Below are 72,089 nucleotides of genomic sequence, written 5' to 3'. Positions count from 1 at the left end.
TTCTTCAGTGTTCATGACCCCCATGGACTCACCGAGCAGGTACTATTTGGGTGGTGGATCATTCTCAGCACTGCAGTAACACTGATGTGGTGGTGGTGTGTTAGTGTGTGTTGTGCTGGTACGAGTGGATCAGACACAGCAGTGCTGCTGGAGTTTTTAAACACTGTGTCCACTCACTGTCCACTCTATTAGACACTCCTACCTTGTCGGTCCACCTTGTAGATGTAAAGTCAGAGACGATAGCTCATCTGCTGCTGCACAGTTTGTGTTGGTCATCCTCTAGTCCTTCATCAGTGCATACAGGACGCTGCCCACAGGACGCTGTTGGCTGGATATTTTGGTTGGTGGACTATTCTCAGTCCAGCAGTGACACTGAGGTGTTTAAAAACTCCAGCAGCACTGCTGTGTCTGATCCACTCAGACCAGCGCAACACACTAACACTAACACACCACCACCACGTCAGTGTTACTGGAATGCTGAGAATGATCCACCACCTAAATAGTACCTGCTCTGTGAGGGTCCATGGGGGTCCTGACCCCTGAAGAACAGGGTAAAAGGGGGCTAACAAAGTATGCAGAGAAACAGATGGACTACAGTCTGTAACTGTAGAACTACAAAGTGCACCTATATAGTAAGTGGAGCTGATAAAATGGACAATGAGCGTAGAAACAATGAGGTGGTCATAATGTTATGCCTGATCAGTGTATATCTGTGAATTACTGCATTACTGTTCAAACTGCAACCTTGTTTGCCAGTTGAGAGGTTTCAGCAGGTATCTTATAACTGGAGTAACATATTGTTTGTCTCTCATTTATGTAGAAATGTTGAGGTTGTTATAATTACACTGGGCATCCCAGCAGTTTGCTGTAGTACTGTTTGTATTGCAAACCTTGGTACCAGATGAGACAGTTGTCTTGAGGTGATTTTGGTGGTGGGATCACTAAATAGGTTGAAAAGAACCTGATTCAGGTGGAGCTCAATAGTAGACATTATTTAAAAAAGCTTCTACACCCATTTGTACTGTAGTCTCTCGCCATCTGAGAAGATGAAAGTGAGACTTTATGTTGTGTTGTTGTAGAGATTCATTCTGAAGGCAGATCTATAAGAATTAAGCTGAGTCAGCTGTTAGAATGGCCCCTGTAAGCTGTGGTTAAATAGTTTATATTCAGAATTTGTTTTTGTCTGACCCTAAAGCTCTTATGTCCAGCATTTAAAAGCATTAATTCTGTGAAAGTAATTTGTACAGTATTTCTTTTCTCCTAATGGAGCCAAGACATGTTTGGTGTCTGCAGTTTGCTTCTTTGCTCTAGAGCTAATGTAGCTAATGAATATTGAAAGCTAATTTTCCACATTTCCACTAGAGAGGTCATCAAATCCCCCAAACTTACACTGTGTAGCTTTAAGTAATCGCTAATAGATTTCCTTAGGTGGTTTCTGTTGCTGCTGACTTAAAGTTTTCTGTGAATTGGTGCAGACAAAATTCAGACTTAAAGACGGATGCTACTACTCTTTTTTTTAGCTAAACTAAAACTTAATATTGTCGTAATATTTTTATGGATGATTCAGGCCAGTCCTGGTCTTTTGGTGGGACGTTTTCATTACTTATTGTCAACATTAGTCTTGTAGCTGCAGTGTAAAACTCAAGAAGCATATTTGACTACATTTGGGGTAAAGAGAATATTGTGTAAATCTCATTTTTTTGCATTAAAGTGCCCAAATTTTGAAAAAGTGTGATATGTGAACATTGTTAACGTTACAAAACATACCATTCACTGCCCAATCCATACAGTCTATATATGGAAACTAAGCTTAAAAAACATGGTTTCTGTGATGTCATGAGAGCAAACACTCCTATTCAGCCTAGAGAAGCTCTGCCTATTCATGCTGAAATTATAAGGAGCCCAGGCTGCTTCTTGAATGAAGCACAATACAGGGCAGCCAATCCAAGCAGATCTCTTTTACATAAGTCAGTCTTAAAGGCATAGTAACAAAACAAGCCTGTTTAATTGTAAGGGATAAAGAGAGGTCATAAAAAGGTCAGTTAAAATTGAATTACGACTGTTTTTGGGACACGATTCCACACATAAAATCATAAATGGACTTCAAGAGAAAAATAAAATATGAGAATAATGTAGGATGTGGGCCTGTAATGCATGATTTGTCTCCCTCTCAGGTATGCAGGGCCTGTGTCCGGTTCTGAGAAGGATGGATTACGTGTGAAGCAGACCCATTTTTCATTATCTCTCTTTCTCTGACCGCTTCCTGCCCTTTTTACTGGATCACCATGGCGTTGTGTGTCCCGGCCTGCTCTCCGGTCGCGAGGTTCTGCCAGAAACTAAACCGGCTGAAGACGCTGGAGGATGATGTTATGGCAACATCTCTGAAGCGTTGTCTCTCCACCCTGGACCTGGCGCTGCTCGGGGTTGGCGGAATGGTCGGATCGGGCCTTTATGTTCTCACGGGAACCGTTGCCAAGGACACAGCTGGACCGGCTGTGGTCCTCTCTTTCCTCATTGCGGGCGTGGCCTCTCTCATGGCAGCACTTTGTTATGCTGAGTTTGGTGCACGGGTCCCAAAGACAGGCTCCGCCTACATGTTCACGTACGTCTCTGTTGGCGAAATATGGGCTTTCCTCATTGGCTGGAATGTCATTCTGGAGTATATGATTGGTGGGGCGGCCGTGGCCCGGGCTTGGAGCGGCTACTTGGACTCCATCTTCAACCACCGCATCCAGAACTTCACCGAGAGTCACGTGATGCGCTGGGATGTGCCTTTCCTCGCTCATTACCCAGACCTCCTTGCGGCAGGCATCTTGCTGGTGGCTTCCATGTTCATTTCGTTTGGCGTGCGCGTCTCGTCCTGGCTCAACCACATCTTCTCCGCCGTCAGCATGGTAGTGATCACCTTCATCCTGGTCTTTGGCTTCATGCTGGCTGACCCAGCCAACTGGAGCGCTCGAGAAGGAGGTTTCGCCCCCTATGGGCTGTCGGGGGTCATGGCAGGAACAGCCACCTGCTTCTATGCCTTTGTCGGATTTGACGTCATTGCGGCTTCCAGCGAGGAGGCGCGGGACCCTCAGAAGGCCATTCCCATAGCAACAGCCATCTCCCTGGGCCTGGCTGCCACAGCCTACATCCTGGTGTCCACGGTTCTGACGCTGATGGTGCCGTGGCACACGCTGGACCCAAACTCAGCACTCTCTGACGCCTTCTTCAGACGGGGCTACAGCTGGGCCGGCTTCATAGTGGCTGTGGGGTCGATCTGTGGTGAGGATGTGCTTTTGTTTTGTTTTTTTTAAATATAGTGAAAATATCATTCTCATTTTGAATGTTTGCTGTCATAATATTATAAGACTAATTCACTTATTTCTTAAAATATAATTTCTGACACTTTCCTCAGATAAAATTAGTTTGAAAAGTAAAATATAATTATCATAATATATTCCTACAACAGTCTTAAAATGAAAAATATTAGATTTATATTTATTAAAGATGATTTCCCTTGCCCCAATATAACTGTTAACTGTATCTGTGATTTTGTGTTTGTGCCTGAATCAATCTATGTCTGTATGTTGGAAACAAGGCTTTGACTAATAGTGAGGTCACTGGAGGGCCAATGCACAACCCACCTAATTCAGCTAATGAAGGGCTTTATAATTAGCTGATGAGGTAATTGAGAGCATTAAAGCCGAGAAAACAGCAAATCCTGCAGTGCTGTGCTCCTCCTGGAGTGCATTTTGTGAACTAGAAACTATTTCTGGCCTATTTAAAAGAGAGACCAAACTGCATCTTACAGTAAAAGCTTTGTGTTCAAAATGATGTAAATGTAAATGATGTCAGGGTGTAAATGCCTCTGTCAATCCAAAATTGTGGACATAAAATGTTATTTTTTATCAGGGAAAGCTCTCAGACCTGGACACCCTGACCTTTTGTTTGATGTTTGCGATGTTGGACATATATTGACAATATGAGAAATGATAAACTCTGATTAAAATAACGAGTCTATGATTGCAAGCATACATTCCGTTTATTTGTTTTCTTTTTTGAAAATAGAAAAGCAACTAGAATAAAATGCAAAATTACAAAAGCACCATTCACTGTTGTGCAAAGTGTGAAATAAGGATAAATGCAGTAAAAGGGTGCTAAAATATACAGTTGGCATTCCCTGACCAGATGTTTCTACATGGACCTAAAAACGAATTTATATATGTTAAATTTCTTGAAAGGTCTTTATGGTGATGCAGGTTTGTTGTGACAGTAGCCATTACTGCATCATACATTTTACACACAACTTTGTGAGTGAGAATAGTCACCATGCTTAAAGCGTTTTGCCTGGTAAGTAGTTAAAGATTAGTTTTTTTAGGCCTGTCATAATCATGAAATTTTAGCTGACAATTAAATTGTTAACCAGTATTATTTATATAACAATTTAATTGTCTTTTATTTTATACAAGTAATAAAATACAAGTCTAAAGCAGCTACATTGGCTGTCTTGCGTTCTAGCTCTTTATTTTGCAGATAACAATAGAACACGCTGTACTGTGTGTACCTAGTCTACAGTTTCATAGTTGGTGTCAACCAAAGCATACATTTTTCTATTGAAATTGTGAAAATGTGAGTTAAAAAAACTTGTTTGGCAAACATACATGCTAAAATTAGTATTAGCTACACTGCCTATCAAGTTAACAAGTAAACATTCCCCCTAAACCATAGCACACAGCTAAAAGTTAAACTTGTTAGAAATAGAAAAGTTAGAAGGAATAAGTTATTTGTTTTATTTACAATTATTTTGCTCAAGCCAGCTAATGAAAACACTTTAAGCTGACATTATGCTTATTGCAATTCAGTATGACTGTGAAATCTAGTGACTGTGGAAAGCAGTTGTGATTTGATTAAGTAAATGCGATTATCTCAAATAATTGCTAACAGGTGATTATGCAATAATTGTGATTTTTGAGCTGTGCATGTGTGGGTACCTGGCTCTGTGTGATTGTGTGATTGGCTCTGTAGCTGAGTGGTTAAGTCACTCTGCACATCTGGAATTTGAGCCCTGATTAAGACAGTTAGTCATGGTTCCTAACCCTGCAATGTCTTTGCAGTCCTTAAAAGGAAATTCAAAGTTTCTAACATAATTCAATCACTGAGATGTAAGCAAAGGCATTCAGAGAGGTCTGATGTGTCTGTAAACCAACAGACTCAGATTTATTTATAGTGATGGTGATTGGAACCAGGGGTTGTGATGTCTGCAACAGACATATATCCAATTTATTTACTATCCTAATTGACAAGTGGACCTATTTATGTCTTTCTTTACATTTTGACCATTTAATTGAGCAGAAATTTTAAAAAATGGGTATGATTCTTCATAATAACAAGAAACTAGGATTAATCTCACCCTTTCAGAGCCACAGCCAGACACCTTAGAGGCATTCTAGAGGCATTGCCTTCTAATAGCATTAATTCTGTTTTGTGTTGCTGCTCTTCAAGTTGATTTTGTGTTTCTGTGATTCCTCTCCAGCCATGAACACAGTTCTGCTCAGCAATCTCTTCTCCCTGCCGAGGATCGTGTACGCCATGGCGGAGGACGGCCTCTTCTTCTCCATCTTCTCTCGCGTCAACCCTGTCACCAAAGTCCCAGTCATTGCCATCCTCGTCTTTGGAAGCCTCATGGCTTTGCTGGCCCTCATCTTCGACCTGGAAGCTCTGGTCCAGTTCCTGTCCATCGGTACTCTTCTAGCCTACACCTTCGTAGCAGCGAGCGTAATTGTGCTACGTTTCCAGCCCGAAAAAAGCAGCAGTGCCTCAGGTGGTGGAGGCACCAAAACAGACGCGTCGTCCACGGCCTCCCCCAACCAGCCAGAGACTCAGGGAGTCCCCAGCATGACCAGATCTGAGACCCAGACGCTGGCGCAGGAGGCCGGAGAGCTGAAAGAGTACGAGTCCTTCTCGGATAAGCTCCAGTTAGTGGAAAAGCAGAAGGCAGTTAGAGAGCGACGAGCCCCAGGCATGCTCAAGGCTCGCTGGGAGCCCTATTTGGGACGTTTGTTGGGCGACTGCGAGCCAGGAGACGTGGTGGCCTTCTCCGTACTCGCTCTGATGGTCAGTGCCGTTTCCCTCTGTGCTGTTCTGGTGTTTGGGAATAGCTACCTGCACCTGCCCACATGGAGCTTTATCCTGCTGCTGGTGGTCTTCAGCCTGGCCTTCTTCATCAGCCTGGTTCTCATCTGGGTCCATGAACAGCAGACCAAAACGAAGACTTTTCAGGTGAGAAAAGCGGTCAAATCCAGTTACACCGATGCTGCAGAAGAAGTGTGAGGTTAATACTTTTGTGTACAGTCAGATTCAAAAATGTAGTTTTTGAAGACCATGAAGACCAGAATATCTACTTTTTCAGGCTTAAGACTTGAACGCTGGACGTAGTGTGTCAGATTAGTGCTGGACGATTTTCACGATTAATTCGGTTAATTTGAATTAACGTTTTCACACGATGTCAGAAATGTGACAGTCGAGATTGTACAAGTTTACATTGCTTGTACTTAATTAAAATACCAACAAAAACTTAAAATTTTCAAGACGTATGAAAAATGCATCTTAAGCTTAAGCCTGTAAGCTTTAAGGAAGCTGCTTGCTACTCTTAAAAGAATATCACTAATTAAGGTGGTTCTTTTATGTTTTAATTATTGTTATTACTTTTGTTACAAATTTAGTTGTGCTTGCACAGTCTTAGTCCCTTGAAAGAATTTAAAAGTAACCGCTGTTTGCACAATTTAATAATTATAGGTGGTGCTATTATTTTTGCATTTTTAGAGTCTTTCAAATTAAAGTGCAAAAAAGAATTTTGTCTTTTTTCAATGGCATTATGCAAGAACCAAAAAATAAATCGAGAATCACTAATAAAATTTAAAATAATCGAGATTTTATTTTTTTGCAATATCGCCCAGCCCTATGTCAAATGCCAGTGATTTGTGGTTGTGATGACACAGCATGTGGGTGTTTGGTTGCTTCTGATTGGTCTAACTCATCTAAAGGCAGTTTACAAGCTCATTATTAGGCAGAGCAAGCCAAATTTATTTATACAGCACATTTCATACACAAGGATGATTACATAATTGCATAAATAAAACAGTTATAGGAAAAAGAGTAAAAAAAGAGTAAAATAGATGCAATAGAATAATAACATGCTGCAAAGATACAGAGTGCAATAACTTAAAGAAATAAAATAGTAATTAATAGGAAATACACAAAAACAAAATACAAAAGCAAAAGTGCTTAAATGTCATAAAAGTTAGCTCAGTGAAAATGAATAAATGGTCTTTGAGCTCCATTTTAGACACACAAAAAAATGTTTTTAACTTGGATTTAAAAACCATTACCCTTCATTTAATATCTTTTGTTCCACTTGTATAAAGGATTACAGTGAAATGCTTCCCCATGTTTAGGTTAAATTAGGTTAATTAGGTTAAAATTTCCCACTCAAAAGATGACAATGTTGATAAAATAGGCAGTAATTAAAATTGCAGCTCTTTCAAATTGCAATGTCAATATAAAAACAATTAATCATTCATTGTACATTTCAAGCCACATCTTCTATGGTATATGCAAGTGTGGTCTGAGTTTAATATAGTACAGTAATAGTAAGATGCTTAGTGGTGCCACTGTGTCTGGTCTCTGTCTCCTAGCTTGTCCATTGTGCAGTAGCCTGCAGTCTGAAGATCCCTACACGCTTTTTTAAAAATTGAAAAATCAAGTTTTACCAATACTTCCATTCCTATGAAGCTTGAAAAGACTAGTGTACCTAGATAAAACTGCAGGAACAATCCAGGAATAGCCAGTTGCTCAGAAAATCTATACGGATGGTAGCCATTTGTTTACGAAGCCTTTAGACAGCTTGCGAGTGCTCTGGTTTGTGCTTCACTGTTGTTTTGTCTGATGAGTTGTTTTGTCTGTTGGTGCAGCATCACCACCCACTTACATTCTCTCACCACTCTCAGAGCACAGGCAGAAGCTGTGAGTGACTCATAGTGATGAGGCAGACTCTTTTATCTCCTCCATCAGGAAGTAGACACTTCTCTTGCAACTGTAAAAGCAGCATTATATCACACAGAGACCACACTGGAATATACAGGCTTATATGGAGTCACTGCTATTAATTCCACTCCACACTCACTGCACTTATAAGGCTGTTTACAATGTATTTCTGCCTGAATTATGAAGGTGTTGCTGTTTTTTTATATGTTCACCATCTGTCTGAAGGCCTGTATTCATCTGCTCCACTGTTTTTTTTTAAATGAAGGGTATTAATAGCGAGTTTGTCCTCCTTTGCTGCTGCAACAGCCTCTACTCTTCTGGGAAGGCTTTAGATTAGATGTTGCTGTGAGGATTTGATTGAGCATCAGTGAGGTCAGGTACTGATGCTGGATAAACAGTTCTGTATCACTTCAACTCATCCCAGTGGTACTGGATGGAGCTTCTTTACTCTAGAGAACACAGTTCCACTGCTCCACAGGCCAATGCTGGGGGGCTTTATACCCCTCTGACCCACGCTGGGCACTGGGCGTGGTGACCTTAGGCTCATATGCAGCTGCTCCAGAGTGTCTGGTTCTGTTGGTCAGTGCTTTTATTTAGAAATTGTAGCTTCAAGGACAGTTGAATACTAATGTCAGCAATTGGTGCACCTTAAAGTAAAATAATTCACTTGTTGCTGTCCAGGAACAGATTATAGTCTTTGAAAGCCCCCCATGTCTTTGGAGGCCCCCTTTCTTTACTTCCATTTCTTCTTTGCTTTTCTCCTGAAAGCACTGCTCTGGTAACACTTATGGTCCATTATCAATTCTGTTCTAGAAGCTACAAGACAATTAGTGTCATGCGGTTGAAAAACCAACACAGGGCCTCTAATTTGATATCAAACAATCAAAAGTGCTCCTTGTTTTTGGCCACATTTTAACCCTGTAGGACCCGTTTTTGTAAAGAATACCACTCCTCGGCTGGTGCTTGGCCTGAGGGGCCTGAGAACAGCTAACATCTATTTAATGTAATTCAACAGCTAATATTTATTTCAGTTATTTAGTCATTTATACATATGTATACATATATATTTTTGTAATTCATCTCATTGGCCATGGATTTTCCTGGGTCTTTGAGCTGCCTCAGTCGTCTGAGCCCCCCACGAGTTCCATTGGCCAAGACACTAATCCATCTGTGGGGGTGTCTGGAGACCTTTGCATGTTGCTTACCTCACTAGGTCTGAATGATTAATTAAGAAATTTGCTTTACATAGACATCATCGGGATAGCAGTTTTCTGCAATTTTAATTATATGCTTCACTATTTTATGATGCTTTATTATTAAATATAATATATGTGTAAATAAATAAATATTTCTATATCTGCAAACATCTGCTTTGGGTGGAGTATTGTTTGGGTCTTGTCTGGCCCCCAGCACTACCTCATATCCAGTGAGCACAGCTCTGCAGATATGCCCAACATGAGGCGTGCTCGCCATGGCCTCTGTGAGTTACACTTACCCATGAACCCCTTCCCTGCGCTGAGATACAGATACTTTTATGTACATTACAGAACTTTAAATCAGCCATGAAATGGCTCAAGCCTGGAAAACTGGATGTGCTGGTCTTCTTTTCAAAAACAGGTCTGAAGCAGTATTGGTCAGGAAAATTGCATTTAGATCTTTCAGCCTCGTACTGTAATGTGTACTGTAATGTGACTGTGTGTTCTGCAGGTTCCTCTGGTTCCGTTTGTTCCTGGGGCCAGTATCCTGCTGAATGTGTTTCTGATGCTGAAGCTCAGCGCTCTCACCTGGCTCCGATTCACCATCTGGCTGGCTGCAGGTACCGGACAGGCACTTTCTATCCGCACACACTTATGCCTACACCAGTGTGGGCAGTATGATGAAAAATGTAACACCACGATACTCTAAGACATTTTTTCAATACCACTATATGCATCACAATATTTAGTTCTTCTGAACCAAGACACCATCTGCTGCATCCAGACTCCTACACACATACACATTACCTCCAGATTTGCTCCCATACACACACCACCTACTACACACTCCTAATATTCATATTATTTTCCAAAATGTGATGATGTATTTCAAACTTTACACTCTACATACAGTAATATATTTAACGTATACTATATTTGTAAGAGTGTACACGAGCATTATCAAATCATACAATTTGGCTTAAGAGCTGACAATCAGAATCAAACTGTTCTACTGTGCAGCATTGCTTACACAAACATGATCTGCTTGAAAGATTCAGCAGAGGGAAACCTTACCTGTGAGCCCATCACAAAAGTCCACATCTAAACTATGTAAAACAGCATAAAGATAAGCTAAAGACATTTTGGAAACCTTTGCTCCAAAGGCACGTTTGGGGGGCGGGTGGGGGGGGTTAGAAGCAGCATTTGATGAAAAGAACACCTTGCCAACTGTTAAGCATGGGGGCGAGTCTGTTATGCTTTGAGAAAACACTGCACAAGTAGATAGAAGCATAGATTCCACTAAATGTTGGTAGCACATATGAAACAGTTACTCAAGAAACTGAAGCTAGAAAGAGGCTGGCTTCTACAAAAGGACAATGATCTAAAACAGATCTAATGTGGAACCGTCCTCACTGTCCCCTGACTCGCTAAAAATCTGAGGGTAGATCTTAAACATGCTGCACATGCAAGTTGGTGGAGGAATATTGAAGAGTGGGTGCAGATTACTTAAACAGGAACAGAAGGACTCATAGCTGGCTTCAGAAAACGTTTATAAGCTGTGACATCTGCCAAAGATGGTGTCCAAATGTTGCACAGTATTATTTTGTTTTTTTAAGTTAATCAAACAGAAAGTAATTGTGTATTAACATCTGCAGAAAAAAAATATTTTCTAAAATAATTTGCTTCAGATGTTGTACTCTACACTTCCCCTCTTTTTGTTAGTCCTTTTAGGCCAGGGTGGGGCTCGGCCTGCTCCACAAACACTAACACACACACACACACACACACACACACACACACACTTGGGCAGGTTAAACAAAGGCACACCATCTTAGTCAAACAGTGTAAAAGGCAAATTAAACAACTGAAGACTGAAGCAGTGCTGACTTTATGACCACTGGCTGAAAGATTCAGTACCCTGTGTTTATCTTTATGATATTGTTTGAAGGCTTTTAGTTGTTTTGCTGTCTTGTGCAGATCATTTCACTGGTTATGAGCTTGTGAGTTAATGTGTGTGCTTTGTTCCTTTTATAATTCAGAGAGAGAGAGAGAGAGAGAGAGAGAGAGAGAGAGAGAGAGAGAGAGATAATTGGCTATAGAGCAGTCAGTGAGAAAACAGGATCAGTTAAAACTCCATTACTCCATCAGCTTGAGCTCCAGTTAACTCTAGCCTAAACTGTTTAAACAGTTAACCTGACTGTACCCGCCCCACACACACACACACAGATCTGCACATTTGTCTACATACTTACTGTTTGCTCTGCACACACTATGGGCAGATTTGTGAGCTACAGCAGGGAACTAGACACAGGTAACTTTGCATGATTTGCTAATATGGATTAGAGTAGTATTCAGGTGTAGTTGTAGTGTGCTCGGTATTGATCAGAATTGCTAACAGAAGTACTAAGTACTGTAATTGGTAGTGAGAGTACAGTGTTGTTCATAGTGAGGCCTGTTAGCTTGATGACTAAAATCATTGTCCTCAATAATTTGCTCAAATTTGACCAAAAAAAAAAGATTTTCTTTTCCATCAAAGAAATTTTGTTATTTTGTTATAAATACAGGGGGCCAAAAGTCTGAGACCACAAGTGAAGATGCTTCTATTTTGCATTCATTTCTAATTTAATACACTTTTTTCATAACAAATTATATTATCAGCATAACAAACCAAAATCTTTAAAGATTTTAATATGAATTTCAGAATTACTTAATGTTTGCCCCCTTCTGCTTTAATGACAGTGTGTACTTGAGCTGCATAGACTCTGATCACCAATGTTGAGCAGATCAGATCCACTTGGAGGTTGTCTGCTTGAATGAAAGCAACAAGAAGGAAGGAAAAAAAAAATCATAGTGTCACAAATCTGCTTAAATTTGATTCGTGACCTAGAAATAGTGCAGAATATTCAGTATCGATTCTTTCCTTTTACTTCCTTTTACTTGTCATTATTTTTCAGATTTTTCTCTAAAATTCTCTAAAATTTTTCGTTTTTTATTTCTAGGATTAAATGAAAAATTCCCAGATTTCCATAGTGGTCTCAGACTTTTAGACACACTATATAAGAGTGGCCATAACAAGTTTCAATAAGCTTTTCTGAATGAGAGAAGAGGACTTCAGCTTTCATTACTCGAGGTCGAAGGGTGAAGCTGGAAATGCATTACTGGCATTAAAAAAGGAGTTTCTTGAATAATTTGCCTTGTTAACACGATGCAGCTCTAACAGCCCAAAGTATTACATCGTCAGTTATTACACTATGAACAACTTGTAAAAAAGACGTAATATATTATTGAAGTATAATGTAATAGGTGTGATTTGTACAAATATATAAATAACAGAAATTTAAAGGGAAAAAAAAAACAACTTTACTTTTAATGTAAGTCAGTGGAACCAGACATTTTTCCAAGTAATTTCAGGCCGTTTCTTTTGGTCCTTTCATCATGTAATTTACACACAATGTAAAGGACGACAGGCATTTTCAAATTATGCCAAAAACTGACAAACGACAAGGTTTTCTTCCGACAGCACTGATTTATTTGAATCAATTCTAATGATATATGGTGAGAATGGCTTTAAATAATGCTTAGGTGGCTAAAACTTGTGCACAGTACTAAATGCTGTGTAATAATGTATACATTTTATGTACAGTTGAAAGTATACAGTAGTTTACAGAAAGACAGCTGTAAATAAGGTAATTTGCCATGTTTAACTCTTACATCCTAATGAAAGGTGATGACACTCATATTCTCTCTCTCTCTCTCTCTCTCTCTCTCTCTCTCTCTCTCTCTCTCTCTCTCTCTCTCTCTCTCTCTCTCAGGTCTGCTGGTGTATTTTGGTTATGGTATATGGCACAGTAAGGAGGGATTGCGGGAGCTGCAGGGTAACGATGTGTCGGCGCGTTACGTGGTCCTGCCGAGCGGGAGCCTGGTGGAGACCGTCCAGAACGTCCAGCCTGAGGGACATCCACACACACACGCCACACACACACCAGACACCAACGACCCGCCGGCCAACAGATGATCTGTCTCTGACCTGGAACATGTGTGCAGCAGTTTATTTGCCAGATAGTCGTGTGTGTGTGTGTGTGTGTGTGTGTGTGTGTGTGTGTGTGTGTGTGTCTGTGTGTGTGTGTGTGTGTGTGTATGAGTTTTTATTTTATTTTCTCTCTCTCTCTTTCTGCTGTGCTCTGCTCTGCCTTTCATCTGCCTTCTTCTTGTGAAGAACACAAATAGTTTCTATATCAGGGATTATTTATGATCTTCAGGAGACACTGAATCACTGAGTGTCTGTGAAAATCCACCCGTTTTATGTTATGACAGACTTGCTTTTGTTCACATGCTCAGTGGCAGCGCCGACTGAGTTTAGCCGCTGTTGCTAAGCTGAAGGGAAACTGTTTCGTTTCCAGTCTCAGTTCATACAGTTTCTGTGTGCAGTCAGTTGGAGTTGGTTGGGCCTCGCTGTTCCAGCCCGCTGTGTGACCCACTTAAAGGAGCATTTCAGTCAAACCATGCTAATGTTGCTAACTGTGAATGAAAGTGAACAGTCACCAGTTAGCATTTAGGCCCAGTCACACTTGCGTTTACCAGCAAATTTTCACAACCGCAAGCAATGGAAATTGCCCCATTGAGCTAAATTTTGCCACTTTTTGGTGAACTTTGAAATGCAAATTTGCATCTTTGACCGATCATGCTGCTGCTTCATCACCTCCAAAATGGAGGAAATGCTAATGTAACCAGAGTCTCGGCAAAAAAACATTAAACTGTTCTTCCATACCGGCTATTAAAACCACCGACCGTATGATATACAGTCAGTCAGGAGACTCTATTATTATCTTTACTTGTGTTTTTACTGTTTGTTTTGGATGAGTTAGCCAGCTTGCTAACTCTAAGGCTAACCAGCTACACAGAAGTCAGTTGTGAAGCCTAAGGTCATTTTTTTGCTACAGATCTTTGTGTAGCTCTATGCTATGGTGAGTATAGTTATCTGATACAACTTTGTTATACGTTTTGCTGTTTATGGGAGGAGTTTGCCAGCTTGCTAACTGCTATTTTAGCTTCCGGGCTAACCGCAGCTCCACAGGTCACCCCATTGCCACAGGTCACCCCGTTGGCTATTTTTTGTTGTAGAATTATCTGATATAATTATATTCAGTTTTGTATTACTTTTTATGGTCAGTGAGTTCGCTAATGTGCTAACTGCATCGACATTTTTTCTGGATCTTTGTGGATCCTTCAAACGAGCCTCAGTCACACCTATTTCAGACATGAATTCCCCCTTCCGTTTGATTCAGTGATGATTCTTTAGAGATGATTCATGAAATTCTAAATTTCACCACAGATTAGTTCAGTTTATTCGGTAGTTTTGCTTCGAGTATTGAATAGAGACAATAAAACCAATACACCAAACTTTTTTTCATTACAAAATCTAAAATAAAAATTTATTTTGGCAAAAAATGAGAAGATACTTTACTAAATATTATTATAAACAATTATAATTGATTGCTGTTGGACTGGATAGATGCATTTGTACACCCTTTCTAGCTGGTGGCTGGTTTTGTTCACTGTAAGCATCATTAGCATGTTCCAAGCTGTTTCTTTCTCGTCCATCAGCTCAGCTCTATGCTTTGGTGGGTTTGTTGTGTTTGCATGGATCCTGTAAGAAATACTGAATAGACCTAGCGCTCTGCTGCTAATGTTAGAGAGAATCAGTGTGTTCAGAACTGAATATTTGGAGTTTGCAGCATTTTTATGTTGTTTAGCTGGTTTGGAGTGAAACCGACAGGTGAACTATGTGCTTCTATTGTCTTGTAGTCAGTGGCTCTGGACTGTGGTTGGTTAGCCTGATTAGCACTTTGTTTTCGGCCAGCTTGATGTGTTTTTGAGGATGAGTTTGAGGGTCCATGTCCTACATTTTTCTTAAAAACACCACAAACATTGAATCAAAACAGGCTGTTTATTGTGCAGCATAGTTTCCACATATGTTTTCCATACTACATAAAACCTTTTATTTAATAACATTGAGAAAAATGTGTTTTTCCATGATATGGGCCCTTCAAGTTTAGTCTAGAGCCGCAAGCAAGGACAATCACGCACACACATGCACGTTGGCGTCTTCGTTGTTTGCTTTAGTGGAATGCAAAGTGGATCATGTGGATCCACTCGTGATGCAGCGTCACAGTCAGTGTGATCTGAAGCTTTTCACTGAAATACTCACTGAATCTCATAGAAATGTCAATATATTTATTTCACTTTTTATTTATATATATTGTCAGTGTTTAATCAGACCTCATTATTTAATGTGTAAATTATGTTACAGTGGAATGCCTGTTCAGTTTCAAAGCCTGCTTATAAACCGACTTTTAAACTGTAGCCTTTGAAGTGACCTATTCAGGCTCTGCCCACAGACTTGACCTTTCAAAGTTGCTGTTGCTCGATTAGACAAGCTTAACTGAGCGCTGGTCATAATCTCATTAAACACAATGAGAAACTGAGAAAATCAGCTATTAGTGTTAGATCACTACATGATGTTGAGTTTGCAGTTTTGCTATGCTAAGCAGGCCTGGTTACAGGTTGGGGTGGTCAGCTAAGGCCCAGAGACATGACTATAGCAAGTATGATGACCACCAGCTGGCCTACTTCATTATAGCTAAAAAAAAAATACAGTTATCCTAAACAAAGGAAAACATATTTTGAATATTAAACACAGCACATATTTGCTTCCCTCAAATTTAAGTGGCTAACATTAGCTTTTATACCTGCTGGAGGCTAATTAAACAGAGTCTTACCTTTTATAGCGCTAAATGTTTAGGGGATGTGGTTGAGGATGCCATGTTTTGTCATATTTTCACAGTAATGAGCTTCATTTTCAGTGAACCACTGCTACGTGTTCACTTCCAGAAAGTAACACAGCTCAACTAGGTTTCTTTAATAAGAGAAACTAGCGATGAGCATCCCAGCTCTGTTCAGTAAAGCACTGATCACTCGGCTCACCTCAACAAAGGAGAGACGACTCTTTCGGTTCCTAATTAGTTCTTCATTCAGTAGCAGTGTTTTTCCCCCCAGAATTAGCCAAGTTTAATTTTCAATAAATGATTAGTCCACCTTCTAATGAACTAATCTGTATGTAAAATGTATATGATCACTGTCCAAAGAAAAACAAGTATCTCTGTTTATTCTGTTTTTTATTTTTCTAGATCATTTAAGTAAGGCGACATTTACATTGTGTAAACGTTTCGTGATGAATGGACCAATAGAAATTCTCCAAAATAGCTTGGAATAAAATCTCATTACATTAAATTACGCTGTAAGTAAAGAATGTTTTTCTAATCCTGTAAAGCTGCCATTTTGGACAGTGATGACATATATAAAATCAGCTATACCAATAAATAGTTTCACCGGATGAATTTTGAGAGTCAGGGTGGCGGGATAGGCAGTCAGGCAGCCAAATACAGCCAAATTTATCAACCAGTCATTAACAAAAACAGCCACAAATCGGAAGAACCCGAGGCACAATTGGAACGACGGTTAAGAATTACACGAAAACAACACAAGCCACATTAATACAACATCCAACAGGTGTAGGAGATAATGAGGGGACAGACTTGGAGCGTACCAAGCTGGAGATCCAGGAGTCCTGTGACAAATCAAGAGAACAAAGATGAATTTCAGCTACATTGTCATAATTTTATATATTATATATCATTATATCTACCCATTTGTTTTGTCTTAAAAAAAATGCTCTTCAACGCGAGTCGGTCACCTAAAAGAGCCATAAAGAACAACACATCACTAGGAGAAACAGTGGAACAGGCTAATGCCATGTTTACATGTTGGCACTGAAATAAAAAAAAGGATAGTTCTGGGAATTTTTGTGAGACCTTTGAACATGTGCAGCCATATAAACGTTGCCATGGTGATCTAAGGAGAGCTTTTTCGGTGTCTTTTATTCATTTAAGGTGGAAAGTAGCCGTGCAAGAGGATACAAGAACTTTTTGCCCATAACAAACATACATTTTGCAATATTTCCCTCAGCATCTGAGAACTTTTTCCGAGTGATCAGAAATCTATAAGCCCCCCCGTAACCATGTACCTGGTGGGATTGAATGCTCACAATATGCTGACACCATGCTAAAGCTTGCTTGGCATTACACAAATCACAATCATAAGAAATGAGTAACTCATGTTAAAGTATATTACCACAGTTGAATTGGAATGGAATTCCTACCATTGTTCTGTAAAGCGTGTAAAATATAGCAGCTGTAGCTACTAAAGACCATGTTTGTGGGCGAAGCTTGAACAGGTCAGTTAGGTTGTAACCAAAGGTTAAGTCAAGTCAAGTCAAGTCAAGTCACATTCATTTAGATGTGATGGTGTGCACACCAACTTGAACACAGCTTAAACTGAGATGCTGAAAGCTTGATTTGTCCTTCATCACTCCATTGACATTCCTTGTTCCCATGGAGATTAAACACCTCTCAGGGTCACTTTCTCAGATGTTTCATGTGATCAGCGCAGGGAGCTTGAGTGGCCCTTTTTATGCGACTCTCTCTCTCACTCTCTCTCTCTCATGTGATGGAGCTGGTCTGTAGTTCGGGGTCCCTTTCATTCAGATCATGTGTTCTCAAATGTAATTAAGTAAATGACCATTCTTTAAATAGGCTTAACTCTGTCTGGTCCCTTGGACCACATGACCCTTTCAGACAAAGATTATTAGTTGAAAGACACTGACAGAATATTGTTTTTGGGTCAGGGGACTCTTTCAAGCTCTTGTCTAAGATAGAAGAGCACATAATAAGCTCTGTATGATAAGCACAGACCTAGATAACTCCAGCAAACTGTCCTACACAAACTTTAAAGCAGTGGTTCCTAATGGTTAACAGTTTTCTCTGTTAATCTATGTCTAGAGGCTCAGGCTTCTTCCTCATGTGAGTGCATGAGAGACAGTCTATTGCTTGAAGAATGAGAAGCTGAGCAGCTTATTTTTGAAGTAAGAAAACAAGTGTGATGAACAGACAGTTACATGAAGTGGCTTAAGTCTTAGCAGAGGAACTAAAAATGATGCAACAGAAGTAAATTAGAACATAAAGCAATTATAACAGCAAAAAGAAACCCTTTCAGTACTGTAGCTATGTATCTCTATTTTTGTCGTAGTTTATTTTTACATAATTTGAATGTGACAGTTGTGTTTTACATTGTGTCAAAAATTCATGATGAATGGTCCAATAGAAGTGGGACAAAATAGCTTGAAAAATGATTTGTTGCATTAACTTAACATTGAAAGTTAAGAACGTTTTTCATTCTTCTATAAATTAACTTTTTTTGGAGACACAAGGTTTTGCTACAGCAGTGGTGTCATTTCGTATTCCTCCGCTGAAACAGCATTGGCTGTTTGCCGAAGACACAACAAAGTGGTCCTATTTTTCTTTCTCCTTTTTGTTTTTATGTGTACTATAAAACATTAATAGCTTATGACTTGCAGCAATTGGCAAACAAATGTAACCCTGATTGGCCCAGGAGCTTTTTATGGCCCTGTCCTGAATTTAATCTGTGCCTGGACCAGATTATGCATGCAGTCGTTGCCATGGTGATGTATTGGAAAAAGCGATAAAAAGTGACCCACCATCATCCCATGCACAAGCCTGGGGGGCTTTACCCGAAGCCAAGGGGCAGGATGCTCACTGCAATTGGCAGTTGCCATGAACACGGGTGTGGGACAGTGGCTTGGATGATGCACTGGACAGTGCAGCGGTAGCTTCTCCCCCATCATAGGACCATAATCCCTTCAGATTTATACAGAGCCGCACAGATTGACCCAGATTACACGTCCCAGAGGAGCGGATTGAGGAAGGGAGCAAGGGGATAGAGAGAGAGAGAGGGAGGGATGAAAGGAGAGAGTGAAAAAGAAGCTGGATTACGCTCGCTCTCTCTCACTGTTACGTAAACATAAACATGATGAGTCACTGAGATTTCTGATCGTCTCAAACGGCCTTTGAGTCTTGTATCAGTTTTCTTGTTGCATGTTTTAGCTTAAAACAAAGTGCTGATGATGGTGAACGCTGTAAAATTCAGTTATTAATAACAATAATAATGTTAGTTTAAGACCACATGACAATGTGAGTGGTGATTAACCTTGGAAAATCAGTGTTAGTCTAGGTTTAGGCTTAGTCTGAGTCTAGGAAACCAACCCTATAGCAATTGTGAAGGATGTGCAATATATTGTTTGTTATCACATTATCACAATATTGGCTTTTGCAATACTGATATTGGGTAGGACTAAAATATGCAAATGAGCCTCAATTTTTTTCATTTTGATTGATAAACAGTAAATAAATTTTGTGTTAGATTAAAGGGGAATTTTCTTTACCAATTTTTAATGGTAAACAGAGTCATTCAGAGTGATTTGGTGTGAAACGCTCCGTTCTAGAGAAACTTAGAATCAGAATTGTTCACAGTGGTGGTGATAGGAACCAGACATCCACCTGAATATGCTGCCTGATTGCTGAAACATTGTTTTATGATAGTTTTGAGAAGCTTTTGGCCTAAATCATACTTTTTAAATCTATTCCTGGAGGAGGGATACATGCAGGGTGTTGTGAGGCAAAATAGTCCCCAAAGAAACCTTTTTTTTCCCCCCAGATTTTCCACTATTTTACCATCATGAACATTGCATATAAAAACTCAGAGAACAAGTAGTTTCACTGGTGGTTTTGGATAGTAAATAAAATGGGCTATATCTGTGTTGTAGTCATGGTGACCCCTGGTTCCTATCACCACCACTGTAAAGAAACCTGAGTCTCTATAATCAGCTATTTCACACCAAACCACTCTGAACGACTCTGCATAATTTCGCCATTGAAATATAAACAGGGATTTTGGAAATTCAGTGGATTTCCTGTTTAAGATGGTTTCCAATATAATGTAAAGCATATTGCAGTCTAAGATCCATAGACTTTAAAGGGTTAAATTAGGGAGACCAGATCATATACATTCCCCTCCTTGTGTAAGCCACAGCTATCAGAGTGCAGTGTTTGTGAGGCTGGTAGAAAGGCCAGTTATGTCCAGTTGAGCAGTCCTGCATGATCATCTGCTGCTCTGCAGTCACGTTCCATTTCACCACATCGCAGCTGCTAAAGACTATTACTCATTTATTATGTTGCACTGTTGCATATGATTGTTGCTTTTCCTCTGTGCTGCACTTAGAGAGCCGGCCGCTGCATCAGAGCTGCTGATTAGCGACACTTTTCCTCCTGTACAGTGTCTGCACGCTTCTTTAGAGTGGCTTGAGAAAAAATCAGATATTCATAGTTTATCCCCTTATTCTAAATGCAGCTGTTCACCTGAGACATGTTTGGGGTCTGAAGTTTGCTTCTTTACTTTTGCACTTTTGCACTGGAGCTACAAGGCTAATGTGGCTTGCAAGTAAAGTAGAGTTGTTATGTAATCTCTAATAGGCTCGCTTAAAGGGAAATTCCACAGATTTTTTAAAATTTCTGCATAAGTAAATGGTTAACAATGTAAACAAAGCCTTTCGGAGAGGTTGGATATGAAATATTACACTGCTTGATGAAGCTTTTGGCCTATTTAAAAATATTTTCATGGTGGAGGGGTCTGTGACAGGCTTTGTGAGACAAAATAGTACCCAAAGAAAACATGTTATTTCATTTGTTGATGATGGTAATATGGCCATCATATTCATATAAAAACTCAGAAGACTTGTGTTGGTTCGCTGGTGGGTTTGGATAGTAAATAAAATGGCTATATTTGTGTTGTAGTCATGGTGACTTCTGGCTCCTGTCACCACCACAATGAACCATTTCATGCCAAACCACTCAGAATGACTTTGTTTACATGTCAAGCACTGAATTATGCTGAAATATTGAAAAACCTGTGTATTTCTCAATTATTAACATGGACAAAAGTGCATTAGCATAGCAAAAAACAGTAGCAGCTACTCTGTTTCTGTTGTGCGACAGTGTCAGTGCATATCTAAAGAAGCAAACTCCAGATACTAAACACATCTTGGTTGATTCACTCATATTTTGTCTAAGAGGAAAACTGTGTAAATTAGATATTTCACCAAACTGCCACTTTAAGTGATGCAAACAGAGATTTGCAGTCTGTTTTTTCCCTCTGGCTCTGTATTTATTTATTTATTTATTTTATTTTATTTTATATTGTTAAGTCCACTGCTGTATGCACATTGCGTCTACTGTTAATCATTCCAGTGCACACTGAAATCCGCTCCATGTCTTAAAGCCTGCTGGATCACTGTACAGCGGCTGCGAAGACCTGGAGTGGATTTGTGGAGTTTTAGGACTTGAGTGCCAGTTGTTGACATAAAGTCCAACTGTATGTAAATATCTGTGTCTGTAAATACATTACACAAGTAACCAATGGCCTTAAAGATGATATTTATACCGAACCATTCCCAAAGCTTAGAGGATAAATGAAGGTATAGTCGTTTTTAAAACGCATTCCGCAGTTGAATTTGTAATATCGTGTACCTTTAGAGAGCTCTAGTGGGCCGATTATAATGCACAGAAAGAATAAACACATATAAACCACAGTATCTATGAGGATGTTGTTCTAAAGTACTTTGTAAGCACAAAAATACTGCTTGGATGATGTCATACCACTTTTGCACATTCTGAGATTGATAAACAGTGCTCTGTTTTTTCTTCTGTTACTCTCTGGGCGGCAGGTAGCAGGTGTGCCGTCTGTGGAGACTCGTTTGGGTTGTAGATTTTTCTATTTTGCCTCTCTATCTTCCTTATTCTGTTCTCTATATTCATGTATATTTGTTTCTTCTTTCTCGAACGCGCACCCCGATCACTCTGTTTGTTTCCGTGTTGTAAAAACTCTACACTTGTACATGTACTGAGGCACAAACCACCTTTACTGTATCTTTGTCTTTTGGTCAGTTTAAAAGGAACTGTGTTATGTTATCTAGTGGTTAATAAATGTTTTGAAGCATCGTATCGTCCAGCCTGATGTGCGACATTTAAACAATTGTTGTTGACACTTGATGTAACCCCATCTGCTGGTACACCAATCAGGCATAACATTATGACCATGTTTCTACGCTCATTGTCCATTTTATCAGCTCCACTTACTATATAGGTGCACTTTGTAGTTCTACAGTTACAGACTGTAGTCCATCTGTTTCTCTGATACTTTGTTAGCCCCCTTTTACCCTGTTCTTCAGTCAGGACCCCCATGGATCCTCATAGAGCAGGTACTATTTGGGTGGTGGATCGTTATCAGCACTGCAATAACACTGAATCCAGCAGCACTGCTGTGTCTGATCCACTCGTACCAGCGCAACACACACGAACACACCACCACCACGTCAGTGTTACTGCAGTGCTGAGAATGATCCACCACCCAAATAGTACCTGCTCTGTGAGGGTCCATGGGGGTCCTGACCACTGAAAAACAAGGTAACAAAGTATCAGAGAAACAGATGGACTACAGTCTGTAACTGTAGAACTACAAAGTGCACCTATATAGTAAGTGGAGCTGATAAAATGGACAATGAGCATAGAAACAAGGACATAATGTTATGCCTGATCGGTGTATGTGATGACAGCGTCAAAGATCAGAAGATCTTTTAGACATGACAAAAGTCACATTTTGGAAGGAAAGCAACTCAAATTTTGTCTTTTAAATGATATGATGATGAATGCTATGGTGAATTGTGCTTAATATAAAGTAAAAATACTCAATTTTGACTTAAGGTGGAGTTTGGACCCTTTAGTGATTGGTCAGAAACATGATGTGGACTCTTTTTAGATCTTTTGATAATTCAATTTAGTAAAATTTAACTGATGGTGCTTATTATCATCAAATGAATCAGTATTTACTGCTATAGCAACCTATTAATACATTTCGTCCACAAGCAAGAAGACAGTAAAAGCACAGACATTGACCACATGAAAATATGATGGTATAAAAGTCATTGCAGGGTAAAAATAAATGAATAAATAAAAATATGTTTAATTGTTTAAATGCCCTGTCTTTTCTCCATGCAGGTGTTTAGTATTCTACAAGTACTGCTGATGCCCATTACATACTCTGAAGAGAGTATTGAGACATAATTGATCACAATAACCATATCATACCATCATATTGCCCACTCATATCTTCATAATTAGCTGAAACAGCTGTAAACACAACCTTAGCTGTTCTAATCTCCATTTACATTCTCTGAATTATAATCTGCATATTATAATGTTTCATCTAAAGCAGCTGGAGTTCACTCTGTCTCCTAAACACGACACCCTTTATGCTTAGCCAAACAAAAGGAAACTAGTCCCACAGGACGACAGCCGGAGATCAGATTTCTCCACAACAGACATGTTCAGAATGAGCACAGTGGAGCGTACAGGAGCTCGTAGGTTCAGAGGTTCACATTTCATGTGAAGTTCTTATATATTAACCCATTCAGTTCAGCCCAACAGCTACATTTACTAAAGAGGAATGGCAAAACAATTGTTCTGTTTGGTTCAAACAGGAATTCCACCAATTTTTAAAAATGTATTATTAAATTGTTCACAGTGGTGGTGATAGGAACCAGACGTCTGGAGAATTTATTGCCTCTAAAAGCTCCCACACAGAAAGGTATCTGAATTGGTTATGATTATGGGTCACTCTACAGAAACGTCCACTTTTCTATCTGTCCATAGGAGTCACTGGTGTTATCGATACTCATTGGTGTTACACATAATAAAGGAACACCAGAGACATTTTTAATGAACAATGCATTTTACAAAATGGCTGCTACAGAGCGTCAAACAACATGTTGTCAGTCATGGAATATCCACTAAAATACGTAATTTAATCCATTTGTATTCTATTTTTTCACAATTACCTCAGAATAAAGTCGGTCACACCAGTGACTTCAGCTAAAAGCTCATATTTACAGTACCTTGATGGTGAAGGGGTACATATAGGAAGGTTTCAGACTTACCACTGTTTTACCTTATATTGTTTATGTTTATAAATATGTTGTTGTCACACACATGTCGTTGTTTACTTTTTTGGGGGCAGTCGTGGGCTGGAGCAAGACACCTAACCCCCAACTGCTCCCTGGGCGCAGTGGATAGGGCTGCTCACTGCCCCTAGTTTGTGTGTTCACTAGTGTACATGTATGTGGGTGTTTCCCTGCACAGATGGGTTAAATGTTGAGGTCTAATTCCTCTGTGTGCAAAACACAGTTGGCTAAAGGTTCTGAATTCTTCTTCTATTTTTTTTGCGTGATCAGGAAGCTCACGTTACCCTTTGTATTATGTTAAAATTTCGTGATGAACAGACCAACAGAAATGATCCAGGATTACTTGGAAAAATATCTTTTCACATTAAATTCTACTACAGTAAAATGCTTTTTCTTCTCCTGTAAACTTACCATGTTGGAGATACAAGGTTTTATTCCAAAAGCATATATTTACTCTTAAATGTTTGTGTTTTCATGAATGAAATGTGTTTTTAAGACACACAGACATAACAGAATGTGATGAATGTGATATATCAGGGTTGAAGTGTCAGAGAAGCAGCTCTTCACTTCAGGCTTTCACACCACAGCGGTCAGTCTCTGTGCTGCGGGAGAGAAAGGTCAGAGTCACTCCGCTGCCTCGGTGTTTGGACACGTAGGAGTGTGTGGGTGTGATGGAGAGCTCAGCTGGGACACAGCCGCCCAGACGGTTACCATAGTAACATGCCAGCGTAGTCTGTAAGGGGAGGGGGGTAATGAGCCCTGTTGAAAAAGCCATTAAACCCTGATGATTTTGCTGTCTAATGTGAATTGGCTTAACGATTACCATTACAGATCAATGGTTTCCTGTAGAATCAGAATCAGAATCACTTCATTTTGCCAAGTATGTTACACATACAAGGAGTTTGGTAAGTACATGTATGACATATAACACACTGAACCAGACAAACAAACAGCCTGTTAACTTGTTAACATGTATTTAACTGGGACGAATAAAATAAAAACACAATTAATTCAATAAAGAATAATACATTATAAAGAACCTTGAAGAAGAGCTACAGAGAAACGTGAAGATCTGTACATATAGTGCAGATAAGGATATCTATACATACGAAATTCTGATGACATTTACACCGATCAGGCATAACATTATGACCACTCCTTGTTTCTACGCTCATTGTCCATTTTATCAGCTCCACTTACTGTATAGGTGCACTTTGTAGTTCTACAGTTACAGACTGTAGTCCATCTGTTTCTCTGATACTTTCTTAGCCCCCTTTTACTCTGTTCTTCAGTGGTCAGGACCCCCATGGACCCTCACAGAGCAGGTACTATTTGGGTGGTGGATCATTCTCAGCACTGCAGTAACACTGACGTGGTGGTGGTGTGTTAGTGTGTTGTGCTGGTCTGAGTGGATCAGACACAGCAGTGCTGCTGGAGTTTTTAAACACTGTGTCCACTCACTGTCCACTCTATTAGACACTCCTACCTTGTCAGTCCACCTTGTAGATGTAAAGTCAGAGACGATAGCTCATCTGCTGCTGCACAGTTTGTGTTGGTCATCCTCTAGTCCTTCATCAGTGGTCACAGGACGCTGCCCACAGGATGCTGTTGACTGGATATTTTTGGTTGGTGGACGATTCTCAGTCCAGCAGTGACACTGAGGTGTTTAAAAACTCCAGCAGCACCGCTGTGTCTGATCCACTCAGACCAGCACAACACACACTAACACACCACCTCCACATCAGTGTTACTGCAGTGCTGAGAATGATCCACCACCCAAATAGAACCTACTCTGTGAGGGTCCATGGTGGTCCTGACAACTGAGGAACAGGGTAAAAGTATGCAGAGAAACAGATGGACTACAGTCTGTAATTGTAGAACTACAGTGCACCTATATAGTAAGTGGAGCTGATAAAAAGGACGATGAGCGTAGAAACAAGGAGGTGGTCATAATGTTATGCCCGATTGCTACAGCTCTGGGGAAGAAGCTGTTATCATGTCTGGCTGTGCTGGTTTTGATGACTCTGAATCTTCTACCAGAGGGGAGTGTCTGGAAATGTATGTCAGGGTCAGCAGTAGCTCGTTCTTGTGAGGAGGAGCAACGAAACCAGATGGATGCCTATGGAGGATGTGAGGATGGACTCTGTGATTGCTGTGTAGAACTGGATCATCAGGCTCTGCGGCAGGTGAAATTTCTTCAGCTGCCTCAGGAAGAACCTTCTCTGCTGTTCTCTCTTGGCGATGGAGACCATTTTCCTCTCCCACTTTAATATGGTGCTGCCCAGGAACTTGAGTGACTCCACAGTGGAAACCACAGAGCCGTTGATGGTGAGGGGGGGCAGTGAGGGGGGTCGTGCCTGAAGTCCACCATCTCTGCAGTCTCTTGTGTTTGGAGCAGCAGGTGGTTGCTGCTGCACCAGGAGACCAGAAGCTCCATTTCCTTTCTGTAGGCAGCCTCACCGTAGGCTATGAGGCCCATCACTGTGATGTCATCTGCATCTGTCATCTGGTTCCTTAGAGACACAGTCATTGGTGTTGAGACCAAAGGGGTTAGAACCCACAACCTTGTGGTACTCTGGTACTGAGGGTCTGGGGGTCTGATGTGTGTTTTACGAGCCACATCTGCTGTTTCCTGTTTATCAAGAAGTCCAGGATCCACCTGCAGATGGGATCTGACACAGAGAGCTGAGACAGTCTGACCTACAGCGGCTCTGGCACTGTGGGGTTGAAAGCCGAGCTGAAGTCTACGAACAGAACTCTAGTGTAGGTTCCAGGACTGTCGAGATGAACACCTTTAGAGCCCATTAGCCCAAACCAGTAGAGACTATCTGATACCAACAGAAACTTTTAATGGTTTATATATACAAAACATATATACAAAATCTTAACTTTACAGGAGAAACTTCTTAACTTTCAATGTAACTTCACGTTACAATATTTTTTGTAGGGCATTTTGGTCAGTTTGTGTTCCATTTGAAAACAACGTAAAAGGGCAGCTGTCATTTTCAAATTATATATAAAAAAAAGAAAGAAAAACAATAAAAATGGAGATACAAGGTTTGTTCCATCATCAGCGATATGTATGTTCATTGTTTTTGTTTTTTTGACATGATTTGAAAACGCCTAACTGCCCTTTATATTGTGACAACATTTCATGATGGTCTACAGTGACTTGTAATGTTTTTATGTACAATTCTACATTATATAGAAATAATTGCTTTTTATTGAAATGTTTAAAATCTTAAAAAGTAAGTGCTGGTTTCTTCTTATAAGATCAGCACCATATGTTAACAAGGCATACAACTGCCGGCGTGTCTGTCAACTGTTTGAAATCTGACACAGGTTTAAAGGACCAGTCTAATCATGCTGAACCTGCATTTCCTGCAGAGATCTGATCTGGGAATCAGCCCTGTTGGCAGGAAGCTGGACGCAGTGCAGTCCATTAAACTCTGTGGTCTTTCCTGCAGAGTCGGTCTTTATTAGATTATCTAAAAAAAAAAGAGTTCTTTGAAAAATCTGAAATGTCTGTTGCTTGTTTAGTTTTTGTGCTGGAGATATAAGGTAATGGAAGCATATGTTCCCATAGATATACAGACCCAGATGCCGCGTTGGGTCCAGCCAGGCACGTCAACGTCACCGTCATTTTAAGGCGGTCAGCATCGCTGCTGGACTGCATTCAGTACCATTACAGAGCGGCTGTTTAAGAAAGATACTGTCCAAAATTACACTATTTCAAGAATATTACACTCAGAAAGTGAGACAGGATTATATAACGGAGGGAACGCAGCGATCCACACTCATGTTTGTGTGATGTTTATTGTTTGTGTGATGTTTATGTGTAGATGTTGTGTGGTTGGTGAAGCACAGAGAACCTGTTGATGTGATTGTTTTTCCTCTGGTTTTATATTAAGCTAATTTCATTTAATAGTCTATTCAGGGGATTTTAACTGTATGTAGTTAATTATTTACAATGATGGTTAATGCTTACAGCATTCCTTAATCCATTCCACCTTAAATGGTGCAGCTTCAGGCACCAGAAAGTGACTGATGCGCCATTTAAGGTGGAATGAGAAAACTCCAACAAGAAGCTGGCGAATAGAAAGCCAACTTCAGCTTCATCCATCAGATCCATCAATATGTGAAGTGATTCACACGCATCGCCTCACATAGAGAACAACAGACAACGCGGCATCCAGGAATGTATATCTGTGGTATGTTCCAGTGATTAGCATGGTGCCAACTGCATGTCTAAATCATCGCACACACAAACTTCAAACTGTGTGTTGTCAGAGAACTTGTAGAGAGGAGAATTCCCACTCTGCAAAGTCTTCCGGGTTTGTCAGACGCTAGAGGGCGCTCCTGAGTGAAAATGAATGAGTTGCTATGGAGCAAAATCATTACCTGAACACAGAACAGCATAAAACATTTTAACACTGCTGTTATATTTTTAAAAGCTTTTAAATTCTAGTTATAGGAGTTTAAAACGGTGCCTCATGTACGTTCATGACATCAGTGAGCGAACAGCCAATGAGCTGCTCTGCTCGCCAATCAATCATCACACTCTAGCAGTAATCCCCGCCTCCTTCTGCCCAAAACCCTTTTGCTGTAGAAAAAAGGAAACATACAGGTGAGATTTCTTTGCTTTTTTAGTGAAATCCATCCTTCTACTTTCTAAAATTAAAGAAACGTTCTGGGCGAGAGATTAGAAACTATTTTAACTTTGCGTTTTTAGCCGTTGAGCTCCATTCACTCTCATTCATTGAGGACTCGCTCTCGGGCGCCCTCTGCTGATTAGTAGTCCTGTTTTTGATATAATGGGGGAAATAGGAAGTGGCCAGGCTCCTCATAAACCGGCTCTGGTGTTGTTCAGTAACGTCTGATAGACTGGCCTCCTAGCTTAAGTGCTAAAACTAAAGACAAACTTCAGACACCAAATACATCTTGACTGTCTGACTATGACTGGAGTAAGAATGAAAGAATTATGTTGTTTTTTTCTCTTCTTGTAACATGAATAACTTTCCTTCGTTAATGTCACCTTTAAAATTAGGATGAAAGTTACTGCATGATGGGAAGGTGGAGTTTGAGCTGTGGACAGATAAACACAAATGGGAGACCTGATTAAACCTAAACCACATGTCACACTTAGATCTTTAATGCAGTCAGATTTATTTCAGATTTCAGCTCACAGAACAGACTTTGGTGAGACAGAAACACTGTGATCATAAACTTGCTTAACCTCGTCTCTCCAGACGGAGCTGTTTGAGCTGTGGGGTCATTTGCAGGGGGAGGTGTAATCAGCAACAGCCACGTCACCTGCAGGAGAGAAAGAGAAGAAAAACATACTTTCAGTCATGTGAAAGAAATCACACACACATGCTGTTATATTTTAGCCGAACACACAAAAAGTATTTAATTAGTGTTTATAACGCATTTTCACATGCAGAGTAGCTGCTTAATATATCAGCTAATGCAATTAATGAATTACACGATTGCATCTTTACTGCTTGTGATTGCACTATACAAAAGCTCAATCATGACATTATGTGTATATATATATATATATATATATATATATATATATATATATAGTGTTGGCATGCAAGTTGATTTTCTTTAAATCTATCCAACATTGATGTGTCTTTACCACAGTGCTGACCAAAAGGTCTAAAATAACATGATTCTCAATCCATACAAAACCACTTTCAGTGGAAAAATTAATTTACACAAAAAGCTCACAGACAAAAAGTGTAGGAAACGTAATCAAGGAGTCTTTACAGAAATGATTTACAGAAAAATTCCAAAAATGTACTCAATTAAAATCAAATATATTAGAAGTTGTGATCTCAAGCGAATGTAAGAGCCACATTGTTTACCATTTATACTCCAAAACAATAAGAAAGTCTTTACCGCCACTCGTCCTCACCGCAACACTGTCAGCGTAAAGACCTTTTCACTGTCTCTCTTAAAATCTGCACAGCCAAAACTGCCTGTAGTTACATTAAGTTTTTGCATGAGTTTTGAACCCCAGGTTAATACACTATTATTATTATTATTATTATTATTATTATTATTTCCAACTCCCGGCGACCATATGGATAGCGTATCTCCAGAATATCCTGTTTCTAATTATTTTCCTTCACCAATCCCAAATCCTTAGTGACAGGCTCTCAAACCTCACCTCCTCAAGGCCCACAGGAAAGCAAAACTTTTGATTATTTTTATTATTTTTTATTTCTTCAGTGCTGACACTTTGGGCAATAGCTTAAACATCAGATTGTCCGATCACAGATATTTCTAAAGCGCCATCACTGGCCAACTACAGACCACTGGCTCCCCCCTCAGGATTGGCCTGATGACCACCACAGACCACAAGTGGTCCACGGCCTAGTGATAGTATTCCCCAGGGGGTCTTCTCTGAGGTCCTTATCAGGACACCCCCCATTACTGCTGTTACAGTAAACATTAGCATAGTATTGTAATCCTAATTGGACACTTCCCTCCCTTTCACGTCAGGATACCCAAAACCTGCATCATAAACATATTTAACATCATGTTTCAGAATTTTTTCTTATAGATAATCTGAATATATACTCTGGTCTTATACAGCATAGTTCGCTTATCTGCACAGTGAGTGTGTTTTTACCAGTTAAACATTAGAGTAAATATGAAAAGGCACACAGTCATATGCAAAAGTCAGAACACCCCTGGTCAAATGATGAAATCTTTTAAGTGATAATAAGTTAACACACCCTCTACGGGGAATATAACATTTCTATGCACTTTCTTTCGCCCACAGTTTCAATTTATTTGCTGAGTTGGACAAAAAAACTAAAACATGCAGTACAGAATGTGCCATAACTTTTGCACAGGCCACATTTTATGTTTTGTATTTTACAAATAATCTTGAATTCAGCAAACAGACACAAAGTGTGCATTAAAACGTGCAGAAGTGTGTTGTCTGTAGTGGATGTGTTAACACATTTTCAACAAAAACGTCATGTGATCGGGGGTGTTCTAACTTTTGCATGCAAAACTGTAGGTGTTGGATGGTGACTGTAAATACTGGACTTTCTCAAGGAGAGCTTTGGAATTCACTCACAGAACAATCACAGTTGTTGGTTTATTTAAAACGTTTATTAAAACCTTTATTTAAATGTTTTATTTGTATTTATTTAAATGTTGGTGTTTTGTCATTAAGGTTTACTGTAACATTTCTGAAGTTTTCAGTACGTCCGTCTACGGTTTTGCACATGATGTTATTCAGTGGCCTAAAGCATTGTGTCTGTTAACAGTACATTAACATAGGATGGGCCTTGTTGTGTATTTGTTCTGGTAGATGTGAAGAGTAGCTCATGAGTGTGTTAAACGTAGCTGATCCTGTCTCCTCTGTAAACTCTGTGATGGGTAATAAAGAGTAATGAAGTGGTTCTTACTGGTCTCGTAGTAGTCGTACACCTTCACCACGGCCGGTTTCTGGTTCTGCACAGCTGTTTCGCGCAGGATGACCAGACTGTACGTCTTAGAGTCTCCTTTTTTCAGCTGAAAGAAAGAGTCATAGATCAATGCACAAACTTACACATACAGTGTGCAAAGGTTTGGGATACTCTTGGTTTTTGTTGATGGTGAAAGGTGAAAATATGTTAATACATCCTCTACAGAGAACACACTTGTGCACATTTTAATACATAATTACTCTTTATTTGTAATTTAAAATACTGGGGAAGAATAAAATGGCCTGTGTAAAAGTTACGGCACATTTTAGATTTTTTTGCGTTTTATTTTTTTTCCAATTTGTTAATTCAGTGTGTTAAAAGTTGCAGAAAAATGTCAGATCCAAGTGCTGAGGATGTGTTATTACCTTAATAAATGAAAAAAAAACAGGATTCAACCAGGATTGTTCAAACCTGTGCGTACAAATGTACTATACTGTTAAATCATACAATTATCCATGAGAGGCAACACAAAGTTACAGAACGATCTGTTTTATGATTACCCGGTTTATAATGGTACATATGATAAATGGTTCTGGTTGTAAAAACTGAGCTGAGCTGGGCTGCTAAATGTTCTGGGGTCCATGTAAAATAATACACATATTCTATAGTGGCTTGGTTACTGTAGCCTAATATTATTATTAATAATCTTAATTGTTTATGAAATATTTTTTCATTTGGTCAGTTTAATAGTGTTTTAATGATATCACATTATCTGTCCCAATGGAACATTTAATCATTTTCTATATACTGGACAGATTAATTGAAAAGAAAATCCACTTTTACTGACATCAAAAACATCTAAATCTATAAGTTTAAAGTGTAATCCTTCATATCCTTTAGCCAAATGTCCCAGAATGCTCATTTCTGCTCAACTGTATTTGTATAGCAATTTTTCTAGCAGCCACATCCAGAAATGTGTCCAGACCCTAATGAGTGTTACTGCAACAGGATCAAGAAAAACTGTCAAAGGCTGGCTTTACGTGGTGAAACCTACATCAAACTAAATTGCATCGGAGTTGCACAATTCAAAGCACCATGCAACTCACTTGAAACTCCGCTGCAACATTTGCGAAACAAGCTTCATGAAGTAAAGAATAAAAATGCAGATGACGCATCACATGATCACACCCAGCCAAACGATCGAGACCTTCAAACGATTGATTTCACCGGATTATTTGCGTAGTTGACCTCCTCGACAGAATGAAGGTTGGTAGTTTTTTATTTTATTAGTTTCCTGAGACACGACAACAAACCAGCCTGAGCTTCTCAAAACTAAAGTCTCTATGTTTTAACATTAGCTGTGTTAACTGTGTTAATCACTGTTTAAATGGCTGCTTAACCTGCTGTAATAGTCATTTCTGTACCTAGATTAATTCTATTAATAATTATCACTGATTATCAGTGAATTATTATTATCAGTGTGCTGTTAATAATTCACACACAGCTATTATTTCTGCTGTGGACCAACAGCTGAACTATTTTCCACCACCCCTTCATTCAGTGGCTAGTACTTGTTGTATAGTTGTATAGTTATTGTACAGCGTTTATGTAGTTTGTCTGCTGCTGCTGTGTGTTAAATATGTAGTACTGTGTCTTGGAGAGACCACATTTTTTTCCTCTCTAAACACATCTGAATGACAAGTAATGACTTTGATTGTTTTTTTTCTCTTCTGATGCCGAATTTTACACAAAGTTCAGATTCATTCGTGACAGTGGTGGACGAAGTACACAAATCATGTACTTGAGTTAAAGTAGAGATTCCCAAGGTAAAATATTACTCCAGTAAAAGTAGAAGTTCCTCCTTTAGACCTCCACTTGAGTAAAAGTACAAAAGTATTTGCCTTAAAGTGTACTTAAGTATCGAAAGTAAAAGTACTAAAAGATTAATTGTGACTCTGATGTCTTATTATCATTTTTATAACAAGACTCGCTTCATTAACTCATTTTAGGTGAAAATACTCCAGTGTCACTCTTGGTAAACCAATCTTTTTTAGAGAAAAACTTTCTCTAAACACAGGTTCACAAATGAGTTTCCTTTACTAAACTGCATCTGTAGGTCTCTGTTCATAAACATAAACTAGACAAAACTAATTTACTATAAAATGAAATAGTGTTTGTATAAATTCAGAAAAAAGACACGACAGTCACATATGTGTACATATTTCTATATTGTGGTCTATTTACACAAAGTTAGGTTAGTTCATCTTTTATGTTGAATAGACTCTCCCAAAATTTTACGCTGCTGCACTGATGTTGAACCGTGTGCTGCACTGGGTCGGTATGACCAACAGGTCAAAACAAGCTCAAAACAAAGTGACCGCTGTGCCCTGATTGGTGTTCTCGCTTTGTGCTTCTTTTGTTTTGACATGTTACGTTTTTATACACACATAAACCAAAAAGAACGACAGATTTCTCATAATGTAGTGGAGTAAAAAGTAAGATATTAGACTTTGAAATGGAAAAACTTCAGTAAAGTACAGACACACAAAAAAACTACTTAAGTACAGTAATGAATTACATTTACTTAGTTACTGTCCACCACTGATTTGTGATCCAAAAGGTGAAAATGATTACAGGAGAGGACACAGAGATGCCCAACCCAATGAACATGTATTTCTAGACCGAACAAGACGTCACAAACAACCATAACGGCTACTTACACAGTCATTTTCGAAGGCTTCATATACAACATGCAACTATTTGCCTTAGAGCATAAAGAAGAGCCAATCAGAGTTTTTTTTGGACATAAAATTAGTTTTAGCTTGATGTAAAACGTGTTGATAATACACTGAGTGCTAATGCTGAGATGTAATGATCGAATGTGCACTCACTCCATCCAGGTAGATGGTGACGCTGCCCTCCTTCTGATCCAGGCGCTTCACTGCTCCTTCATTTGGCTGCAGAAACAGATCATACATCAGCAAACAAATGGACACACATCACACTGGCTACTTTAACTGAGGTCAAAGAGCAAAGTTACTTCTGTTTTTTCACTGGATGGTTTCAGAGACTCCTTGTCCAGCTGGAACCCAGACAGCAGTTTGACCTCGATGACCACCATGTTGGTCTCTGACCGTTTACCGTTATAACTGGAACAATAATAACAATAATCATTACTTTTACAGCACATTTCATTCAAAGATGCTGCTTTGTTGTCAGAAAGTGACCACTGATGAAAGGCTATAGGATGGCTAACACAAACTATACATCAACAGATGAGCTACAGACTGCAGGGATGCACAGAATTAAAAAAATAATAATAATAAATATAAATAAATACTGTAGGTCTAGAATGAGCTGTCAAACTCTAACGCTTCATCTGAATGATAATGAAAATGAGACACGATTGTATAAACAGCTTGAGGAGCAGCAGATAAACAGTCAAACACTCAAACATGGTCCGCTGCAGCTGCAATCTATAGTCTTTACATGCTTTTGTTGATGGCAGGTGGCACTAAAAGCACATCTGGAGGTAGAAGGTTTTGTCGCAACAAATACTCTTATCTCCATTTCCCAAATAACATCGCACACACTCATCTCCAAAGTGGTAACTTTACAGGAGAAGGCAAATAAGTTCGTAACTTTGAATGAAAGTTAGTGGAGCGACATTTTCCCAAGTATTTTTGAAACATATATATATATATATATATATGTCTATTTACCATAAAATTTTAACACAATGTGAAGGGCAGGTAGCATTTTAAATTCAGGGGGAAAAGAATAAAAAAATAATTAAAAACAAAACTGGAGATATGATGGAGCAACAGCAATAATACAAAAACATTATTATATTAGAATAAATACAGATAGCATTAATACAGTAAGTAGTGATTTATGTCATTTAACCATTTCCAAACTTCATGGCAGCCAAGTATTACTTGGGGTTATCATCATGATTATTTATTATCTTTATTATCATTATCATTATATTTTATTCATTTATTATTATTATTATCATAATTTACTGTATTTATGTTTGCATATTTTCTAATAAAATTGATAATCAGGGTTTTTACTGCCAAAAACACACTTACTGCCAAGATAAATGGTTTAAAGTATTGTGCTTAGATGTTTGTATATATATCTTAGCAAATAAATCAAGACTGTGCAAGAAAATTACCAGAAAAATGCCAATGTTGATTTATTTACACAAATCAACAAAAAAAACGTTAAAACTTTTGCACACAATAACGTATTCTTCTTCTTATTATTATTATTATTATTATTATTATGAAGTAAAGCTCACCTGACAGTCACAGACAGGCTTACAGATGGGATGGGGATGCTGCAGTTTCCAGCAGTGTTAGCTGAGAGGCTGAAAGAAGAGAAGTCGGCTGGGGGAGGGATGTTGTAGCGCACAGAGAACTGGAAAAAGAAAAAAGGATCAGTACTGAAGTTACGCTCCATCCATCATCACATTCCCACCATACTGTAACTTACAATTACATTGTAAGTATTTCATTATGAAATGTGAGGCTGTTTCTTTCTGTAAGCAGTACCTGCACTTTATATATATATATATATATATATATATATATATATATATAATATACAATTATGTAATGATAACATAATAGCATTCTTTTTACATCCTTTTACATCTTCAGTCCTGCAAATGCTCCAAAACAGCCCTGATAAACTGTCCAGTAGAAACGGCCCATAAGAGCCTGTTTAATTAGAGGTTAAAGAAGTGGAACAGAAAAAAGGTGCATCGTCATCATCTTCCAGTAGAGAAATGGAGACAGACTGACCTGTGCAAACACGCAGCCGTTGCCTTCAGCCTTGACCTTGTAGTCTCCAGGCACGACCTGCAGGCTGGACTCCTGCAGCAGCAGCCTGTTGCTCTGACTGACTGTAAATACCTTTGGAGGTGAAGGGCCGGTCACAGTGACCACAACGGTGCCTGTCGGACTGTAGGTGGCAGCACTGTATTTTGCCAGTGCCTGCAGAGCTACCACAGTGTCCTGGTCAGAGGGATGGAGTGGAAAGAGAACCAAAACATTGTTAGTGTGTTTTTAATGTCATTACAGAAGATCTTTCTTAAAGTGACCTACAATCTACAACTATAGTGACAGAAACTATAAAAACAATTAAATGACTGAAAAAGAAGTTTATTTTAAATTGTTGTTGAATATGAGGTGACCATTTGCAACAGAACTTATACAGTATACGCAGAGCTTTGTGGTCAAGGAGTGGACAGGACATACCTGTGTAGATGCAAAGCCTCCAAAGGCGTTCTGCTGCTGGGCCAGCCAACGGGCGATGGAAGCAGAGTAGCTCATATCAAAGGTCTGTAGCACCGGTCCAGACAGCAGAGCCAGCAGCACATACGAGGTCATCTCCACCTCCAGAGAGTCCAACACCTTCACATCACTCTCTCTTCTCCAGTGACGTGCGCCCGCTGAGAGATACACAATAAAGCCTTTATTATATAACACCGTTATTGTCCACACTATAAAAGAACGTTTTGATGTTCCCCGAAAGAGCCACCAATTCTGTTAAGACCATATCTAGGCCATAACATCAAATGAGAGTGGGCTCTCTGCCCAGACCTGCTGACAGACCAAACACTGGACACCATTTTCACAAGAAACCACATCATGCATTTTCTTAAAAGAGCTAAGTGACAAGAGGTTGAGCTGGATGGGAAGGTGTAGCTTCAGCGATAGTAAATAGTAAACAAAACAACAAAAAAAGGGTTTTACAAACTAAACCGGTAAAACAAAACCAAAGGAAATACAAAACACCCCCAACTCTGTCTGTTTGAAACGAGGAGAAAATGTGATTGTAACAAATGGCGCTCGTCTCCTACTTTTCCCAAAAAATTACAGTTTCACAAGATCAAACAAAGCTTTCATCAATTTAACAAGGCAAGCAAAGTGAAGCATGCCATGCTGGTCTGGACAGGTGTTTGTCCAGGTCACATCTGAGGGGAGAGACCCCTGAACGTCTCCAGACAGTGGCCTGGCAGCCTCTTTTATATAGGATGACACTCCCATGTGGTCAATCACGTCATGCAACCCACAAAAAAAAAATTGAACTCAAAAAATTTTGGGTTCAATAAACACATTCTCCTCTAAAAGTAAGCATTCTGGGTCAAACGCAATTATTCTCCACAAAACCACATTTTCAAAAAAAAAAATTTCTCCTTCAAAGAAATACAAACATTCTCCAACAAACGTCTTTCACCACTAAACATTCTTCAACAAAGACCACCTTTCTCCATCAAGCACCATCAATCTCCAGCACACACTCATTTTCCAATAAACACCTGCATTCTCCAACCAAGATCAGCATTAATCAACAAACACTCACATTCTCTAAAAAAAAGAAAGGGCGCAAACACCATCATTCTTCACCAAAGACCCACAGTCTCCAACAAACACCATCATTCTCCCCTAAACACCATAATTCTCTAACAAACACCATTATTCTCCCCTAAGCCCCATCACTCTCCCCCAAACCCCAGCACTCTCTATCAAACACCATCATTCTCTATCAAGCACCATCATTCTCCCCTAAACACCATCATTCTTCCCTAAACACCATCATTCTCCCCCAAACACCATCATTCTCCCCTAAGCCCCATCACTCTCCCCCAAACCCCAGCACTCTCTATCAAACACCATCATTCTCTATCAAGCACCATCATTCTCCCCTAAACACCATCATTCTTCCCTAAACACCATCATTCTCCCCTAAACACCATCATTCTCTAACAAACACCATCATTCTACAACAAACACCATCATTCTCCCCTAAACATCATCATTCTCCAACAAACACCATCATTCTCCCCCAAACACCATCATTCTCTAACAAACACCATCATTCTCCAACAAACACCATCATTCTCCAACAAACACCATCATTCTTCACCAAAAATCCACATTCTCCAACAAACACCTTCATTCTCCACAAAACACCTGCATTCTCCAACAAACACCTACATTCTCCACCAAACACCTGAAGTTCACAGCACAAACCTTAATTCTCCAACAACCGGCTGCTTCTAGTGTGAATTGAGGACATCATACTTGTCAAGAGTCACTGAGGTACTACACACCAACCCAACATCTGGGTTTGTTCACGTTAGGTTAGATGTGCTTTGGGCTTTAAGAAGTGGAGCTTCAGATTTTGTTGAGCAGGTATTTTACTAAGACGTAAGTGTGTCCAACCTTCGACTATGGCCTGATTATCTAGGACGGTGAGGGCCTGGATCCTCATGCCCTGGTCTCCAGCTAGAGTGAAGGCGTAGGAGAGGAGAGCCGTGGCATAGATGGAGTTGAGCTGAGTGAAGGCGTTTCTCAGGAAGTCAAGACTGTTTTCTACCATGGGATCCTGAAAATATTGAAAATATCAGCCGTTTTGTTTGATACAGCTCATTGAATTTGAGTGGAAAGTGAATTCATTCACTTACTGTGAGCGGAGTGCCCAACTCCAACAGGGCAGCTGTGATATACGCTGTGAGGGTCACCTCATCATTCACACCTCCCTGAGGGGGGTGGAAGGTGGGTTGGTGGTGATGGGGAGGATAGAAATAAAGATAGATAAAGAGAAAGAGATTTAAAGACAGAACAACTATAGCATCCATTCTATAAACCTGAGATTACAAAGCACTACACTGGAATACTAAAAAGGATAGTTTACAAAATATAGATAAAAAAATAACTAATATTAAAATAAATGCAAAGAAAGAGACAGAAAAAAACACATCCATAGGACACCACCAGAAACAGTGAGGCCACTCAGCATCTTCCCATTACTGTACTGTATTAAACCCAGACTTAAACCACAAATCCGTAGTAGTAAAGCATCAATCTAAAATCTTTAACATTAACCGTACAGATAATTGTCTGTTTTTTTATCATATTCAACTTCATACCTTTCAACTGTAAACAATGAGTTCATGAGGAGTCATTAGCTGATACCAAAACTGATAAATTCACCAAATGATGCTGAAAGTTCTTTTCTTTTACATTAATATGACGAGGGTGTAAATTTAACTCAGTTTGATGTTTATGTGACGCTTCCTATGTGCTATAGCTGCACTTTGTACTATCTGCTAACCAGCACCAGAGATCCTAGAGTAGTGCGGTGCATTCAGTCGGCTGCAGTAGTCTTTCTATGCTTCCCTGTTTAGAGTGGAAAAGAAAAGAATTCTGTACAAAATACAAGACGCTGGTTCTACTCTGTTATCTGGTGGAGCATAAAGATCAAATATGCTAATGCAAAGATGCTAATTCTCATGGTCCACATGAGAGTGTAAGGTGTGAGAGAGGCTAATTTGTGTATCAAAAATCATAATTTACTTTTTCATTTTCTCCTTTTTCATGACTATTCAAATATTCAAAGCTTCCCTACATTATTCAACCCATCCCTACAATATACTACAAATTTATTACGTGATATATTTCAATATTTAATAAGCTTGCTTTAAGATTCTTTATTAAAGCACTAAGATTCAAGTGATTTGACTGCAAAGGAATAAGCTTTCCTGTAATTTTACTACAAGTGGTACCAAAAGCTCACCAGTCCTACACAAAAGTATCATCACATATAGGATTTACAATTAAAATTCCCTCACAGAAAGTTATGTAGGAAATAGTTATGATAGAAAGATGGATAGTAAATAAAATGTCTATATTTGTGTTGTACTTATGGTGACCCCTGGTTCCTACCACCACCACTGTAAAGAAATCAGAGTCTCTACAATCAACCATCTCACACCAAACCACTCTGAATCACTCTGTTTACATCTGAACACTCAATTATGCATTTTTCTGGAAAACCAGAAAGGGGGATTCCCCGTTAATACAGCACATTGCCATCTCACTCTGGACCAAGATACACTGCAGCAGCTGTGTTAAGGCCTGACCTTCATGTCGCTGTGGAAGAGCTGACCCACTGAGGCGAAGGAGCCATTCTGCTGCTGCTGACCCAGCCAAGTCTTGGCCTGGTCCACATACAGCTGGTCTATAAAGATGAACTGCTTTGCACTTCCAAAGGACTTCATCACAAACGCTGTTAACCTGAGGACACAGACCAGAGGAATCCTAAACCTTTCTGTGTGTCGTTTAATGATTTATATTTAAAGAAATCACCCATCATTGAGCACTGTGTGTTTGTGTAGAACTTAGTCTAGTCCTGAATAAGATTTTTAGTAAAAGCTCTCTGTCTAGGCTTGAACTTAATTTGTGTCTCAGGAACTTTAAACCTGTTTTGCTGTACTTTTGACACATTTTTAAGCTTCTTAATAAGGAGCAGCACAAGGCCTGATGTATTGAGTATCTTATGTCAGCTGCATTATTGTTTTCTTTTCTTTCTCCTGGACTGACCAGGTGTTGCCTGACGGATCGCTCTTCCCAAAAGCACTATAAGACCCATCGTCATGCTTGTAGCTCAGCTCTCTCTGGTAGCCTGTAAAGGACATGAGACAAACAAGCAAACCAGCTCATTCACTGTAAAAGAGACTCAGACAGCTTAACCCTCAGGAGTCCAGAGTTATTATGTTGTTTGGCTGCACTGTTTAATTGTAGTAACACAATTACATGATTATTTACATGGTTACATAATTAATTCCATCAGTTTACAGTTATTTTCTGTTTCTTTCAATGTAAAAACTGATTAAAATAACATGGCTAAATTTTAATTGATGTTGGTGATGCTTTATTTCACAGTCTGTTAAGTTCTACATAAATTCTAGACAAGTTGTGAAAAATTATACTGAAATGGCAAACAGGTTCTAGATCAGTGGTTCCCAACCTGGTCCTCAGGGTCCCCCAGGTGGCCCACAATTTTGCTCCAACACAACTCGCAACACTTAGGGATGACAGAAAAAATTAAACCATTTGGGGGCCCTGAGGACCAGTTTGAGAACCAGGGTTCTAGATATTCCCTAGGTAAATGTGTGATATGTTCTACAAAAGAACTAGGTAATTCTTTTGAGTAAAATCGGGGGATTACCAGACAGTCTAACTAAATTACTCTGGATGCAGGTACTTGCTATAAAGTAGGTTAAATATAAATAAAACATTTCATATTTTAATAATTATGTGGGGAAATACCAAAGTAATGGAGGAAAATAGTGGTAAAAAGACATAAGAGCCTGTTACCTAGAACCGAAAGTGAATCTGGACTGTAACGGCAAGCGATGATCCTATAGTTTTACTGGTGGCTGTGCCATTTATAGATGTTTGTGATTTAATTTCCTGCTTAAACGTGTGAGATTACTCTGAAATTTAGTGAGTTTGCTTGTTCTTGCCACTTTATTACTCCAAAATAATCTTTTAGTTATGAAATATTTTACTGTTTTATCTTCTTAATATCCAGAAACTAACAGGTTGTCTGGGTGCTTACCCATTTTACCTAAAATAATGATCTAGTACTTTGAATTCTGTACCCCACACTTACCTACTTAATATCTAGAACCTCTTTGGTACTTCTGATTAATTTATTTGAACTGTCTTGGAACTTACCGACTTACTATGTAACCCAAAATAATTATCTAGTACTCTCACACTTGCTGAATTAATACCAAGAACTTAAGGGACTGTTAAAGAAAGCACCACCTCGAAATTTTTTCTCTAAAACAAGCCTGTAAACACAACAATAACTTTTCATCAAATTCGCACTATAATTAAATATCTCCACTAACGAGTTATGGATTGAAAGTGTACCATCTGCACTTTCCACACAATTTCTCCACTTGTTTCCTTGAGCTATTATGAGTCAGAAATTATTAATTTAAAATTACAACCTGCATTTAATTAATCAAATCAGTAGTATGCAAATCAATTGATTTAAACGTATGTAAATTAATAGTTTAAGAAAAGCAAATTAATTTATGTTGTAACGAATTTCTAATAACTGATGAAAAGACTGAAAGGGCAGAAATTAATCTCCTGCTGCTTCAAATCTCAAATCAATCCGAGATGTTCCTCACCGCTCACGAGGAACGTCTCAGCTTTCTTCCGGATCTCTGCGGTCAACTGTCCGCTGCTCTGCAGGTACAGGAGGATGTAGATGTTGGGGGCGAAGAGCAGCATGTTCTGTTCTCCACAGCCGTACGGCATGGCCAGCAGACGGTCGATGTTCCTCAGAGCACGGCCCATCAGGTCTCCTGCAGAAAGAAGACAGAGTTCCTCAGTGCGCTCGCATGAAGATGTTTGACGGCCCTGGTTAAATGATATGTTGTTGATTTTCAGAGTGAGCGTAAGTGAACATGTCCTCTACAGAGAACTCAGTTCTACACATTTTAACACACAATTACTGTTTATTTACTAAATTTAACACATTAGGGGAAAAAAAGCATTTTTTATGCTTATACACACACACACACACACACACACAGACACACACACACTTTCTGAACCGCTTATCCTTCTGGGTTGTGGGGGGAGCTGAAGCCTATCCCAGCCAGCATTGGGCGGAAGGCAGGATACACCCTGGACAGGTTGCCAGTCCATCACAGGGCAGACAGACATGTTGTGTGCTTGAGGTTAGGGAACCAGCCTTGCGACCGGGAGGTCGCCGGTTTGATCCCCCGAGCCAACAGTACATGACTGAGGTGCAAGGGCAAGTGCCAAGTGTGCTCACTGCCCCCTAGTGTGTGTCTTCTATAGTGTTTGTGGTGTTTCACTGCACGGATGGGTTAAATACGGAGGTGAAATTTGGGGGGACTAATAAGGGTCACTTAATTACTTAATATACATTCACACCAAGGGGCAGTTTAGCATGTCCAATTGGCCTGACTGCATGTCTTTTGACTGTGGGAGGAAACCCACATGGACACGGGGAGACAAACTCCACACAGAAAGGACCCCAGTCACCCAGCCGGGACTTGAACCCACGACCTTCTTGCTGTGAGGCGACAGCACTTTACTGTTAAATTGCTGTTCAATTCAGCGATAATAAATATGTACTAAAATGTGCAGTAATTAGTTTTTCGTAGAGGATGTGTTAATTGATTTTAACTGAAAAAACCACATTAAGCTCTTAAATGGCCAGGGCCTGTTCGGGGGGAACCAAGTTTTACTTCACACTTCTGTTCTGTTAAGAAAAACTCAGCCCGTTCGTATTGAAGTCCCTGTTGCTGTTGAATATATGTAGCATGTAAAAGCCTGGATTTTAAGGGGTTAAACATGGGCTCCTGAACAAAACCAAAGGCCACTCTATTTTCTCCTGTTTTCTATTTTTTATTTTCTATTTTCTTACATTTTGATGAGCATTAAGCTTATTGTTAGGGATTATTGTTAGATTGTGTGCCAAGCACGGGCACACATCTGCTTTATGCTAATGTAACTTTTGCAGGGTCTTGCTTAAACCCTTAAATGGCCGAAGCCCACCGGCAGGCCCAAAATTTTATTACACACTTCTATAATAGAACCATGGATAGTTCAGCCAGTTTGCATTGAAGTCCCTGTAATTACTGAATAATATGCCATAGTACTAATAGATCTGGGATTTTAGGAGGTTAAAGGGTCATTTTGGCCTAAAACTAGTATTTAATAAGTTATCTGTAATGCTATGCAGTATTCTGTGATGCAGCACTGAACTCCTCAGCCTCATCAATTTTGTATTGTTTTCCTGTTTTTGTTCATCAGTGTTCTCTCACTACACCACCACACCGGCATACATTATTAAAATATGTCATATAGCCACTAGGGACCACCCCCCACTCCCTAGCAGTCACAATAAAGAAATTCTGACTGCTGCTGTAAAAGCTACTAAACACAGATAAACATTAACTCTGGCTTCCTTCTTAATTAAGCAGCTAGCAGGGAGAAAACAGCCTCAAATATCCACACTAACGCAGTCTTTCAAAAACCCCTCCCACCTTCAGGATACATAATCTGTAGGGGGTGTTCCTCCTGTTTTCAGCAGGAAATCTCACTCTAGAGACCCCTGCAGGAGGTGAGTTGAAGTACTGCTTACAGTGTCCCTTTAACAGAACAGCAGGTAATGAAAGTGCAGGAGTGAGGATTTCAGTACAAAACAGTGTTGCTCTGTGTTCTGCAGGCTTACCCAGCACAGAGACCGAAGCTGTGGCAGAACCTGTCACAATTACCGCAGGCAGCTTCAGCGAGACGATAGTCTCAACAGCGACCCCTACAGGAGAGAAAGAAACATTACAGTGAGACACAGAGTTCAGCAACAAACTCAGAAAAGAAATGAGGGCTCAATACTAAATTTCCTGAATGTACTCTGTAATGTATCCCATTACAGTACATACAAAATGGACATATTCAGAATACATTCACACTACATCCTCACCAGGCCTGACTGAAAAACTAGACTTTTTTATATTTTTTTTATTTTAAATGACATAAAATGATATAACACATGATTTCTCAGTGCACATCACAGTGAGATAATGCTAATGATGTGACATCTTGCAAAATCCTCTAAACGTTAGTATGAAACTTAGAACACCTAAAGGCCACAGAAAAATCTCACTTTTATACTAAGCTATTCTATTCAACTAAGTTACGTTATTAAACACTCATATATTTTTATTGCAGTTTAATCGCAACAACTACTCACCACTATTTATAGTTCAAAATGTGCAAAAACACATGAATTGTCAGATGTTAAGGACAAAAGAAGGGCAGTGAGTCTGACCTGTGGGGCACAGCAGCCCGTTGTAACTGTTGAACTGTTTGGTTCCCTCTGCCTGACCATGGAAAGAGAATAGTGAGCATTACAGCACTGATCAGACCATACTGACTATACTCAGTTAACCTGACTATCAACTCACATGGCAATTTATCAGACTAAATCATTGAACTGGCCATATTCAAATTCAATCAAATATTCTACGGAAAAGTTTAGCCCCGTACACTCTAAGGACCAGGTCCCAGACACTGAATAAGCCTAGTCGTAAACTAAACTACAGTACCAGTGGTGAAATTTTCTTCAGTCTAGGCTAAGGCTTAGTCTAGGTCTTGGAAACTGGCCCTAAGGGTCTGTATGTAGGTCCACATTTCGGCTTCTCACTTACACATTAATTTCACAGAAGTTACTGAACAATTCATAGTAGTTTCTGAACAATTTGAGGAAGTTTCTGAATGATTCATACTAGACTGAATGCATAAGAGTAGTTACTGGATCATTAATAGTAGATACTAATTCATTATCAGTACATACTAAAACATTCAGTGTAGACACTAAATGATTTATACTTGTTACTGAATCATTCATGCCCTGGGATGGACTGGCGACCTGTCCAGGGTGTTTCCTGGCTTCCGCCGCTGGGATAGACTCCCCCCCGCGACCCAGAAGGATAAGGGGTCATTACAGTTAAATACACAGAGAAACTCACCTCCACTAGCAGCGTCTGCACCACAGTGTCGATGCGTCCTTTATCTGGCACAGTCACCGGCTTATTACCACACAGCACCGTCGTCTGCAGGGCCTCTGCACTCACATTAAAGCTCACCGTCCCTATTTCATTCATACATGCATTCATACATACATACATACATACACGCATACATATACATACACATACTGTTAAGTATCGCAAGAATTTCACAATATTTACCAGAAATTTATCACAGGAAAGAACTGTATTCAGAAATTTAATAAGGACAACACAGGGCAGGTAGATTCCTGTCACCAAACAACAAACTACTGTGAAACCGGAACTGAACTGGACCACACAGTATTGTGGGATACGATTCAACTGCAACAGGTGAGGTCTATAATGGTGCCATAGGCCAAACGTTAAGTAACTCAGAATGTTAACCATGACTTTCATGGCAGGCGTGATTTTAAAGTGGTGGCCGTAGGGACAACAGACAGTTTACGTTAAGACAATTTATTTCCGTTTATATGTACCATTTTGTTAATTCAGGCTGCAGCAACAACAACAAAAAAGACAAAAGCTTACATCTACATGAAAATGTCCATTTTGAGATATCAAAAGGTCAGTTTACCCAGAACGGTGGGCTGGATTCTCCATACGAAAGTCCAGCTCTCTTCGGCACACAGACAGCGAGTGTACTGGCATCCCACACACTGTTGAGCTACGAACTGCTGTGAGTTTGCCAGCGTCACCTTCACCTTTAGCACAGAGAACACATAATTAGGGCCTATATAGAACTAAAAAGGTTCTAGGACTTTTAATACAGCACACCTTTGATGCCAATTTTCAAATGGTCATTTACAGAACAATATTGAACAGGTTTTCTACCATGAAGAATAACTCTTTAAATATGCATAGAACCAGCATTTAAACGAATCTTTGAGGGGTCATAGTTCTGTATATAACCAGGTCTTTACTAAATAGCCAATCCCAAGGGTGCAGGAACTGAGCAGAAAAGGTGTATAAATCACACCTGTACGTGTGTAGTGGATCTGGCTGTCTAAACAGAATTTTTAAACAATATTACTTTTTTTTTGCATGTCTGACGTTTTCCTCATATATCAACAGTAAACTTTATGCTTTGATTTTGTGTTAAGATGCAATTTTCTCCACCAAAGGTAAAGGTTTAAATTGTGAACATTTTGTCCACTAAGGATGCTCTCTAGCCTCCCCTGCTATATTAAGGCCTGTGTACACTACTTAAACCACAATATCTTCATTATTCCATGACTAAATTTCTGTAGCTGGATCATCATAAAGCTGCTTATATTCATATTCACAGCCAAGTAAGTGGTGGAAATGTGGAGATGTAGAAAATAAAGAGTAGAATTATGAACATTTTGTCACGTTTTAATGCTATGACAGGTTCTGCTATGGGAAATGAGATGAGGCCCCTGTATGAAATTTCTATTCCAACCGATGCCTCTGAAAGTACCTATTTAACTGTTGCAGCAGTGTGAAACACTTCAGTACACATAGATATACTTGGTGTCCTCTGTGAGGAACACATGTAACATACAGACTAAAGCTCAGCAGAGCAGGGAAAGGGAAACAAGAGATACTTAACACTAACAGTTCTTTTACACATAGTTGTGTGAAATCATGAAATTTATTCATGGTAAGATGTATAAACATTCCAACATCTGTGTTGTTTTGTTATCTTGTGGCTGATCGTGTTGTCTTGTTTTGTCTCTTTTCCCTGCCCGTTTTGTCTCTTTCCCATCTTCATCAAGTCTGGTCCATAATCTTTTTATCAGTTTCATTTACAAGGTTAAATCTGCAGTTTTGCTCAGTGCATGACTTGAACCTTGACGATAAGAATCTTTATCTTAAGAGTGCACGATTTTACTATCGCGTGAACTACGCTGTTATATAAGCTATGCTTTTTGACTGGGTCAATCTGTACTTTTAAAAGCAATGCTATTTTAAGGTGCCTTTTAAGATCTGGTCAGGGACGACAGACAAAAATTGGCCCTTTGGGCTGACTGTGGCTCATTTACTGCGGTCAGTGTTTCTTTATGGGCACTGTCCCTGATGGAAAAGATTGAATAACACATTGGCTGACTAGAGAGTTTGGAGCCCTCCTAAAAAAGGTAATATAGGGAAGCAGACTGGACTGTATGAGTTGCACTCTCTAACGGGGGGGAAGAGCTTCTGAGCTCACAGAAGGGAGCTGGACCAGATGACCGTTTAAGTAGCTGAGGTTCACTCTTGTACGTCTGTGGAGGGTTGTGTAAGATGGCCCTATGGAGAGTTGTGCAAGAGGGCCCTGTAAGGAGGGAACAGTCTGGTAAGAGTCAGACCAGAGTGGGTTAAAAAAAAGACATCATATGCGTTTCGTTTAAAGTTTACCCAAAAAGCTGTAAGGTTCGTATATGACGGGGACTAAAATGGTATGGAATTGTGTGAAAAGGGGTGGGGAGATCACCTCATCGCCCCAGAGGGAAATAAAAAGGGATGTTTTGAGATGATATTCGCATTGTGGTTGACCGAGAACCATCTTGCCACTTGATGTTCAATATAGCGAAGGCCTTTCCTTCCTTCCACAAGAACTCAGCGGCTGAAGTCTTTTTCATTCCTTTATATCCTTTTTCTTTTCTGTTGATTCTTCTAATTCTTTTAATTCTTTTTGGAGACTTTAGATTACAGACAGTTATTAGGGCAACAGTACAGACAATATTATAGTAAATACCTCTTGTCTAGGTCAAGTTAGAGTAAATACCAGTTATTATTAGAGTGAATACCAGTTCCTAGGTCAAGTTAGAGTGCTTTGAAAGCCATCTGCAGAGATATGCTTACCATAACACAGCTTTTGAGATAGTTGAAGACGGAAGCCTTGAGTACAAACAGTTCTCCACGGATGATGGAGTAAGGCAGGGTCAGGCTAACGAAGAAGGGCTGGAAGGTAGTGAGCTCAGCTTTTGGTGCCACTCCAAACCCAACTGATGAGGTACAAAATGCTCCAGCTGACCATGAAGTGATGGTGTCCGGGACAAGTTTCTTAACCCCCATAGCTCCGGAAGGCCTGTTGACCCCCCAAGAAAAGGACATAATTTAGAAACTGCTATACATTTTGTGCCAATGTGTCATAAGTCTGCATATACACACCCCACTGGAACGAGATCCCAAACCCAAGTCTCTGGAAAGAATGTACGGACAGTGTTCACTGCTTCACTTCCACTTTCACTTTTACTTGCAGCGTCCATTGCAGCAAATGCAACCCCTTCTCTGGCAAAGAGCATGGGTCTCTCCATATTCATAGCTGTGGATTGAACATGAAATGAAACGTTATCAGACATTTAGCTCAGTTTTATTTATTTAAAATTAGGTCATTAATTTGATATCACTTACGATAGTAGATGGGACCACTGCAATTCACAGGCTTCTTTATTTCAGCATTGGTGAGGATCTTGACTCCAATATCCTGAGAAACACAAGCAAAACTAGTTTCACAAAGATCATAACATGAGGGTTTTGCAGCAAAGTTCTCTGTAAAAACAACGATGATTTCTTACTTTAAAGACGTCGTATACGTTGACATTTCTGTCGATAACAGGAACGAAAAGGGGCTTGAATCTTGGATTCAGTTGAGCAGGCACTGCATCCAGGACAGGAAGAGGCCGTGGCATAAAGATAGGTGGACTCTCATAGCAAGGGTACAGATCCTCATCAGAAACGGTGTACGGATATCCTGACAACCTCTGGACGGGCAGCAAGTTGAAGACCTGGAATCACATGAGATGAGTTTGGATCCAGGACTGACGCTGTGATCTCTCAACAACTATCTGTGAAAGGCATCTACACAAGTCAGTGCCTCACTAACCAATCATCACGCTCCACTAAACCCACTTCTGTAGTTGCAAGCAGCAAAAAAAAGAATTAAAACGTGCACTTTGAATGTGTGAGTATATAGTCAAGTGAAAAAACTACAGACACCACGTTAAATATTTAGTTCTTTGTTAAGAATTATTGGCTTATCAATATTTTCTCTTCTTCCAAACAATATCGATGTATGTAACTGCATCATCTTTGAAAAAACAATGAAAATTTGCTTTTGCTATCATTTATCTAACAAAAACTAAAAAAAAAGATGAAAAAAATCCCACTGAGAAAAAAGGTTGGGACACCCTATGCCCTAATAGCTGGGAAACAACCTCAAATAGTCTCTGACATCGACTGGGAGAAAGATTTTCCCACTCCTACATGCAGAATTCTTTCAGGTGTGCACAGCCTGTTTCAAATCACCCCACAGCACCTCAATAGAATTAAAATTCTTTAAATTGGTCAATCCAAAGCTCTCCGTTTCTTTCTTTTGAGCCATTTCTTTGTGAATTTACTGGGATGTTTTGGGTCATTGTCATGTTGCATGGTTCAACTCTGCTTCAGCTTCAGTTTTTGGACAGATGGTCTCACGCTTTTCTCAAACACCTGCTGATACAATAAAGAATTCATGGTGGATTCTATGATGGAGAGCTTGCCAGGCTCTGCTGCAGCAAAGCAGCTCCAAACCATGACATTTGCACCTCTATGCTTCAACATTTGTATGAGGTTCTTGTGCTCAAATGTTGTGCTTGGTTTGCACCAAACATGTCCTTTGTTACTGTTACTGTGCCCAAATAATTCAACTTCAGATTTATCTGTCCAAAGCACAGTGTTCTAGACGTCCTGTTCTTTTTTGAGGTGTTTTTCTGACAAACTGTAGTCTTGCCCTGATGTTTTTTGGGCTTTTTTGACAGCAAGGCTTTCCTTCTTGCACACCTCTCCTAAAAAACAAACTTGTGCAGTCTTTTTCTGATGGTAGATGCATGTACATCATCTGTGTACCTGTAAGTCCTGTGATGACATTTTAGGACTGTTTAAGATTTAAGGCTGAACTTGCTTGGATGGCCTGACCTGGCCATGCTGGCAGTTATTATTGTTTTCCGGACAGTGAAAAGGCTGATTTCTAATTGTTTTGGGATCTTTTTAAATCCCTTCACAGACTCTACAACCTTCTTTCTGACAGCCTCAAAGAGCTCTTTGGATCTCACCATGGTGATACCACTCGCTTCGGCAATCAAGAGCAAATCAAACTATATGAGGTTTTAATGAGACAAATCCTCTCTAACGATGTCCCAATCATTTGCAGCTGATGACGTGCACCTCATTTTAATTTTAGGCATTTTAGGTAGTAATGAATGTGGTGGTGTCCTAACTTTTCCTCATTTGCATTTCTACTATTTACATTTTGCAAATTATTTTTCAAAGACATTCCTTCAGTTTTATTTGTTTAGTAATATTACCTCCATTTCTCAATATTGAAATGTCTGTTTTCTGTTTTCTTGGCGCTGAATAATGAATCATTTGGACTTAAAGGGTAACTCCACCAAGTTTTTAAAAGTTCCACATAATTAAATTGTTAAGATTTAAACAAAATCATTCAGAGTGGTTTGGTGTGAAATGCTCTGTTCTAGAGAAACTTACTGACAGCGGTGGTGATAGAAACCAGATTTCTGAGGGGTTTATCACCTCTAAAAGGTCCCTCAGAGAAAGTTATTATACAAAACGGTTAGATCTACGCTGTCTGATGCCTAAAACATTGTTAATCGATAGTTTTGTGATAGAGGTTTGGCCTAAAATGTCTTCTTAATCTATTTATTTGAATACATTCATGGCAGAAGGTTACATGCAGAGTGTTGTCCCTATTACACATGCATCATCAACATTCCATATAAAAACTCATAGAAGACTTGTGTAGGTTCACTGGTGGTTTTGGATAGTAAATAAAATGTCTATATTTGTGTTCAGTGCAAATATATGACAATTGGCCTGTTCTCCCCGTGTCTGCGTGGGTTTCCTCCGGGTACTCCGGTTTCCTCCCACAGTCCAAAAACATACAGTCAGGCCGATTGAAGGTGCTAAATTGCCCCTAGGTGTGAGTGTGTGTGTGAATGTGTATGTCTGTCTGTCTGCCCTGCGATGGACTGGCGACCTGTCCAGGGTGTATCCTGCCTTCCGCCCAATGACAGCTGGGATAGGCTCCAGCACCCCACCGCGACCCAGAAGGATAAGCGGTTTAGATGATGGATGGAATTGTAACTACTTGTAAATATTAAAGGGCATTCACACTGCAGGCCAAAGGTTTGCAAACAACAGTCATTATAAAGAATTGTCCCGATGTCGGGCTTTCTTGCCTTTAAAACAAGTTTGTTCCAGTTTGAACTTACAAATTCAAGGTTCAGCTCCTTCTCTGGTTTCAGCAGCAGCACACTCCGATCAATGGCCTTCACAGAGCACAGTGACCCGGGCTGAGCTTTCAGGATGAGGGACGTCTGACCCCCGGGGAGCTCCGTAGGAGAGGGGAACGTCAAAGACACCTGAGGAACCACAAGAAAGAGCAGACTGTACTACAACTATACTTGTTTTAAGCATAATTCCATGAAAACACACAATAATCTGCATTATTTCTTGAAATAAGTGACAATATTTGCAAATAAAAAAAAAAGGGTCTGATCCACTCAGACCAGCGCAACACACACTAACACACCACCACTGCTACTGCAGTGCTGAGAATGATCCACCACCCAAATAGTACCTGCTCTGTGAGGGTCCATGGGGGTCCTGACCACTGAAGATCAGGGTAAAAGGGGGCTGACAAAGTATCAGAGAAACAGATGGACTACAGTCTGTAACTGTAGAACTACAAAGTGCACCTATATAGTAAGTGGAGCTGATAAAATGGACAATGAGCGTAGAAACAAGGAGGTGGTCATAATGTTATGCCTGATTGGTGTATCTTGAGATCTTGAAAAAAAACATCCGTTGTGTTGAGGAACTGACATATATAACTCAAAATCTCAAAATAAATGAAAATAACTTGTTTTTATGGAAAAGTGGTGTAAAAATAACTCCATAGCCCTTTAGGACTCCTGTGGTTCCACAATACTGGCCTTTTAAAATGAACAGAATAATCCAGCACTTTTTTTAAGACAAGTAATCTGATCAGTGTAATTTCCAGTCCTCACCTTGTTGGTCAGGCACAGCTGAATGGGGAAATCCTTGCTGTCGGCCACAGCCTCTCCGCTCGGGAGCACAGTGTACACCACCACCTGAGCATACGGAGCCAAAGCATCCATCTTCTGCAGTGAAAACCTCAGCTTCCCTTTGTTCACTGTCAAGACAGAAAGCGAGGGAGATACACAGTATGTATAGTCCTGTGCAAATGACGTTTTCTAGATTTTCTAAGTGGGAATAAGTACCAACCTGTTAACACACAGGCCTGCTAATGGGGTGGTAATGTACTGGATTTGTCCAGCATTTATTCATTTTAAATGTTATAATATCTTGTTGTGGATGAAGAGTGAGTTAAACAGACCTGTTCCTTTTTTCATGGCTGCTGAAAGATGTCCGTACTGAGCCAAGCTGCCTTTGGACATCACCTGCACAAACAGGTAAAGAGTTAATCAGTTATTTAAGCTGTTAATCCAATGTACAGCAATATATACACTCATTCTAGGGGGGAACAAAACCTCACATCTCCAAAAATCAAATCGAAACAATCATATATAAGTTAATGTAAAAAGATTTAGGACCATTTCATCCGATACTGGTTCGTTCTTCATGACATTCTGGCACGGCTGCCTGAGCCTGTCACATATATATACAAATATATATATACATATATATATATATATATATATGTGTGTGTGTACATGGAGATATAAGGCTTGTTCCCACACCATCAGTTTGCTTATATTAATAATTCACTTGCAATTCCCAAACTGTCATCACCACTGAGCAGCTTTTTTGTTTTTTATTGGGTCAGTTTTATGGCTCAGTCTGATTTGGTCAGACTCTGAAGACGAAACTACACGTTTGGCGAATGGTATCAGGTTCATTTCTGGCTGATTCCAGGTTGTTTAGCTGTTCTTCTGTCACAGCTGCCAACTGAAAAGCTGCTCAGTGGTGATGACAGTTTGGGAATTTAGTGTCGTCTCATCTTCAGAGTCTGACCAAATCGGCTGTCGGTCAAATGTGATCTTAAAAGTGTCCACAGTGCGCAAAGAAGTAAAAACGTTCAAATCCTACAGCTGTCAAACTCATTGCTTAGCAATGGCGTCTTAGCAGAGTGATACAGTGTTTGTGAAAAAAACGTGATGTTATGGTGAAATAACAGTACGGTTACAACACTTCTCAACCAATCAGCTTGCATGGCCGGAACTAACTATTGCATAATCATATATGTACATATATGTTAGATTTTAGCACATAATTTGTTTATCTGCTAAGTTTAACATTTTGGAAAAAAATTGTTTGTTTATAACAGCAAATAAGCAGAGATTGTGCCTTAAACTGTGCAGACATGTGTTCTCTGTAAAGGATGCATTAACCTATTTACACTTCGCAGCACTGAGGGCGCACACACTGCAAATCTGAGATTTGATACATATTCGGAAGATGTATATAAAAACATTTCCTTAGCAGGTACCATGTAGAAGAAGTCCAGGGACCGCTGGCCTGGTTTAATCTCTTTGCCCTGTATGATGTACTGAGCCTCCACAACGGCGGGTTTAGCACAGCTCAACGCGTCTGGCGAAGGCTGCAGCTCCAGGAAGCTTTTGCTCTTGGAGTAGAAAGGCTGGACCCAGTAGTACGCAGTGGGATAGTTTGGTATGCGCACATTATCAGCGCTTTCTTGCTGTTCCTGCACCTTTTGATATGAAGCCTGTTTAAGAATATAGAAGAAAAACGGTGTTCAGATGTGCAACTGCAGATAGAAACAGGACAGAAAACGTACATTAAGGCAAAACACTACAGGCACCAAGGACAATTCTGTTCTCACCAATCATCTACATGTAACTCGAACACGTAGACAGAAATACAAACACTATTTCTGAAAAGTTTTGTAAAATCATATTCGAAATTTGTTTATATTTACAAAATGCGATCAACTTGGTCAGACATTCATGTCATTTCGTTGTACTTTTGTCAGTTAAATAAAGGCTCAAGAGAACCAACAAATCATGGATTCTTATGTTTATTCACCTTTTAAAAAAGAGGGGCTCGTTAGTAGAGAAAATAATTCCATGTAGAACCATGAACACTCAAAGAACCCTTTACATGATTTGCATGGTGAAATGGTTTTCAGATTGATGGGAAATGTGTTGTGTATGGTTCTATATAGAATCCTTTTGAAAAGGGTTCTATATAGCGCCATAAAGGGTTCTTCTATTGTTACAAGGTTGATATTAGAAGAATAGAAGAACGCTTTTTGGTGCTATATGGGCTGTGGAGTAGTTGATGTTCAATAAAAGAGCACTTGCCCTTATGTGCCACGTCTCCAGTGTCTTATTCCTCGCCGACCCACAATATAACATAAAAATAAAGAATTACGTCTAAATGTTGTACAGAGTAGAGTAGTGTAGTGTAGAGTTACCATAGAGTACATATAGAACAGTATAGAGTTTAAAATCTCAGGCTTATTACATACTAAGGCTTATTATTCAGCAACCACAGGGACTTCAGTGCAAACTGGCTGAGCTATTCTTAGATTACAGAAGTGTGTACTAAAACTTTGGGCCTGCTGGTGGGCCCTGGACATTTAAGGGGCCAGCGCCTTTCACAATAAAGCTACAATCACTCACCTCCAAAGAAACTGCTTCTGACCCCCACAGAAGCGTGTTTAGGCTGAAGGGGGCAGTGCCGTTGACATCTGTGACTACTGTCCAGGTCACATTTTTGTTTCCGCCGTACCTCACTGTTAGAAACACTGATGCACCTTTGACAGGACTGGAGTCTGGACCAGTAGCTTTAACCTAATGAAACAGGAGACAAACGTCATCAACACAGACTGAAAAACAAACAAACCAAAAGATGAGCTTTAATAAATCAAGGTGGGACAAATGTCAGTTATTTAGATCAAACCAATGCTAATCTTTAACCATGTGACTTTATTGATATACCAATGAGATTTTAATAAAAAAGCATAATGTAATAGCAACAAGCAGTGGCATGACAATACGACGACTGGAATAAAGCTTAACTGCAACATCAAATAAACATCAGCGTTGTCAAACGTAGACCTTAAAGGTCTGTAAACTAAAGCTTATCACTAGAGCTCGGCGATATGGGCAAAATGTTATCACGATAAACAAAATTCATATCGTTCGCTATCGATACATATCACGATAAATGTCAAATCATTATTTCTTTCAAGTTTGAAGGCTGAGTTTTGCTCCTGGGTGGTTAACTGTGGTTTTAAACTATCCTTTATGGTCAGAACATGACAAACACTCACGAACCAGTGGAACATTTCACAAGTCTCTCAGGGGACAGTGGGAGAAAGGGTCTGGTGAGCTGTTTTTATCAGCTGGAAAAGCACAGCTGCAGTTTTTGTAAAAGTCATAATTTAAGAAAGAAAACAGATTATTTTTAGCTGTCTGGTGACGAGTGCTCGGCTATCCCGTTACAAATGCTAAACAAGTGGCCAAAAACAGAGCTAAACTGTTTAGTTTCTCAACAACGTCAGCTTAGTATGAACAGCAGACATGAGCTGGCTCGGACAAAGCTGGTTAGGCTGTACAGAAAGAGGTGAGTTCACTGTAGTTCAGTACAGTTACGCCACTGATCTCCTCACTCAGACTTGGTCACAGGAGAACAGATCACTGGTCACTCCACTCAAACAGGGTATATATAACTCCACGTTTCAGATATTGCTAAAGTATATTTAGTGACTTATTTTACCCCTTCCTTCCTAATCATGTCGAAAAACTTGCAAGTGTGCCCTCTCCTGGCGACAGCAGAGTAGTGTCGCTTTCCTTGCAGTAGAAAGCGCCACCAGGGCTTTCGCTAGAATGTGGACGTGTGATAATGGTCTATTATATCGAAAATTATTAAACAGTTCTTATTGTTCTATCGAGAAAAGTTAAATCGCAATAATTATCGTTTTATTGCCCAGCCCTACTTACCGCATTATCCCAAGTTTTAAAAGGGTCTTTCCACTTACACGCCTTCCTTTATTACCTTTCCTCTGTAGCTCATCCCAAGCTTAAAGGCCTGAGGAGCATCCACAAAGGTAACTGTGACAATGTCGCTAGTGACAGTCATGCTGCCAGACCCCTTCAGGACCACCCCTGGAGAGGGAACACAGAACTGTTAGACATCTGTGTTCAATCAGAGCTCATTTATTCATTACTGACATTAAGCAGAGTGATGTTGAGGAGAATTTACCAGTGCCATACTCCTCCACCTCACACACCACACTAACAACGTCTTCATACTGTGTTTCAGTCACTGCGAACTCCATCAGATTCACAACAGTAGATCCACAGCCCGTCTTATCAGTCTGAGAAAAAACGAGAGCAGAATGTCCAGCACATTGACATATATAATGTATTTTTTTAACACAAGTGTATGTACTTCACTAGCGTATACATATACACTATAAAATACATATATATTTTATATATATTATACGCTACACTCTCAGAAAAAAAGGTTCTAAACTGTCACTGGGGCAGTGCCCGTCTTGTCACTGAAGTGGTTCCCATCAAGGGTTCATCTCAGTACCTTTAGTCAGGGAACATAACTGAACCATAATCCACTGAAATGATATGTTCTAAGCTGTACTGACTCCACACACCCCGTCTCGTCTCCAGGCTTTATTTTACTGTTCTGTTTTAAAACATTCGGTTATGAAAAGGTACAAATATGAACTTTTCACCTGGAAAAACTTATTTAAGGTTCACAACTGGACCTTAAATCCACTGTTGTACCTTTGAGGGAACATTTACAATGTTTTTATCTTAATGAATAAAAAATGTACCTGCACAGAACCTTTATTTCTAACAGTGTATAGAGCACCGAAACAGGTTCTATGACTCATATTTGGTGCTATATATAACTCTTTTTGAAAAGAACTACATACAATGAATTCTTCAGTTCTTTATCAAGTAGATAATAATAATAATAATAATAATAACAACAATAGCACCACAATAAAGAAAAGCATGCAGATTTCCTCAAACCGGGTTCTTATCAAAAGTTGCATAAATGGTTTAGAAATATTTTTTCAGAGCTCTCTTCTGAAATTTTGACTGCAGGTATAACTTTGTTGACTAACCGTCATGGAATATGTTTTGCAGATGTCCAAGGTTGTCTGGTTGTTTTCAGGCCTGATCCACCAGAAGGTGAAGCGTTTACGGCACACCTCCGCCTTCACAGAGCCACTCACAGGCTTCCCATACGTATAGCTGCCAGCATAGGAAACAAAAAAGGTACAACAGGAGTAACAAACATATCACCACTGACCACTGCAGCAACTAGCACGTCCATAAGAATCTCACAGAACACATACATCATATATTAAAGGGCACTGAGGAGGGATTTTAAACATTCCCATAAATATTAATTGAAAAAATAATATTAACACTTTATAGTCATTTTTATTTTGCGTTATGAATTGTTAATGTAACGCTTAAAACAGTTGTTTGCAAAAGTTTGGGCACTCCTGGTCAAATTTCATGTATTTATTGATTTTCTAAGTGGAAATAAGTGAACACGTCCTCTACAGAGATACACTTCTGCACATTTGAATGCACAGTTACTTTTTATTTGCTGATTCGAACATAACAAAGGTCGGGTGGGGGGGTCTAACATAAAGTATGGCCTGTGCAAAAAGTTCTGGTACATTTTATATGTTGTATTTTTTTCCAATGTGGTAAAAAATAGAAATTGTGCTCTACAATTAGCAGAAAAATGCTGTGTGTGCCCTCTAGAGGATGTGTTGTCTTACTTTCACAAAACATGTATTTTGACCAGGGGTGTTCAAACTTTTGCATACCTATGTAAATAGCATTTATAGCATGTTATAGTTTTGGTGCAGAAGAAACTCAGTCCAGTCTTGCGTCGTGCATCCCACAATTTCCTTTAACAACTTAGAAACTAAACCTGTCCGAAACAAAATCATGGCAAGGCTTTAATATTTTGGTCACACTATATTTGGATGGTCCCCTGTAGATGATCTACAGATACTTATATTAATAACAAACACTCTTGTGATACTCAGTTGATTATCAACAACATTATGGTTAAGGTTAGGTTTAGGAGTTGGTGTTGGTGTAGGCTTAGCCTTGAGGTTAGGTTTAGGGTTAGGGACAGATTTAATAGAATGTTTCACATGCAACTTCAATTTCAGTTGCATTTAATAGATATTTAGTTGAATGTCAGTTAAAAATAGACTGAGCATCTACGAAGCGTCTAATTTTATATGAGCACAGCTTGAATGTTACTTTTATGGAGAAACAATGGGTCTCATTCTCCAACCGTTCGTGAGAAGAAATGTCTTCTTAAAACCCACTTATGCAGTTTTCACTAACTTTCTGTGTCAGGTGCAATACCCGCCTTCGTCACCAGAGGTCAGCCTCACCTGAGCATTGACTTGCTCCCTATTGACACCTTGCCCTGTCTCACCTGCAGCTCATTAACCTCCCTTTATAAGGACCTTCACTCACACTGGATCTCTACAATGTATTGCCGGTTCATCTGTGTACCAAGCCTTGTTTTTTCTAATCTGATTTTTTGGATTGCCTGGACCCTGTTCTGAACTTTTTGACTCTGTTTCTTGAACTCCCTTTGGTACCTTTGCTGTAGTGATGGCAAAATGAAGCTCTGAAGCTCTGAATCTGTCCTCCTTACTGTGTCGAAAAATGGTTCATTACTCGAAGCTTCATGACACAGTGCACATTAGTGCCATCTGGTGGCCAAAACCTCAAAGTGCTTCATGAATCTGGCGAACATCTGTTTTACAGCTTTTAAAACTGTGTTCGAGTGCATTACAACAATGGCATTTGTTGTTTAAATAAAAAAAAAACAATAAAACTAAATTGTTGTGCGTGTCTTCAGTATCTCATTGCTGATTTGGGTACACACATCCAGGGTTTGGCAGAAAACTTTGATGGATGAATAATGTATTCTGCTACAATACATAAAACAGTAATGTATTAAAATAAATTTATTCATCTGTGTTTCAGTATCTCTCTCTCTCTCTCACTCTCTCATCTCACTCACTCACTCACTCACTCACTCACTCTGAACGACCCTCGAAGCGCGCCCCCGGCTTTGCTGCTTTTGAATCTTTTCCCGAAGCAGTCACGTGGTTGTGTGCCGAAATGAAGCTTCGGACGTCATTGGTCACATGATCGTTGTAGAACGAATCAAGCACCGACACACTGATTCGAAGCAATGGGTGTCATTTTTTTTGACACACGCCTCGAAGCTTCAGATTCAAGGGTGCCATCACTACTTTGCTGTGTTGTGATCTATTCTGGTTTTTGTGATTTTTGATACTGTGTTCTGAGTAAACGGGAATCATGGATTCAAACCCACCTGGAGTCTTCATTATATTCTGACATACATATATATATATAATTATAATATATATATATATAAAATATATATATAGTGTTTTCTTATTTGGGATTTGTTCTTAGGTAAGAACAGAGTCTACACACACTCAAGAGCACAAAGGTGAGAACAGTTCTGTGCTTTAAGAACTCGTCATGAATCTAGACTTTTTCTTAGGACGTTTTTTTCTTAAATGTGTTCTTGAGAACTTGGGAAGCTATTGGTGAATGACGCCGTTTTTTTACCCCACAGCAACAAGTAAATTTATAATGGCAGGTGTTTCAGTTCGTTTAGGCCGCTTTAAATATCACTTACTTGGCACAAACGTTCAGAGTGGCCTGCTTGTCCAGAACCGTTACGACTGGAGGAAGCTTGACAATCACCTCAAACTTTGGTAGAACTGCAAAAGAGGGCAAACATAATTTAGAAGAAACTAAATTAATAAACAGACAAATATTCATTTATAAGGAATCCCTTTAATTGTTTAATAACAACACAAAGCTGTGGTTGCTTGTATGTGGGAACTACACAAATTTTGGAACAGTTTCATAGTAGATACTAAATAATTCACAGTAGATGCTGAATAATTCATAGTAAATACTGAATAATTTATAGTAGATACTGAATAATTCATAGTAGATACTGACTAATTCATAGTAGATACTGACTAATTCATAGTATATACTGAATAATTCAGAGTAAATACTGAATAATTCAGAGTACATACTGAATAACGTATAGTAGATACTGAATAAGTCACAGTAGATACTGAATTATTTATAGTAGATACTAAATAACTCACAGTAGATACTGAATAATTTTCATTAGTGACTGAATAATTCAGAATAGATTTTGCATAATGTATGGTAGATATTGAACTATAGTACTTAAATGTAATATTAATATACATTCTTATAACAAATTATTAAAAACGAATTAATTCCTTATAATAAAATGGGACACTGTGATAATTAAACACATAATATCTGAATAATGAAGCTCATTTCTCGGTCTGACCGTATTCCTTGATTTCAAAGTCTTGGCTGGTCGCCTCGTTTTTCCCGTTCCAGGCAGTGATGATGTACGACCCCTGTTGGGCCTCTGTGTTCATAGGATAGGACAGATCCAGGATGCCGCTGACCGTCGACTGGTTCAACCACTGACCAATACGGTTGAAGTTAGGGTCCTAAAAAAAGAAAAAGAAAAAACACACTACACAAGCTACAGTCTTCAAAACAGCCAGTAACAGTGAATCACATTTAGCAAGAAAACTGCAGAAATCTCTAAAATTATTTAAAATTAAAATTTAATAATAATAATATTAATCATTATCATCATCATCAATTCACAGAGCAGCTTGTGTACATGTCCATGTCAATGTAGCAGCTCAAAGTGCTTAAGCATCAAATCTGAAGGTTAAAAAAAGCAAAAGTTAGTAATAAAAAGAAAATAAAATGAAGTGAAACAAAACAAAGACAAAATGAAACATAGATAGATGGATTATACAGTCTGTAGGTTTGTAGAGTTGATGACTGCACCATACCTGCAGCTCTATTGTTGGGAACTGAAGGAGAAAGAAAAGAAAAGCGTTTATAATCAGCAGTATAGTGTGTTACTCTCTGTGCACAGTTTAGTTTACAGTGCAAAATACATTAAAGAAATGACTGGAGTCGTCATACCTGCTGCTCATAGGTGAGAAAACTGGAATCCAGAGAGACGATTCGGAATCTGACTGTGGAGAAAAATACATACATTACTTGTAACCATCAAAAAGAAGGTGGAGCAGCTTTTTTATAAAGGGGAATTCCACCAATTTTTCTAATTCTCTGCATAATTCAGTGTTTGATGTGTAAACAGAGTCATTCAGAGTGGTTTGGTGCGAAATAGTAGAGACTCAGATTTCTCTACAGTGGTGGTGATAGGAACCAGGGGTCGCCATGACTACAACACAAATAAAGCCAAGTCTTTGTTTATGTTCTAACTATTTCATTATGTAGAAATTTGGAAAAATTGGTGGAATTCCCCTTAACCTCATATCTCTAAAAGAGTAACAGGGAAGGAAACTGATCTGATTTCGTAATTTTACTGCATGTTACTGTAAAATATTTTGTTCAAATGTGTGTTTAGATCCGTCCGTTCATCATAAAACATTCACACGATGTAAAAAACGCCTGGCTGCTTCTCAAACTGTGCAAAAAATAAACAAAATAAATTAATATGGCAGCTGGTTTTCTTGAGTTACCTGTTTGTCCAGGTTTGTAGATGGGTTTGTCTGTCTGAATGATGGTCAACTGAGCAGGAGGTCTGATGAGGATCTTCGTGGTCTTGTTCAGAAACGTACTTTCTCCACTGATCTGAACGTTAATGGAAGCCTCAGACTCAACGTTTACATCAGGAACCTGCAGAAGAGCAGAAACACAGTCAAAAAATGATAAATGTGCAAAAAAGGGAAGTTTAGGTTTACAGTCAGTGCCAGTGATCATTTACACGTAATGCTTAAAAGGCCCATATCAGAAAAAATCTAATTATTCTCTTTTAATTAATATAAAAGTTTGAAATGTTGTATGAATGTGGCTAAAACTTCAATCTGTATCATTCACATCTGTTTCTTATTTGAACTTTAATGTGCACAATTTTTAATTCAGTGTTTTTGTGATGCCACAATATCCAACTCATTTACATGTTTCAGCTTATTAGGCCTACAATAGTTCAGCTCCGCCCTTTCAGCTTTATTCAGCTCTAATATGGTGCGATACAGGGCAACCAATCGAAACAGAGCTCATTTACGTACATCAGTCTTAAAGGCACCATAGTGGCCTGTTTTAGGAGAGGTAGGAACATGTTCAGTTTAAAAATGAATTAGGAGGTGGTCAGAATGTCATGCCTGATCGGTGTGTACATATATGTGTGTGTGTGTGTATTACAAAATTTTCTGTTCACACTCTAAGCAAAAAAAGGCTTCTGTACTGTCCTTCTATGACTTTCTATGACTTGTAACAATAGCAGAATCCTTTTCACTGACCATTTCTTTAAATTTGTTTAAGGTTAAAAAAATGACATGCCTTGTTAACACATCCAGTTTAAGTGTGCAGTTTTTGTCTATTTGCTGAGTTTAACACAATTTAAAAAAGCAAAACATAAAGTACAGAGTGTGCCATAACTTTTGCACAGGCCACATCTTGCTAAATGTGCATTTTATATGTGTTCTCTGTAGAGGATGTGTTCACTTAGAAAATCAACATGTAATTTGACCAGGGGTGCTCAAACTTTTGCATACGAACTGTACAGCAGGCTTCCCATCATAGATAAGAACCAGATAACCATGCAAAAAAAAACACAATGGTTCTATATATAGCTATTTATTTTCCCAAAGAACCTTGGAGAACCCTTTCTAACGCTGCAGCTTATTCTATTTTGATACGAAGGACATGCTGGTAAAATGTTGAGTCTTCATAGTGGGCTATGACCGTTACTGACCTTGAAGGGAAGGCACTGATAGAAGTCTTTTTTGATGGCGTTCTGCTTCAGGAGCATCCTGCTGTTTTGGCTGTGTTCCAGCGTCACCATCAATGATAGTGGTTTTTGAAGGGGGTACACATTAACACATAGCGTCTCCGATGTACCCCCTACTGGCTGGGACGAGACGGCCAACATATAAATGCTGAAGTGGGGACAAGAACGAGTGTAAATTAATAGAAAAGCTTGAAAAAACATGCTTTAAAAAACGGACGAGCTACAAGCAACTATGAGACACTATACAAATGCTGTCATGCTAGCTGGTGGCTATTAGCTTTTCACTTCCACTAATGGTTAATAACTTAAATTAACACTCCTCAACAGCTATTCCTTCAAGTTAATTGAAGGAATAGTTTAAGGAAACGTGTGATCGTGCCTAAAAAGGAATACAAGCTATTAGCCACTAGATAAATTCAATTCAATTCGCATTTTTTGGATAGTTAATTTAGCCCTGTTAGCACTGTGTGAGTTAATTCAGGCTAACTGGTGACTATAAGCTTCCACAGAAGAGCTTTTCACTCACATTCTTCGTTAGCAACTGAACAAGGATGAGAGTGTAAGAGTGTAAACATGCTAATGTGGCTAACAGACAGTGAACGCAAGCCAATATTCATACTTTTATATACCAGCATAGACCAGAATGGCTGGTCACCAGTAAAACCAGTATATATTCTGTTTCGATGCTGGTATGCTGGCCAACCAGCATTAGCCAACTGGAAGACCAGCTAAACCAGCATCAACCAGCATCAGACCAGCACTAGACCAGCTGTGCTGTTTTTTCAGCGATGGTTTAGCACTAGATTGCATTGTGCATATCGCTTTTGTCGGAAGAAAACCTCATATCTCGTCAATGGAACCAGAATTTTTCCAAGTAATTTGGGGGCCATTTCTTTTGGTCTGTTCATCATGAAATTTACAGACAATGTAAAGGGCAACATGCATTTTCAGATTATGTTGAAAACTGAAAAACGACAAAAATGGAGATACGAGGTTTTCTTCCGACAGCAGCGATAATGCAGTCATGCTAATTAATATGAGCCGTTTGCTTTCATTCATTCTTGGCAAGTGAACAAGAATCAGAGTGTTTATTAAAGAAATATATTAACATGGCTAATAAACCATGAGTGCAAGCTAACAGCCAATGGTTCAGTTCAGTTCACACTGGTTTTGTGTAGCACATTTAGCACTATTTTGCACTGTGCAAATGCAGTCATGCTAATTGACTGGCTATTAGCTTCCACAAAAGAGCCGTTCAGTTTTTGCTTCTTAGCAACCAAACTGTTCCTAAATATTCATAGTTATCAATTCAGTTTCAATTCAACAGTCTAATTTATTCAAAAGTTTTGGCACCCCAGTCAAATGACACGTGTTGAGTGTGAATAAGTTAACACATCCTCTACAGAGAACACGCTTTACACATTTCAATGCACAGTTACTGTTATGTGCTGCAAGAGGCGCACACAATGCGGCCCGCGCAAAAGCAACATCACATTTTACGTTTTTTTTACCCCAAAATGTTAAACTCAGCAAATAAATAGAAATTCTGCACTAAGACCTAAAAATTCGATTTTGGTTTTGTTCCCTGTAGAAGATGTGTTAACTTGTTGTCAATCGAAAAATGAAGAAAATATGTAATTTGACCGATGGAGTTTAAACTTTTGCATGCAACTAGATTTCTGCCCAGTTCTGCTAATGAAAAATCGCAAGCTAATAAGAGAAGAAAGGAAGGTTCTTACGGTTCATTGGAGGGATCTGCTGCAGCGCTTTGGAGGAGGAGCAGCAAGGCAGCTAGCAGTAGAGGAACCATCATCCTGGGCTGGAGATATCCACAAAACTGATGATCTGAGAGCAGTCACTGTATATAAAAGTCCTCCAATGACACACCACCCACCTCTAACAATGGAGAAAGGTCTTCAGAGATTGTTCTGAGCTCAGACAGACGGCCTTGCGCCGCACATAATCTAGCAAAGCCTTTATCAGCTCACTAAAAATGGGAGATAATGAAACAGGCCAAAGCACTAAGAATCACTCTCATTACCTTCTCTCCAGAAACATTAAACTAACCAAACTTCAGCAGGTATGAACACCCTCTAAATATACTAAATATAACTCAATATAAAACGCACCATGACTTTTGCACAGGTCACATTTTATGTTTTTTTTTTTTTCCACCAATGTGTTAAATTCAGTAAATAAAAGTAAATGTGCATTAAAATGTGCAGAAGTGTGTTCTTTGTAGAGGATGTGTTAACTTATTTACACGCCATTTAACCAGGGGTGCCCAAACTTTTGCATACAACTGTTCAAAGCTTTATATTCACAATTCATAAAGCATATATAGGCATGTTGAAAATGCCTTCCTAATGCAGTTTTCTATGTTATCAAAGTGTTCTGTGAAATTCTTATAGACATGCTAGGTGCTGCAGTGCTCTCTGTAGAGGGTGCGTTAACTTATTACCAATTTGAGAACATTTGTGATAATAAATGTTAATAATCTACTATTACTACTCTAGACTCTTGGTCCAGTTATATGCCTCAAAGTTTGATCTCCACTTTTGGAATATGATGATATTGGAATAATAATTTTGTCATAACCTTGTTCTCAACACATTACAGCATAAAAACTAACATATTCGAACCATTTTATACATTTATGTATATATATATATATATATATACACACGCACACACACACACACACATATATATATATATATATATATATGTATATGTATATTGGTGTGTGTGTGTGTATATATATATGTATATATACATATATATACACATATATAAGGCAGTCAAATTCAATGTACATGATTGTATTATTGTACAAGTTTTCAATAATATGTTGAGTTGATGTTTTGCAGTGTTGTACCTTCATTTCTCAGTGAAGACTGTCATTACGTACAAGTTACTCATTTTCAGCATCTGGAAAAAAAGCAGAAAACAAATATTTAACAGAAAATTACACAGAAGCTTCAACAACTAAATATTATATCATATGAGTGTTCAGTATGTCGCTCTTTAAGCTTCCATTCTTTTCAGGAGACTCACTTTCAGTTTCTCAAAGAATCTGCAGACACACCTTCAAAGTTCAGTCTTAGAAGTTGAATTTTACTTGACCTGCGTAAACCTGCACGTGTTTTCTGAGTTTTTATGTGATGGTGATGGTAAAATAGTGAAAAATCTGAAAGGTTTTCTTTGCGGACTACTTTGCTGTAAAGCACCCTGCATGTTAAAAATAATCTGACCAAAAAAGTCTCTGGCGGTGTATTCATAACTATTCTGTGTTATCATTTTCTGTTTCACTAAATTTCAAGTACTCCTCCACCATGAATGAATTTAAAAAATATGTTTCAGGCCAAAATTATCTTATAAAACTATCATAAAAGAACATCTCACACATCTGGCAGCGTATTAATAACTGTTTCATGTAATAACTTTCTGCGAGGGAGCTTTAAAGGTGGACGTCTGGTTCCTATCACCACGACTGTGAACAATTTTGACTGTGTAAGTTTCTCTATAATGGAGTATTTCACACCAAACCACTCTGAATGACTCTGTTTACATCTTAATCAGTTAATTATGCAGGAATTTTTAAAATGTTAACTTTATAGTAGAAAAAGAAAATGTTTCTAAAGTTTAATTAAAGTCAATGTATTGACGTTTTTCCAGGTAATTTTGGACCATTTTGTTTTTTGTGAATGAATCTAATATTCACCTGTAATTTGACTGTGGATGTAAACTTATACTGTAGCAGTTTTTTGAGGCTGACAGGCTTCTAACCAGCTATTTAAACAGGTTACAACAGGTGTGCTGAACTGGGTTCCTCCTGGGCCACAGCTCCGTGGTGATTAGCATTTTCCCTCTTCCAGCACTCTGTGTTCAATTCATGGAGGCCTTGGCTAATGAACTGAGTAGAGAATGGTAAATTCTGCAAAGCTGCACTTGTGAAATGTTTGAGCAGTGCAGCACCAGTGTGTAATGAAGCTGAATTTTCATTAAATTTGATGTAATATTACTAAAAGACTTAAAGTATCATAGAAAACTGAGCTGATGTAATTGATATAACATGTAAACACTGCTAATGTTTCAAAACACTCCCCAGTCCACACCGTCCAAATGAAGACTGACCTACCAAAACAGCCCAATTTGAATGCATTATTTTTGCGATGTCTCAAAGACCAAATACATTTGCATCATAGGCGTGTCTAGGCGAGTCCCAGCACCCCTAAAAATTAGCATAAAAAAGTTGTTTAAAAGAAAACAAAGAACAGAAGCCATGCATCTTGGATCAGACCCCTGATTTGCATATATCCAGCTATTCAGCTGACAGCACTTTAGCTCCACCCTTTCACACTGAAATTATAGGGAGTACTTAGACTTCATTTACATATTTAGGTCTTAAAGGCACAGTAACAAAACAGCCCTTGAGGAGATAAATAGAAGCTGGAAAGCTGTCATATAAAAATAAAACATGACTGACTGGGGCACATAAAACCACTCAAACATCGTCTACTCAAAAACTTATTTATGGCCATCATAAACATTAAGCAAATATTTTACATAAAACTTAACTTAAAAAAACATAAAAATAAACTTTGCTTGTTTATATTCATTAGAAGCAACCCAATTTGGATAAATCCAAAATGATTTAATTGAACTGTATAAGACCTGTTAGATTTTTCCACTAAATCTTATTAGGAGGCGAGTGCACATAATGCAATAGTAACAGGTAACGCATCATCAACTGGGAAACTGCTTCAGGTCCTTGCTAGGTCTGCTGTCATGTTAACAGGTACAAAAGGTGGATTAAATAAACAATGTTTTCCCAGTTTTCTACATGGAATTAGAAAAAGTCATGAAATATGAAGCAAAATAAGTAGGGATGTCCCGATCCGATCTCAAAGATCGGTATTGGGGCCGATCAAGGCATTTTTAACTGATCGGTATCGGCTTTATTGAGCATGAATCTATGCCCGATCCTTTGTTTTACGTCAGTGGTCACATGGGTGTCGTGGCAGAGAGCGCAATTTGTGGCAGGACGCTGCTAAAATGTCTGCCGTGTGGAAATATTTTAAAGTGGAGAACGAAACCAGTCCAGCAGCCACGTTTAATGTATGCAATGCGAGCATTTCGCGAGGCGGTAGTAACAGAGCTACGTACAATACTACCAATTTGATACTGAACCTAAAAGGTAAACACTCGGCAGAATACAGCAAGTTTACTCAGGTAGCTCAGGCAAAGGCTGCACCAAAGCAACACACACTACAATCTGTGACTTCCATCACTGGTTGCTATTGCAAACAAGTTTCTCTGCGCCCCCTGTACACGTATGGACATCGAGCGACTCTTTGGTCCAGTCTCAACCGTCACTGATGAGAAGATGAACCGCGGCTGTCACCTAACATGGCAGAGATGCTGATTTTCCTCAAAAACCCTTCACTTCATTCTGAAGTGAGAGTCAGAGTGTAGATAACTGAAGAAGAGAAAGGAAAAACTGTAGAAGCTCCAATAAAAGCACTTTAAGAACTGGCTTTAAGAAAGTACAATGCAACTTTATTATTTTGATATTCAGGTTTTACTGTAATGCTGTTACTCTAAAAAGTGGAAACATATATTGTTTTTTTACATGTTCAGGTTAAGCTGCTACACCACTTAAGTGGAATTGAGATCTCTGATTTTTAATTTTAGTATACTATTTTTATTCTAATGCTGCACTAGGTGGAATTTCGTTTTTTATTCGTCATGATTGTGAATGTTAAGCTATTACAACACTTTAAAGTGGAATTATGATTATATTTGTCATTTTGAGTGTTCTAGTTTTGCTGCTGCACTAAGTGGAATTTATCCAAGCTATTTATAAAGACATCTTTTAGTTTGTTTACTTTGTTATTTTGTAAAAATTATAAAAAATAAAAAAAAAGCTCAGATGCAGGCAATTTTTTTCTTAACGCACTGCAGAGCTATTCAGTTGTGAAGCATATACATTGGATTGATTTTAATAAATGTAATGTACTTGAATTGTGCACTGTGCAATAGTATTACCTAGGAAAATATAAGTATCGGATCCAGACTCGATATCGAAAGATGGTCAATATTAAATGACTCGGATCGGGATCGGGGGCAGAAAAACTTGATCAGGACATCCCTAAAATTAAGTGGTGTCAATCATTTATTTAGAAGTCTCAAACATTCAATGGGGTCAGATTGACCCCAAAGATAATAAGAGGGTTAAATGTTTGAGATGTAAACAAAGTCATTTACAGTGGTTTGGTGTGAAATGAGAGAAACACAGTGGTGGTGATAGGAACCAGATGTCCACCTACAAAAGCTCGCTCACAGAAAGTTTTTACATGAAGCGCTTCATGATTTTTTTTAGAGACGATTTTGGCTTAAAATGTATGCATTTTAGGCCATTCATGCTTTTGTTGCTATTTTAAGACTTTATATCAGTAATGCCCCTCAGAAGAACACAGACAGGGTTATCTTGTTCCTTCCCATGTATACTTAAGATTACCTTGGTCGGCACCAATGAACCTCCATTTAGCATTTATTTATAGACTGTCCTCCTGAGCAAAGAGAATCATGGCTGATCATGACTAATACAACTTAGGCTCAATCCCATTTCACCCCTCGCCCCTACCACTGAGCCCTTAGCCCTCTGCTTTGCGCGTTCATGCCTAGGGGTAGGGTGTCCCAGTTCTTGTTGAGATAGAGGGGGAGGGCGAAGTGTTTGGGCTACATGGCCCTCCAAACAGAGGGTTTTCAGAGACTCCAAACAGAGAGATATGAGAAAAAAAGAAAAACTGGTAAGATGGAGCACAAGAGACCAAAGAAACACACAAATGTGAGAATTTTCTCTGTTAAAAATTACGATAACCACTGTGTTATCTTAGTTTAATGTTGTTTCAACGTATTATGGTTGTTTTCTTCATAACAAGCATAAACCATTGCTATTAGTTTGCTGATGTCTCAGTAGTTGGCTAGCTAACTTTCCTGTTCCACCTTAAATAGTCCAGCAGTTCTGACGCCTAAAGCGCCAGAATGTAGCTGCTGCACCATTTAAGGTGGAACGGGAAAATTCAAACAAGGATCTGGTGAATATCTGACTTCAGCTTCGTATCACCAATGAATTAGAGGTGGGTGTTAATAAATAATTGCCCCCCTCTTTGAAGGCATATGATGCCCTAAATGTAACTAAAGCCCAGCAGTGAGGAGCTGAACTTTACCCTCCTCTGCTATCACTGAAGATGGGACAGGTCGCCCACAGAGCAGCGCTAGTAGCTGATAATGAAGCAATTTTTTTTTTTTTTTTGAGGGTCCCATTTCGTAGGGTAACTCAGTTCCAAGGGGTTAGGGTGACACTCAAAAACAAGGGGTAGGGGTGAAAAGAAGAAATGGAACTGGGCCTTAGTCTCACATTAAAACTACTTTAAAATGCTGTAGAGTTCTGGGACCAAGTCTTATGGTCTTTACAGATGAGATGAAGATTAACTTGCATCAGATTGATGGAAAGAGAGGAAAAAATAAAGGAACTTCTCATGATCCAAAGAAAAACACCTCATCATGCACGATGTTATGAGCATGTGCAGTGGCATGCAAAGGTTTGGGCAACCCTGGTCAGAATTTCTCTTACTGTGGACAGCCAAGCGAGTAGAAAATCAGCTGATCTTCAAAAGGCATAAAGTTAAAGGTAAAACACCCTTTTTCACCATTTTAAGCGATCTGTGTGTTTTGTTTTATACATTTTTATCGTGGGGAAAAAAGGAGCACCATGCAAAAGTTTAGGCACCCCAAGAGATCTGCGCTCTCAGATAACTTCTACCAAAGTCTCAGACCTTGCTTACCTTGTTTGGGCTAATGCTGGTTCACAGTCATTGTTAGGGAAGGGCAGGTGATGCAAATATCAAAGCTTTATAAACACTTTGACTCCTCAAACCCTTTCTCAACCATCAACGGCCATGGGCTTCGCTAAGCAGCTGCCCAGCACTCTGAAAATAAAATAATTGATGTCCACAAAGTAGGAGAAGGCTATAAGAAGATAGCAATGCATTTTTAGATAGCTCATATTGTGATTAAGTAAAGTTAATTCTTTTGAGTCATTCAGAGGTGGACTT

The 72,089-nt window shown here is 39.1% G+C and overlaps 2 protein-coding genes across 3 annotated transcripts in view; one reads left to right on the top strand and one right to left on the bottom strand.

Moving 5' to 3' along the window:
- Positions 1–13,906, top strand: part of slc7a4 (solute carrier family 7 member 4) — a 15,181-nt gene extending 1,275 nt beyond the window's left edge. For both annotated transcript variants that reach the window (XM_036562173.1, XM_036562172.1), the window contains exons 2-5: positions 2,175–3,267; positions 5,519–6,264; positions 9,736–9,844; positions 13,037–13,906. In XM_036562173.1, the coding sequence (XP_036418066.1) occupies positions 2,286–3,267; positions 5,519–6,264; positions 9,736–9,844; positions 13,037–13,239 (2,040 nt within the window). In that variant the 5' untranslated portion in view covers positions 2,175–2,285 and the 3' untranslated portion in view covers positions 13,240–13,906. The remainder of the gene's footprint in view (positions 1–2,174; positions 3,268–5,518; positions 6,265–9,735; positions 9,845–13,036) is intronic.
- A 15,493-nt stretch (positions 13,907–29,399) lies between these two features.
- LOC118801803 (alpha-2-macroglobulin-like protein 1) lies at positions 29,400–65,798 on the bottom strand. The gene is made up of 35 exons (XM_036562174.1): positions 65,706–65,798; positions 63,931–64,114; positions 62,696–62,852; positions 62,133–62,185; positions 61,997–62,017; positions 61,471–61,639; positions 60,769–60,853; positions 58,172–58,301; positions 57,280–57,394; positions 57,073–57,182; positions 55,695–55,865; positions 54,539–54,775; positions 53,426–53,489; positions 53,076–53,221; positions 52,278–52,427; positions 49,587–49,796; positions 49,423–49,495; positions 49,180–49,333; positions 48,871–49,096; positions 46,643–46,769; positions 46,027–46,148; positions 45,327–45,378; positions 44,730–44,813; positions 42,649–42,825; positions 41,042–41,123; positions 40,582–40,735; positions 39,124–39,198; positions 38,882–39,044; positions 36,911–37,104; positions 36,455–36,667; positions 35,950–36,068; positions 34,684–34,792; positions 34,535–34,600; positions 31,644–31,749; positions 29,400–29,523 (listed from the first exon to the last, which is right to left on the bottom strand). Exons 1-35 carry the CDS (start codon positions 65,777–65,779, stop codon positions 29,483–29,485), a joined length of 4,413 nt encoding a protein of 1,470 aa, XP_036418067.1. The 5' UTR covers positions 65,780–65,798; the 3' UTR covers positions 29,400–29,482.
- Between the last annotated feature and the right edge of the window lie 6,291 nt (positions 65,799–72,089).

This window comes from Colossoma macropomum, unplaced genomic scaffold (genome assembly GCF_904425465.1).
Source record: "Colossoma macropomum unplaced genomic scaffold, Colossoma_macropomum, whole genome shotgun sequence".
Lineage (NCBI taxonomy): Eukaryota > Metazoa > Chordata > Actinopteri > Characiformes > Serrasalmidae > Colossoma > Colossoma macropomum.
The sequence above is the reverse complement of the archived record's forward strand: the minus strand, read 5'-3'. Positions and strand labels throughout refer to the sequence as shown.

Bases quoted from the DNA above. Each gene is read 5' to 3' on its own strand.
- LOC118801803 (XM_036562174.1), bottom strand. From the start codon at position 65,779: ATGATGGTTCCTCTACTGCTAGCTGCCTTGCTGCTCCTCCTCCAAAGC. The intron at 46,770-48,870 runs GTAAGCATATCT...TCTGTGCTAAAG, and splicing joins ATCTCAAAAGCTGTGTTATG to GTGAAGGTGACGCTGGCAAA. The intron at 41,124-42,648 runs GTGAGGAACATC...TGTCCTTTACAG, and splicing joins TGAGACGTTCCTCGTGAGCG to GCTACCAGAGAGAGCTGAGC.